Consider the following 72,089-nt stretch of genomic DNA (forward strand, 5'->3'; position numbering starts at 1 on the left):
CCGAGCAGTGGGTTTAATTTCCAACATGGACTAACGATGCTATGTAAATTGAAGCCAACTACATAAAAAAATCATGTTGTGAATAAAATTTTACCTTCGGCTTCTTATCTCTCATTGATGGTGTGATAAACATGAACTTTTGGACAACAGCAGCTTAGCAACATAAGGTTTTCCAATACAAAGTATCATTCACATATTGATTTTTAAATTTCTTTCAGACTATGTCAAGCTCCACAAATTCTACAAAATCAGTTCAAACTTTTCTTTTGTAGAAATTACAAAATCAGATCACATTGCTTTTAGAAAATTGTTTTTCATAATTGATTTCAATCTAACGACAGTTGAAAATAGCACATTTTCAAGCATTCAGAAAATCGCGTTTCATTTTCCAGTATGTCCTAACAATATCTGAAAATGATGGACAAATTTGTGGGAAAGTTATATGGAACAGGATACACTGGAGCAACCTTGCTGCATGTGGTTTTTATTTTTTAAATTTACAAGTAATAGCTCACTATACTGCATTGGTCCATGGTGATATTGTCACTACCAGTTGGAGAACAGGAACTGCAACACCATCGCCACAGGGATCACGCCAGATACTTGTGCAATACCAATCAAGGGTGTATTTCTTCATCCACGTTCCCAAGGCTATAATTTCGTTCCTTAATTTAGGTTTCAAAGCTCTGTGCTGATACTTGTCTGCTTACAAAACCCTCTGCTAAGTACCTCATTTCTAATTCTCAAAACTGCAGTCTATATTTTTCAAAGTTTTTGAGCCACTTGCTGCAGTTCATTTTCTGAAAATTGATGCTCTTGGTCAGATGATAATACTGAATGAATATAGAGCATGGAAATAAGATGATGTTCCGGTACCCAACAAGCATCCTGTCTTTGGGGTCAATAAAATAAATGAGCCAGACATTAAAGACGCATGTATTTTATCGTTGCATCACTTTGTCCCGTTGATGTGTCGACAACACTCCAATGTTGAGTAGTTTAAAATCAAAACTGATTACTTTTTGCTTAATGGCTAAGTGAGATACTCCTACAGATTTGAGAATCGGAGAAAAGGTACTTAGCGAATGGCTTTGTAAGCAGATAGGTACTGCTACAAAGCTTAATTAAGAAACCAAATTACAAGCTTGCGAACCAATGATGAAGAAACTCACTTCTAACTGGTACTGCACAGCTGTCGGGTGTGACCCCTATGGCGATGGTGTTACTGGTTCTTCTTGTACAGGTAGTGACAGTGTAAACATGGACCAGACCAACACAATTTAGTGAGATATTACATGTCAATTTAAAAATAAAAACCACATGCAGTGAAACACAGGCAACAGGTTGCTGAAATGTAGCCTGTTGTCTTGGTACATTCCCCCAAATCTGTCTGTCATTTTCACTTACATGTAGCACACAATTCAAAATCAAACAAGATTTTCTGAATACTTGAAAACAATCTATTTCAAACTGTGATTTGTTCAAAATTTATTATGGAAAATAGATTTTGTAACAGCAAATTGAATGTGATCTAGTTTTTTCTTTCTTTTTTTTTTTTTTTTTTAAAAAAAAAAAGGGTTTGAACTGATTTCGTAATTTAGACAGCAGTTCATGAACAATATTTTATACTGGAAAACCTTCTGCTGGTAAGTTGTATCCAAAGTTTTATGTTTATCATGCCTTTAATCAATGATATATGAGCAACTGAAGTTAAAATTTTATTCGTAGTCTGATTTTTCTGTTTAGCTTGCTTCAATTTATGTAGCATTGTTAGCCCATGATGGAAATTAAATCCACTTTCGAGGTGGGTGGGGCTTAAAACACAATGTTTTGAATGAGACTTGTTTTGAAGCTTTAACACAAATTGGTATGTCAAATATACCATATCCTATTTTCACCTTTTCAACAAATTTGAAGATTACTGAGAAATAGTTGGTGAATGAAATTTTGTATTCCACAGTCTTGTGCTATCAACCTATTGTGTATTAACTCTCATGATGAGAAAGTGTTTACGAGATATAAGACTCTGAAGTTCACATTTTTTCATTCCATGACTTTGCACCCAACTTTGATTCAAATTATATAGCAATGTTCGTCTGCACTACATAATCAATCCCACTTTTTTGGCAGTGAAAGCCGTGGTCTTTCTAATGAGCCCAGTTTGGAAAATTTTACAAAACTTTTTTTTTTTTTTTTTAATCTGGTCGAAAATACTGCAATTTTTTTTCCACAATGTTCATCTTTGTATTTAATTTATTCAGTAGTGGAAAGTGCTACATAAATGAAACTTTACTACCCTGCATATAAGAAGCCAAAACCCAATTACTTTTTTTTTTTTTTTTTTTTTTAGGCGAGTTTGTCTAAACTGTTATGGTTGAATATGGCTACTAAAATTCTTTTCATTGTTTTTCTTCTTAAGAGAATGCACAAAGTTGTTACAAGATGGCCAAATTTAATTTCTTTCAATAAAATATAACAGCTCAAAGTCAGCAGAAATACACTCTTGCTCTGTGCCATGTTGCACATGCAGTCAAACAAGTTACTATATCACAGCCAGTATTGCTTCGATGAACATTAAACTTTACCAATGTTAATTGGGGACGTGGGTGATTGTGCACATAAAATCTCCTCAAAATCCATGATGGTCGAGCAGGAAAATGTTCCAAAATAAGGCAATTGGAAATGGGATGACCCAAATGCAAACCAAGCCGGCAGTTTGCACTGTTGCATTTGACCGTGAACAGCGTCAGTACAATGTCCTCAATACATTGCCAGCGTCAGTCTTGGTCCTAACAACGTCGTGTGTAATTGTGAGTGCATTGCGTTGGAGCTAACTGAATTTGAAAGTGGACAGATTGTTGGTTCTCCTGTGATGGGTGCATCCATTACCAATGGAGCTGAAGTGTTTGGTGTTTCAAGGGGCACTATATTGAAGACTTGTCCTGCATACATGGAGAGCGGAGAAACGTCATTCACTAAGTCATAACACAAATGACAGGGAGTGTTGAGCGATTTTAACTGCCAGTCATTGAAGAGGATTGTGACAGAAAGTAAGAGGACAGCTGCAAAAGTCACTGCAGAACAGAATGCCACACTGATGAGCTGTGACAACACAAATGGAGCTCCAGAAGTGGGGAAAGATGGAATTCCAGAACCACTGATGCAGAAGCCCCTGGCAGGAAAACACGGTGCCAAAGCCATAATACCTGGGCTATGGAAGAAAGTAGTTTGGTGCGATGAGTCATGTTTCACACTCTTTACAGCTTTTGGATGAGTTCACATCCCAAGTTTGAAAGATGGTGGGGGTTCAGTGAAGATTTGGGCAGCACATTCCATTGGGCCTGTGGTTAGTCTGTAAGGGCACATTACTGCCAAAGATTATGTGATCGTTTTGTCTGATCAGGCCCATCCCATGGAACAATGCTCCCCTATGGTAATGCTGTGTTCCAAGATTGATAAGACCCCTATTCACACAGCTTGCATCATCCGGGACTGGTATTGTGACCATGAGGATGAACTGTTCCACCTACCATGGCCACAACAGTCAACAGATCACAATATTACTGAACCTTTGAGGTCTGCTTTGGAGAGTAGAGCACACAGTTTCTGTCCACCTCCATCTTTGTTACCTGAACTTGCCTCTACGTTGCGCGCGTGTGTGTGTGTGTGTGTGTGTGTGTGTGTGTGTGTGTGTGTGTGTTGAAGGCCTTAATGGCCGAAAGCTTTAATCGTGAGAATTTTTTTGATGTGCCTATCTGCAACTCAGTATCTCCACTATATGGTGAGTGGTAACTTTCCTTTTCATAATATTGTTACATTCTATCCTGGATTTTCCATTCTTTAAGTATGTTCTACCAAGAAGTGACAGAAAAATCTATTAAAAATGGTAATATTTTGTGTTTGTGATGTTTCAACACCCTGTGGTGTTTCTACTCCCTGTATTTAGGCCTTGGTTTTACATAAATTATAGATTTATTCTTTGGATCCTAAAGCAGAATGCTTTAAGTCTGGAAATGAAAAAACACAATTATATTATAGTATTATGTTACATATTCAAAAAGAAGAGTTTGAACAGTGTGTTTCAGATGAAACATGACCAAAATTTTAGGACAGAATGGACAGGTAAGGCTTACTGCATCCCAACAGATATATTCTATGAATTCATCAGAATTTCGTTCATACTTTTGCACAACAGTTCATGTGACTATTATCTAAATGAACAAAGGTGTTCACAGAAACTACTGCACTTTTTCTATCATTTAAAATTTAAAGTGCTGCTCTCGGCCAGAGTACAAGTAATTACAACAAAACAATTCATTATTAACTTGACAGCCATGCTACAAATATTTACAGAACTGGAAGCCTGCAACCACGAGAAAATAGATTAAAAGAAGTTAGTGACACAGTAGTTGTGTAAATGTGCTTTATTTACTTTCTATAGTTGCACATTTCATTTACTAAAATGTCTTACACAGATGAAATGAAAGGCCCATGTTTTAAGTGCTTACAAAACGTGGAGCTAACAACGATTTCAACTTATAACAATGCCAACATAATTCCATTATTCTGGAAAAATATTAAAATTTATGAAAAAAACAAGTTGTAAAATGTTAATGGATTTTTTAAACTAACTGATGTACTAAAAATAGTAAGAAATCTTCACATATAAACTGAAAAATAATCATTAAAAAGTAATCCACGAATACAAGATTACAACTAATCTTTTATTTCAGAATCTGTCCATTCACAGCGGTCACTCATTTTTGCCCATCACCACATAAAAGTGGCTATGAATACAACACACTTCCCATAAAAATATTCAACAAACTTCAGACAGCTTTTTTTACAAACATCAAAACATATATGCAGCTTCCTAAATGTCTGAATGATATAGTCATTAAAAATAAGAACAAATGTCGATCACAGAGACAGAACCTGGGACTAAGGCCACATTTTAGCCTATCATTCCTGTGAATCCACAAAATACTTTATTCTGGGAAAAACCACTGCAACATTAATAATGTTTCACACAATCAGTGGAAGGAAAGCAAATTCAAATTGTGTTACCAACATGAAATGCAGCAGCAACCTACATGATTCAACAACAAAAATATGTCTGATACTTAGCACAGTCTAATATTTACCTTCACTAAACACAATATTTCAATGCTGTGTCACCAACACATTTTAAACAAAATCAATGTGGCTGATGTTGGGAACAGTTTTAATATTTGACGACACATGCCACAAATACATTGGACATAATTCATGGATTTGTGTAGTTCTTAAATTTACAATTAAAAGCTTGTTTTGTTAAAAAGTGAATTACAATTAACAATTTCAAATAAAGCATGATCATATGATGACAATAAATATGAAGCTTCATGAAGAAATATGTAATGATTGAGCGAGTGTACTAAGAAAAGGACATTTAGATGATAATATTCTTATAAATTCAACATAACTGTCAATACTGATGAAAAACTGATAAATAATGTTATTAAACAATACACATTACACTTAAATAACATTATCATATTGTTCAGTTACATTTTCTTACAATTAATTGCTCTAAGCTGCTGCATTGAAGGAAAAAAAGTAATGACACCAAGGACACAACTTCAGAACAGTGTGCTTTTTTGTACTAGTAACAACACAGTTGTGATTTACATGATCAGGCCCATATGTAGCAAAGTGACTCAGTTGAATTGGTGCTGAATGGCAGTTTAAAAAAACAATGTGATCAGAAACCAAATGTAAATGTAGTTCATACAGTGACGAACTTAAAGTCATTTACAAAACCAAATTGCAATGAAGGAGAATGACACACCTGTTAAGCTCATGTATCTCAATCCATACAACATATGAAGCCTGAACTTGCAGACAGTTTAAATAAATCTGTCTTTACCCCTATATTTTTGCATAGTTATAACAACAGCAGGTAAACAACAATATTCGATTTTGAACTGCATAGGCATCTAAGCATAAGCAACCATTTCAAATACTCCAATTGCCTATGCCAAGGGTACAGGTTCAGTAAGTCCGCCAGGGGGTACAACTTAAATAAAAGAAGAAATATAACCCATACTGCACATAGTATATTTTTGTATTTTACTTTTTTCTAAAGTAAAGCCTTAGTTGTTATTAATGGTATTTATCAACTAAGTACTGTATGCAAAAAGTTTCTGCCAAAGTGTAACATATATAACATTAACATGGCAGCAATACTGCACACATCACAACACAGTCCATGGGATGCAACTAAATGACTTCACCAATTTACCTCACTTACAGATCTACATGGGATCTTCTTCTTAATTTTAGAACACACATCTGCTTGGGAATGACTTACTACACTATGTTGCAAGTTCATACTAACTTCAATTCAGACAGTGTCTGGCAGAGAAAAATTTCAGTTTATTGTGTCCCTTCACCAGAGATACACCATGTGGAGAGAGAGCTGCTGCACACTGACTGTGCTCAAAGCAACAGATTTGCTTTTTTTTTTTTTTTTAACACCATATTCAAGTAGTAGTCTAAGGAATTTCCTGTGTATTTTCAAAACTTGGATGTGTAAGCCAAATTATGCATGTTAGATGATGACCATAGTAAACAAAGGAATTAACGAGTACGTAGTGCAGATAGCAATTTTAAATTGCATTTAGCTATGCTGTTACGAGTTTTGAGTAGCAATCATCACAGGGTATACTTTTCTATTCCCAGATATGAGATGCTATTATATGATGTTTAACAAATCATGAGTATGCACCAGCATTTTCATTTTCACTACCTGACAACATAATTCACTGCTTGAAATTGGTAATGGCACAGACAAATGCAATTTAAGGGGACTCTATTAATCATAATCAATTTCAGGTCGAGTACAATGGAATATCTGACCACTGATGCATTCACCTCCCCCCCTCCTCACACACAAGTGTACAACTTTACCTCCAAGAAAAACAATGGTCTAAGAGATGGAATGAATAAAGGACATTTGTAGTATAAACTCTGCCACAAATAGCATACACAAGTGTTACATCATCCAGTCATGCAAACTGTGTAACAATGCAATCAAGAAGTGTGAAATACGTTCCACATACGTTTCACACAGGTTCACAGATAATGAGGTCTCTGCTGCGTTTGGATGAGAATAAACTCCAAGAACTTTGTTCTGGTATTGTAGGCCTTCACACCAGGATAAGTTATTTTCTTGTGAGATTTTGATGTAAGAGCTCATGGATTTGATCCACTAGGATCAAGAACCATATGAGATTAGGCATTGAGTATAATGATTTGAGAACTTGCAACACAGTATCGGAATTTTAGAACCTCGAGGGGGTCTCACTTTAGATGTCTATGAATGTCAAGATGTTTGTTTTCAATGAACAGGATATATTTCTTCTTTACTGAACCTCTTGCATTCATGAAAAATGCAGTTTGGTTCCACATTTAAATATAGGCCACTGTCTCTCCTCCCTCTTTTATTGGATGAAGTGTCAAGTTAGCTTTATTAGGTACTTTTTACACTTTATGTTTGACATCATAGTGATTATGGTTCTTTTTATTAAGATGGCAGTCACTTGCCAGATTTCAAGACATAATGAAGGGCAATGGTAAATAATTGAAATGGTGCAGTCATCGTAAACGGAAGTTTCATTTCATGGTACATGAACACTTGGCATTTCAAACAATTCCATGTATATACTCAGTAACAATAAAAATTTTTCAAAATAAAGTTAGTTGCATATCATACATGGAATCATCTCCATGCTATGCTGTTATTTTCTTGCAAATTAAAGCAACCTTATATTGCTGTAATATGTTAAAGCTCAATAACACAAACTCTTTTCTTTTTTAGGAAACATCAGTAGAACATTTGAAGCCAAAGCTTCTTCAAAATCAATATATTATGAAAACAACTTGTATATATAATTTTATGATTTCACGCATTCAAACATGGTGCACTGCAATGGCAAATCGGACGCCAGCTGATCTGCAAATAAATGCAGATTCAAATTTTTGCGAACACCAAAAAAGCTATCTTCTCTTTGTGTGAACTAGAAAGTAAAAACATCACTGCATTTTTAACTCCTTTCCAATACTATATGAAATGATTTTATTCCAGTCTATTTTTGTTCGTGTAACTGGCAACTGTCGGCGAAGTGCTTTAAACGTTGTGTCAGACATAGTCTGATAGTTTTCAGATATGGCTGCTTGATATTCATTTTCTGCGTCTTCCACAATGCGGATAAAATCCTTAGCTGTTTGTTGCTCGGTCTGAAAATATATTAAGAGTTGATGAGAATAGTTTGACAAGAGGGGGGAAAAGGGTGATAGCTAAACACTCTGAAAACGTGAACATAATATTTATGGACACAAATGAACATATTTACTTATCAACAGGAGCCCATGTTGACAGATATTTGCAACAGTTAAAGACAAATAATCTTGAGATTTAAAATTCAGAATCATTCAATAACTACTTAAGGCATAACATGATAAAAGTGGAAGAACAGAAAGGATTTCACAGATCAAATGAATCACGTAAAAAAAAAAAAAAAAAAAAAAAAAAAAAAAAAAAAAAAAAAAAAAAAAAAAAAAAAAAAACCACACACACACACACACACACACACACACACACACACACACACACACACAGAGAGAGAGAGAGAGAGAGAGAGAGAGAGAGAGAGAGAGAGAGAGAGAGAGAGAGAGAGAGATATGAAGTCTGAAGTTCTGTGTAAATGAAAAACAGAGCAACCAATTTCTTTTCTTGTCTCTACAAAGCCATAACCAACAAAACAACAAAGGTTTATATGAAAAGGTACAACTTCTGAAGATATGCAACAGTATTACATTTAAATTATTTATTTGTCTCTAATTACTAGCAGAGACAGCTGGATTTCAGTTTTGCTCTGTACGTAAGCTTTCCACACCATATTTACAGTATCTTTTAAATTTATCTTTATTATATCATTTATTGTATCTTGAAAATATCAGCATGGATTGCTTCTTGCATTATCACCATAATCTAAAGCTGCAAATAATTAAAAATTTGGTACTGTCGAAGTAAGAAATACATTTGTGTTCTCAAAATCTGTGGCACAGGATGTAGTACACACAGGGTGATCCAGAGTTTAATTAGAAGTTAGTCTACTTATTGTTAGGTGACACACTATTTGACTTGGAAAACATGAAACTTCATAGAACACAGGAAACTGAGTGCTGGCCTATGCATAACACTTGTGTTTAGTGTTACAAGGATTCATTACAATGATATTCCGTCTTCTCTCCTTAGAGCTGCAACCAATATAAGGAAAACAACATTGGTATTTGGTAAACATTGTAGCAATTGTTCCTGAAGACCTTGCATAGGAAGTTCAGCTCAAGGAGCAGATTATCAGGATTGATAGAATTCTTGCACGATGTACCAATGTTTGTAGCACAACACACTTCTGTGCTGGCTGATGATGGATTATGAGAAGCAAGTAGATTGTTGTGTGCAGGTTTTCTCAAAATGGAAATCATTTCGACTGTGGCAAATGACGACATTGAGGAAGGGTAATGCTTCATCTTTTGCTACTTCCATGGTGGACTGGACTGTTACTGTTAAGTCGAAGACAATTTAGCTAAGTTTTTAGTATGGCATTCACAGTAAACCCACATATGGAATGAGGAAATTTGCCAGGTACTTCGCCAGTGGCATCCCATCCTACATCTTTGGTAGAGCACAAACAATAGGAAGTCTAGATGCATGAGGGAGAAGAATCGTGACCACTTTGTCTTTCAACCCAAGAACACTGAAGAAACTGAAGTGTCTTTCTTATTATTCTCAATTTTGGGTTGTGTGGGAGTTTCTGGTCAGTATCTTTCTCCAACAGCGTGCAGATCTTCATATCACAGTCTGCAAATTTCATAATTACTGCATGTTGCACTTGTGAACAGGAAGAGCCATAATACTTCCATCACTGCACTTGGCCCTGGCCATGTTGGATGCTGGAAGCTTTGCTTTCGTGAGAATAGCACTAGTTTCACACCATATTTTATCTGCTGTTTAACTGGGGAACTTGCAGACTGACTGTTCAATGCCACTTTTTATTTCATAGACAGGGATGTCTCATTGGGAAGCCATGAAGCTAAGTCCTTTTTTTAAGTGCTGACACTGCACCCGAGTCTATGTCTCTCGTTGTCAAATTGACAATGATTTGTTCTGAGGATCTGTGGTCCGCACAGTGTTGTTGTTGTTGTTGTCGTTGGGAAAGTCAGATGAACTTCCCTTTCTGCAGTTCATTCTGTGAGGTCACTTGTTGGGAAACTGTAGCCTTGTCAACCAAATCCCAGCGCAAAGCTGTGAGCGTCCTAGATAGCTGCAGATGCAAGACCATAACACAGCAATTAATTCAGCAGCTGCCTCATGTTGTGTATCCTTTCTCACAATAGGGCAAAGACGGCATGACAAAATATCTTCCTTGAGGCAGTAGTGTTCACGTGGTGGGATGCTATAGCAAATCGTGGGATAGTCGTCTTGTCAGAGTAGCACACTACAAAGGCTAGCAAACTCAATAAATTAGACTTCTTGAATTGCAGCTTCCCCAGACATTCATGCTGCACCAGCGGGACGCAATTTGCAGCTGTTTGCTAATGATGCTATAGTGTACGAGACAGTGTCACCTGTGAGTGATTGTAAGGGAATACAGGATGACTTAGACATAATTTCTATTTGGTGTGATACATGGCAGCTTGCTCTAAATGTGGTAAAATGTAAACTAATGCAGATGATGTTTTGAACATAATATCTATTAACTATCTAGGCATAACAATGCAAAGTGATACGAAATGGAATGAGTAAATACAGTCATACGTAGGGAAGGTGAATGGTTCACTTCAGTTTACTGGGAAAATTCAAAGTGTAGCTCATCTATGGAAATGAAATCCCATGCTTCTTGACAAGAGTGTAGGAGAAAGATGTGGGAGACCTGCACCGCCGTACCAGGCAAGGTCCTAATGGGGGCGATATTCTTCACAGGTTTGCAACCGGATTATGTCGTCGTCCAGACACAATATTTCGGCGGACCAGCTGGCCGCCATCTTCAGGTGAGTTAATGCTCGTGCACTGCCTCGCCGGAACTGAATTCCAGCCACAACGACAGAAACCTTTATACACCACGGACAGGGCACCGTGCGTGTGCGAGATGATGGGCTGCGCCTCCTGGTGGCAAGTAGACATGCAGCGCGCTGGTGGGAGAAGACGGCAGAAACAATAAATCGCACCAGCACTAGTTGGAAGAATCCAATGATTGAAAAGAAGACCGTTGTTGTTTAATGTCAGACAAAACTCTGAATCCATATCTAACTTGGAGGAAAACCTTTATCCCTGCTAATAATATTACTTGATAATCTAATTTCAATGGATTCTTTAAGAACGCATTCCCAATAGCGAGAAGCAGGAGAGATCAATTGTGTCTTGTCATCTATCATCCTGTGTCCTTCGTTAGGGCAGTGTTCTACCACTGCCAACTTCTCAGGCTGTAACAACTGAGTGTACCGATGATGTTCCACACACTGGTCCTGAATAGTTCGAATAGTTTGACCAATATACTTCTTTCCACAATGACACACAATTTCATAAACCCTGCGCTTCCTCAAGCCCAAGAAGGGCTCTAGTCTTTGCCACCAGCATAAAAACACTTTTAATATCATATTTTCTTAAAATTCTTGAAATTTTGGATGATATACTTCCCGAAAAGGGTAAATAAGCAACAGCGTCAAAAGTATCCTCTATTGGCTCGCGTGACGGACCAAACTGAATAGCATGGCATATTTGTTGTTCCGTATACCCATTCTGTTTAAAAACAATCTTCAAATGATCAAGTTACTCTTTCAAATGTTCCTTGTCAGAAATGGCATAAGCTCTTTTCAGCAGAGTCTGTAAAAGTCCACTACATTGGTGTGGTGGATGACAGCTCGTCGCACGAAGATAGCGGTCAGTATGAGTAAGTTTGTGATACGTACTGTGTCCAAAGGTCCCGTCCTTTCTTTGAACTAAAACATCAAGAAATGGAAGTTTACCATCACTTTCAATTTCCCATCATCTCGTGCACGTGTTGTGCTCTGTCCGTGGTGTATAAAGGTTTCTGTCATTGTGGCTGGAATTCAGTTCCGGCGGGGCAGTGCACAAGCATTAACTCACCTGAAAATGGCGGCCAGCTGGTACGCCGAAATACTGTGTCTGGATGACGACATGATCTGGCTGCAAACGTGTGAAGAATATGAGTAACTACTACGCCAGGAAAGTCTATGAAATCACATCCTAATGGGGGGTGGTTTTCCATTGCCTTCCTCTGACCATGATGAGGATGGATGATGACGACGACGGCGACAACTATGGTGGTGGTGATGGCGACATTATATTCCAACAATGTAATGTAAGGCGGCATCTTGTCCTTACCTGCCTCTATACACAGGGTGTAAAGACTGTTGCCCTGGTCAGTATGTCCTCCACATCTCTCATCCATTGTAAACACCTGGTCATGTTCTGTCGAGAGACTCGCACGTCGCCACTCGGCAGCTACCGTGATTGATAACCTCTAGCACACGGTTGCAGCAGCATTGAATAAGCTACCTGGATATGTCATCTGAGCTTAGTTCGACTTTATTCCGAACTGGGTTAGAGCCGCTGATGCTTGCAGAGGTAGGAGTTCCCACCCTGTATATCCCCCAAATGATCTACAAATTTAAACCTCTCACTGCATACACACAGCGAGTAAAATTACATTATTTTCTAGTCATCCTAGTGCTAAAACTTTAATGGCCAGTAGGGTATGTGCATATATTCTTATTGTGTCTTGGTGTAGTATACAAAATGAGTTAATTCCTTTTGTAATGACAAACAAATTATTCTTTGGTGACTTCACATCAATACCATCTAGGACTGTTACTTTCTTTCCACTGAGGTTGTTTTTTTTTTGAAGAGGTTTCCTTCCTTTGCTCCTTGTTGCCGGGTTAGCTGAATGGACGGACTCCTTAACGCCCTATCATAAAATCCTAAGTTCTAATTTTTATTATTTTAATAGAAACTAATGCCCTGGGTATACTCTGGCAACTTAGGTACTGACCTTTGAAAAAATAAAAACTGGCGTGTATCTGTTTCAGCACTGATATCCGTTTGGCCACTAGATAGCATCCAGTGCTACTTTTGTATCCTGGCTGTCATGTTTTGGTTGAGGTGGTTGCTATCAGATATCGCTTTTACTGTATGCAGCTTTGGATACTAGACAACAAAGTGTGTGCTTTCATCCTCTGTCCTGTACTGTTGTTCAGGCAGTGCTTTCAATCTCACACTGCATTTAGCAGCTCAAAAAGTGAAGAAGAATGATTTACTTCACTAGAGAATGGAAGCAATGACAGTCTGTCAGTTGACTAACAAGTCCTCGCCAGTAGTATGAAGTAATTACATACGTGCCTCCGTATGAGTCCTAATTTCTCGTATCTTATCTTTGTGGTCCTTACACACAATGTATGTTGGCATCAATGAAATCATTTGGCAGACAGCTTCAAATGCCGGTTCTCTGAATTTTCTCAATAGGTTTTCTCGAAAAGAACGCCACCTTCCCTCCAGGGATTACCATTTGAGTTTCTGAAGCATCTCTGTAACACTTACATGTTGTGGGAAGCTACTGGTAACAAATCTAGCAGCCCACCTATGAATTGCTTCTACGTATTCCTACAATCTGACCTGGTACCACAAGTTATACACAATGTTCAAATTATTTAGCAACTTTCATAACAAAGATTTACATTACACTTATTTGACTTTTTAATGTACCAATTTTACTGTAGTTATTTAATTTTCTTGATAACTCTCCCACTGATCTGCAATAACATTATCTCATAATCTTTTCTGAACAGATGATAAATTGCCATTCCATTGGATGCTATAGGATTATTTTTCCTTGTTTATTTTATCCAGTAAGTAGAATGCATCGTGTGTGTTACTTTAAACACAAATCTGTCCTGAAAACAATAATATAACACTTTTGTCTCTTCATTTTCAAACCAACAGTTCTCCATTTTGCAACATCTCGTAATCAGAACAAAATGTTTCAAGTAGCATTTTCACTTTTCTAGCTACAGAAATTTTTACATGAATTCTTTAGTCAATAATCTGAAATGTACAGTGGCAATTGCCTAACATCACCTGATAGCAATTTTTTTTACCTTCACTTAATTGTGTCACATTACTGCATTGTGATTTCTGTTTATTATCCTTATATTTATTCATTATAACTGTCTTACTGATAACAAATTTTAATGCTATATATATTTCCTTTTTTACCGTGTTTACATATACAATTTGTAGTGCATACATGGAAACTAAGAGGTTGCACAAATGAATCCCAGTCATCAGACCATGACAATTTTGAATCTGCCTTTAATCCAGCCTTCACCTCTCAATGATATGAGGTGTCACATGGAATAGTTTGTATTTCACGTTGAACAGTATGTCCCCTTTTGCTGGTTGGGTAACTGGGGTAGATTAGGGACACAGAAGTCACTGAAGTGGCATCCAATGATACCTGGCCACTGAGACACAAAATTATCACCATCATTAGTAATGATTGCTGCAGCTCCAATGTGTCCCGTCAATCATATGGCCCAACTGCCCTTCAGTCGTATCTCGAAAACTGAGAAGTCCTGTCAGTACACACACTGGACAGCATTAATTCTACTTGCTTGTTCTGCACACTTGGATTTACACATTTATTAACATAATGATCATATGTATCAACTTAGAAACATGTACTACATTGTATTACTAGGGACATGAAAAAATAGTTTTATTTTATGGCCAATTTTGCTGTTACGTTTTACCAATTTCAGTGTTATTTTCTGTCAATTTTAGTATTTTTTCCTCCGATTTTGGCACTCATTTTTGACAGCTTGTTTTTTAAGTAGTGTGCATTCCTAATTTTGTCTTAGCTTTTTTCAGTATTACATTGAAAATGAAACTGTACCAATCAATTAGATTGTATTTATTGACATCACAAATCATATTTACATGCATTGTTAAAAAAGAAATCATTTATATTGAATCCATTACACTTTATCAATTACAGAAAAAAGAGCTTTGCAACCATACACGGTCAAATCTTTTTAAAAGAATATATTGCAATAATGGCAAAGTTGTTTTCTGAAACTTTATGCCAAAGACCTGATAATACTTCATTACAAAGAAACAATTGCCGGGAATCTGAATTTGAACATGGAACACAAACTGCCCTCAGCACAACACCAGACATTTTGTGACAACCTCCATGTATCCTGCTGGCATGGCAAGTTGCTTTTCCACTAAATTATAAAGGACTTTGACCCCATCAGATTATCTTAACACAGCTGAAACCTGTCATTCTAGATACATGTAATAGACTCTTTGCCATGTCAGCATTAACACAGTTCAATTGTTCCATGGCTGAAATGAGAACCTAGAGTTGTGAACACAAACTTCAGATATACACCTGTGGCCATAAGGGTCGGTCAAATTTGAAGCTGCAAGCCAGTGTGTTTCAGTGTTTTCTTCACATCTGGCTGAAGAGTAAGTCCCTTTGTGTATCTCAAAACCTTACTGGTTTAATCATCAAAAATTCATTTTCCCACAGTGATACAGAAGCCTTCAATCTTAACTTTGAGTACAACGTAATGTTTTCTTCAGGTATGTCAGATTTCACGATATTTGTGCGGACAAATAGTACCAAAAATGATGTGGTATGAAGAGATTTTTAACATCATGCATCAGTTAAACTTCATATTTTCATAGTATGCAAGCATCAGTGTGAGACTCACCAAATACGAAGCAACACTGTGCCAAGCTCGGTTTGCTCCTATCAACCAATCACAGTATCAGACATGTGATTTAATGCAAACATGTTTCAGAAAAGGGGGGGGGGGGACAAAAACAAAGATTATTTATTTCATTATCCATTCAATATTACTTTCACTGTTTTGTGATTAAAGTTTATGGTGACAACATGATCTGTTGCATAGGGTGGGGCCCGTATCAGGTTGAAAACAATCACCTGTAACATTGATTTACAAGTTTGAAAAAACTTAGTGCCATATTTGGTAATTCTTTATATTTATACTTTCTTATTCCAGTCAGCATCTTCTTCTGCTATTCCAGGGGTTACACCTAAAGACTGTTTCAGACTCACCATATTATCCTTGGTCTTCCCACACTTCTCTTGCTCCATTGTTTATAATGAATTGCTAGTTCAGGAAGTCTCTGTGCTTACATACAAAGTATATGTTCTCCCAATTTTTCTTTGTATTGGATTGCCTTTTGGGTCACTGGTTGCATACTTAGTCTTCCATTATTACTTCATTCCTAATTTTGTTGTCCTTAGTGCAGCCTTTCACAGATCTTAGAAATTTCATTTCTGATGCTTCTAATTGCCACAAATCTTTAGTTCTCAGCACCCAAGTTTCAACCCTATATACGAGGGTCATTCAATAATTAGAGAGACAAATTGGTCTGGGGAAGAAACTGTTAGTAGGGTAAGTTGGCATCACTGGGCTGAGCCCTGATCAGCTGATGTACCAACATTGTTTTGTTTATAACCTTAAAAATACATTTCAAGATGGCAAGTCCTCTTGAAACATCCACATTACTTGAAGAATGTTCTGTTATTTGATTTTTACTTGCTGACGGTGAGAAACCAGGAAATATACGCTGTGGAATGTCTAAAGTTTATGGTGAAGGCTGTATGAATTGTGCAAATTGTTACAAGTGGGCAGAGCAGTTCAAAATTGATCATGACTTAGTGAATGATGAACACCATTCTGGCGGACCAGTTGCAGTTTCAACTCCCTCACTTGTAAGTCGAACTGATGACATTATTTGTGCCAACTGCCGTCTGACTGTGGAAATGATAGTTGATAAGGTCCAAGTTAGTACTGGTAGAGTTCATAACATCTGTAACAAGCGAAACATGTGCAAGATGGGTCCCAAAGGAGTTGATACGACTACACAGGGAAACAAGGTTGACGGTGTGCACAGAGCTAAAGGAACATTATGAAAGAGAAGGTGAGAAATTCCTCAACAAAATTTTAACTTGTGGTGAAACTTGGGTTCACTATTGTGAGCCAGAATCAAAGAGACAAAGCACAGAGTGGAAGCACACCAACTCACCTGTCAAGAAAAAATTCAAAACCCAAGTATCAGCAGGAAAAGTCATGTTGACAGTGTTTTGGGATGCTGAAGGTCCAGTTTTTTGTGATTATCTTGAAGAGCAACATGCAATGATCAGCCAATACTACTCGGATATGCTTTTAAACAAGGTGAAGCCAGCCATGAGGAAGAGACGTCGTGGATCTGAGGAGAGGTGTGATTCTCCAGCAGGACAATCCATGTCCTCATATTGCTCAACTAACCCATAAAACCATTGACAAAATGGGCTGGGAAGTACTGCCTCATCCCCCTTACAGTCCTGATTTAGCACCTAGTGATTTCCATTTGTTTGGTGCACTGAAGGAGGCATTATGTGGGAAGAGGTTCCAGGAAAATGAGGACGTGAAAAAGTTTGTGAGAAATTGGTTCAAACATCACGATAAAGAGCTCTTTGCAGCTGGAATAAAAAAGCTTGTAGCCCATTGACCCATTGGAACAAGTGCATAAATGTTCAAGGGGATTATGTTGAAAAGTAGAAAAAGTATTGTTTTGTACAAATAAATGCTCTTTTCTCCAGACCAATTTGTCTCTTTGATTATTGAATGACTCTCGTAATAAAGTGGGAACTGCAATGATTTTATAAAATTTCAGTTCTCTCTCTTTCCATGTTTATGCTTGTTAAGTATTCCCCTCACTGTGCCACATATATGCTGACAAGTATTAGTTTTTTTCTGTATATCCATACCTTTACCATATGAAATGTCACCTCCTAAATACTTCAAATGGGCTACCCATTCTATTGGTTTATTGTTGAGGACTATTTTTGTTTGTATTGAATGAATACCTAAAAAGGAAATGGTTTTAGTTTTATTTGTCTGTATAGTGAGACTTTTCTTATTTAATTTATGTAAAGCCATTTATAATTTATTTTTGTTTTCTTGTATGACAACTTCATCATTATGAATAACATCATGCCAATATGTTTATTCCACCCAGTATTTGCGTCTTTTCCATTCTTTGATCATATCATCTACATAGATATTAAATAATGTTGGTAACAAGCCACACTCTTGTTTTACTTCCCGATCTACTTGTATTTCAGATGTTAACTCTTTACTGGCATCAGTTCTAATTCTGGTGTTCATGTATAGGCTACAATGTAGTTCATTTAACATCACATCTAGAGCCATAGTTCTTTGCGCAGGAAATCAACTGTTATTTTAAGTTGATATGCAATTCTCAGAGTTGAGAAAAAATTACTGATATTGGTAAACTACTATCTTCAGAATTACATGGACACAGGAAATTACCAAATTTCATGTAATGTCGGTAAAAACTGTAGATTTCACATTATTTTTCACTTTATTGTTTACGCAATCTTTTGCTGCCACTATATTCATGGGCATGACTCCAGGGGGGGGGGGGGGGGGGGTGTCATATGTCTACCCCTCCTCCACCCTGCACCACCATCAATAGTTTTTGAAACATAATTAAATTTTTTTTAGCCTTAGTTGACAAAGAATTGACACCACTGAATGAATATATCCAAACTAATTACACATTCTATACACACTCATGAATTAATGATTTGCAGCATTTACTAATGTGTCTGTAAATCAAGTCTACTTACATTATTCACTAAAAAGTCAATATTCCCAGTTTCCATGAATTGTGTTGGTATGGCTACAAAGACGTGAAGGGCTAAGGTAGATAAGCATGAATCTTCTTGGTTTTGCTTACATTTGAGGGGTTTGGCCAGGAGGCAGATGGCTACCAAACACTCAAGCAACAATCACTTACAGTCTGGTGTCGGTAGTAAATTCACAGTCAGTGCATATGTCAAGAGGAATTGCTATGAAGAGAGCTCAAAGCAATTCACAAACGGTCTGTTTTTAAAGGCAAAGGAATGATAGCAACTAAATATTTATTACAATATGTGTTCCAATTTACTCAACTTTACCACTAAAATGGAATAGAATGCCTGGTTCATAGGAATTTAGAGACTTTTTTCAACTGATCTAAATATAGCATGCAGCCAATTATGTTCACTACATGTTATATTTCTGATTCTTTCCTACAAACAGGTTTATTATAAACTAGCAATATACGTGTAGTGGCTTTGCACATATTACTCAGTGAAGGAAAACTATGGAATGTTAATGTCTGTAAGGTATTCTTGTAAGGCAATAGGTTTCCAGGGTTCTCCACGTTTTAGAAGTACTTCAAACAATGAAATATATTCTTTTTACTGGCAGATTGTTTTCAATTTTTTAAACTGGTTTTAATTATCAAACTAATGCAGTATTTAAAATGTAGAGGTCTTCATCTGTTACTTTTACACTCAGTACTCATAAAATACCTTTTAATCTAGGCTTAAATTGTTTTGCTGTAAGAGTAGAAACTGCCATTCTAATATATGGTCTGAAGCAGTATGAATGCTCCAAAATGGGATTTTAGGTCCTAATTTTCCTACTTCCCCCCCCCCCCCCCCCCCCAAAGAGGATCTCCCGTTTGGATTCCCTTGTGATCTATATCCCATCTACTGAGTCTTGCCCCCCTCTCCCCAAATAAATTAGTGCCGGTGACACCCATGACTGTTTATTACATACAGAATTGGACAACCTACAAGCAATGGTGGTAAAAAAATTACACTCACACTAATTATGAGGGATTCCTTGACATCCTTGGAACTAACTAGTTGAACATTCCCATCTTCATAATAATGCACCTGTACTTTCAGCAGGCCACGTAACTCTGCTGTACCAGAGGTAAATGTGACTGACCACTGTGATCGCCACCGTCCATTCCTGAAATAATTTCCAGATTATTACAATTAATGGTTGCTGTTAATGCTACACATTATAAAATGTATTACTTGTTATAGCAATAGAATTACATTCAAAATGCCACTCAAATTTCTCATTATGCCATCTCTGTTACTATGAAATAGTCTACACTGATCTGTTTCAGATTGCTCGCCGAGGGCAGCCGGGTGGTCATGGACTTGGGGTGGGTAGGGATGGGCAAACAACTGACATGCAGGCAGTCTTGCATCAGTCTTCACACACAAAGATCTTCACTTAAAACTTCCGGGCTGATAGGCCGTGGTCGATGTATAAAACTAGACCCTGACATTTCGTCTCTGACTGCGGGAGACATCTTCCCAGGTACAGCGACGAACTGCTGTTTGTGCACACCACTTCTGCAGAGACAGATAGTTGCATTTGGACAGAAGATGTGTGCAAATCTGGAAGACCAAGCTGGATGTGTGAGCAAAAGTGCTCAAATCTGTGAGCACCAACCTCATCTGCACAGACAAATCTTACTATGTGGACATGAGTTTGCTGCAAATCTGAGATTCAAAACTTATTTGCCTCAGCTGTTTGTTCAGTCTATTGTTTCTTTTGTCTCTGGGCACAATGAATTTTAAAAGACAGATACATGTCAGTGCTCTAGGGAGTTCATTGCTGAATTTGTTGTTGGTGTCACACATGTTTGTGGGAAACTAAGAGCAAGGAATATAGCAATCCAGATAAGAAGGCAGATGCTTATAATTCATTTAAAAGAGAAATTACTAGCAGCTGACACTACAGCGGAAAGGGGTGGGGGGGAGGGGGGGGGGGGGTGCGTGTGTGCAGCTGTGGACTGTTCACTGCCAAGTAACAAAATCTATTCAATCAAACTGGGAACAATGAAATATATAGACCAAGTTTGTGATACTTTTACCTCTGCTTTCTGAGTGATGATAACGATAGTAATCATTTCATGAAACAGAGATGGCATAACATGTTGATAACTTAACCAAAATTCTCAATTTTGCTTGCTTTGCACTTACAATGTATCACATTATGCAACTGTATACAAAAAACAAAAGGTCCTATTTATTCTAAAGAAGAGTATAGTCAGAATATTGTGTTAAGCTGATAATGGAAAGTCTTGCAACAGTGCCTTTACGGTACTTGGTTTACTTCTAATGTACCGCGTGGTTCGTAACAAGAATGAATTAGAGGTGACATGTAGAATTCATTACCACAACCCTAGCAGCAGAACTTTCCAGACAGACTATGAATCACTGTCTACAATTTGAAATGGAGTTTTATACTTTGGTGCAAAAGCATATAACAAGTTCCTGGTGGAATTGAGGCATTGAACAAAGTTCTGACTCATGAAAGAAACTATCCAACAATTTGTTGCCCACAACAATAATATCTGAGAATATACTTAGTTTCAAACATGTTTAAAACTCTCAGAATTGAGGTACTTCATTTGGGTTCATGAAATTCTCCTCGTGGAAGGCGTAAACAGCTTCACATGTGTTGGGTAAGATTTCACTCAATTCTCACTTTGAAATTGCTGTAGAAAATTCTAGATCCTTGCAGCTTCTTCCTACTTCCAGGAATCTTAATGTAACCACTAGCCATTCACTTGGGGGAATTACTCTCTCATATAAGAATTTTTCTGTGTAGTCGCTGGGTTTGCCTTGCAACTTGCCAAGAAAACTTCTGCATGAAAACTACTTTTGGTTCAGCAGCCACTGCCTGGACCATTTTCTGTTTCTTATATTTTGTATACTTTTTTTGGACCATGGGTTGTGAACACAAGCCTTAACAGAATTTCTTCCATTAAACATTTCAGAGTTTAGTCCTTGCTACTGAAATTTCCTTCATAGACTGATGGGTGACATGAGCAGTAGATAAAAATTTGTGTTGTGTGGACACACAACATTTGCAGCGATTTATTGTCAACACAGATATCTGCGCAGACATATCATTGCATGCAGATGGGCCTTGTAGCATAGGTGATCATAGTCTGTTGACCGAGCACAGGTGGTCAGCAACGGTCAAGCAGATCACGAATGCGCAGAAAGCATGCAATTTGGCTGTTTAGTGGCTTGCCTACACAACCAGTGCCTGCCCGCAGGTGAGCTGAAAGGCACTCGCGGGTGCTTGTGCCTGATATGGCAGTGCTGGAACGGCCTGCTTTACACAGTTGTGGAAAAAATTAAAATCCCTCAGACAATGTTTCAATATTTTTGTCATTTTATGAAAATGCAACCAATAATATTGACACCAGCCAACTGGTTACCACATTTCTGGATTTTCTTTCACAAATTAATAACAAACAATATTTCACCCATTTCTACATCTCTAAAAATAAATTGGATGTAACCCTTTTTACTTTCAGATACGAGGGCTGATAAACACACTGGAGAGAGTAATTTTTATTGGCCTGGTTTATATCTTTCATCATAGTAATTTAAATTACACTGGCACATTAACATTCCAAGACCTATTTTTTTACACAAAATATTTTTGTTAAAAATTTAATTAAGTAGGTGGCGGTGGTGGTATTACGGCACATAACAATATGGTTATTAGTGTCCTTGCTGAATATGGGTATTCACTGAACTGTGCAAAGAAGTCTTTCTTCAAAAGAAATAATACTGAGACGGAGACAGGCATACACTGAGGCAACAGCAATCATAACATACCTACTAATATCGTGATGGATCTCCTTTCGCCTGGTGTAGCAAATTGACACGGCATGGCCTCAACAATTTGTCGTAAGTCCCCTGCAGAAATGTCTAGCCATGCTGCCTCTATAGCCATCCATAATTGGGAAAACATTGCTCATGCAGGATTTTGTGCATAAATTGACCTCTCAATTATGTCCCATAAATGTTCAGTGGGTGGCCAAATCATTCACTCAAATTGTCCAGAATGTTCTTCAAACCAATGGCCAATAATTTTTGCCCAGTGACATTGTGCATTGACATCAATATAAATTCCATCATTGTCTGCAAACATGAAGTCCATGAATGGCTGCAAATCGTCTCCAACCAGCTGAACCCAACCATTTCCAGTCGATGGTAAGTTCAGTTGGACCAGAGGCTCCAGCCCATTCCATGTAAACACAGCCCACACCATTCTGGAGCTGCCACCACAAGCTTGCACAGTGCCTTGTTCAAAACTCGGATCCATGGCTTCAAGGGGTCTCCACCACCACAATGAAACCTTACCATCAGCTCTTACCAACTGAGATAAGGACTTATCTGACTATGCGACAGTTTCCCAGTCATCTAGGGTTTGCGCAACTTGGTCACAAGCCCAGGAGACACGCTGTCGGCAATGTTGTGCTGTTAGCAAAGGCACTTGTGTCAGTCATCTGCTGCCATAACCCACAGACACCAAATTTCACTACACTGTCCTAATGCATACATTCGTTGTACAACCCACATTGATTTCTGCGGTCATTTCACACAGTTTTGACTGTATGTTAGCACTGACAACTCTACACAAATGCCACTGCTCTTGGTTGTTAAGTGAAGGCCATTGCCCACTGCATTGTACTTGGTGAGAAGTAATCCCTGAAATTTGGTATTCTTGGCACAATCTTGATCCTGCGGTTCTTAGAATACTGAATTCCCTAACTGCTTCTCAAAAGGAAAGTCCAATGTGTCTAGCTCCAACCACCATTTCACGTTCAGAGTCTGTTAATTCGCACTATTCGGTCACAATCACATCGGAAACCTTTTCACATAAATCGCCCGAGTACAAATTACAGCTCCACTAAAGCACTGCCCTTTCATACCTTGTACATGATACTACCACCGTCTGTGTATGTGCATATCACTATCCCATGACCTTTGTCAGCTCTGTGTATATTAGCAGTTTTTATTTCACTTATTTATTTTGTAAATAATAATGTCAACATATAGGGGGCGAGAAAATAGTCCTTCCAGAAGAGACCTGCAGAATGAGCTGACCAGCCTTCTATCCCCCCCCCCCCCCCCCCCACACACACACACACACACACAAAATGGAAGTACAAATGACAAAGATGCTGATCAATTCAGGTTAGCGCAATATGAGACAACTTTCATACATCAGCTGTATTTGGAAACATACAGCAATGTGACTATTTTAAGATTTGGGGACAACAGCCTCAAAGCTAATTAAACTAAGAACACAGAATAAATCGAGATCACTTCTATTCTTGCTCATCTCTAATAAAATGTAAGTTACTCTACCATAATTGTGTGCATGACCTCATTCCAATTGAAATAATGGTTACACACCAGTAATTTTTGGGCTGGAACTGATGATCTTCTATACAAGCTGTGAGTGTAATTTCATCACCATCACTTTTGCCGAAAACACTACATACACCGTGTTTATAATGGCTGGCAATGTAGTGGCTGAACTCTGCATCCAAGGCCGCTCTCCAAGGTTCAGATACAGCATCTGGTTCCCAATGCTTCAAAAGTAAAAGTATGAAGTATTAATAAATGTTTACAACTGGTTTCATAATCATCGTAGAATACAGCAAAACCTGAAAAATGATAGAAGAGACTTAAGCTTGCTACTTACAATATCTCTGTTTTAAAGCATTTAAAGTGGCAGAAGTTAAATATCTTAGGTTTCCAAGAATACAGAAGAAAATTATCTTTCCTTCTGAAGTTACTTTTTTGTGTTATCTGCTTCTGAAATCATGTTATAGTATTCAAAGAGACGAACTTTGTGGCCCATTAAAGTAGTTTATTAACTTTCACATACAAATTGCTGTAGCACCTTAACATTGTTGGACTTGCTTTTGCCTCTGATCAAATACTTCTATATGTATTTTATCCACAATGACTAAGATTTATATTGTGTACAGCATTTTCTTTTGCAATGTTGAGGTATACCACATTTCATCTTTTTTATTTACAGAAATTAGACAACAGTGAGAGAATTTAACAAATTTTTTGTCCAACTTCCTACATGATTTGTTACTGCTTTATCTATTATTTTACTTAAATTACACCCACTTTATTCAAAAGAGGAAGAAGATTAGTGTTTAATGACAAATGACAACACAGTCACTGGAGAAACAGTACAAGCTCACACTGGTTGAGGAGGAGGAAGCAATTTGGCTGTGCCCTTTCACAGGAACAATTCCAGCATTTGCCTTAATCGATTTAGGGAAATCGTGGAAAACCGAAATCAGGATGGGCAGACTTGGATTTGAACCAGCATCCTCCTGAATATGAGGCCAGTATGCTAACCACTGGCAACACCTAGCTTGGTATGTTCATAAGAAGACTGAGGACATTCCATTTATCAGTAATTGGAATGTTATAGTATTGTCATACAAACTTTCTGGACAAAAATTAAGGTAATATAATTCAGATCACGTTTGACACAAACTGTGGATCAGTTCCCCATTCACACCTTAACTAAAATATCATTTCACGATCATAACAATGTGATAAAAATAATGGATTACAATGCCTCTACAAGGTGTTACTCTAGTCACAATTAATGACAACTTTATTGGATTTTTTTACCTTACACACAGGGAAAAAAATATTCACTACTACTTTTCAAGGAACATCCTCTGCCACAAAGCATTGCTTCAATGTAGTGTTTCAGTACAAAATCACATTATGTTTTATAATTATACCGAAAATGAAGGCCGAGATTATGAGTAATTAGAAAAATATCTCACAAATAGCTATAATTAAAATAGTCCTCTCTTATATTAATTTCTAAAGCATGCACTGAATATTTTATCAGTTTTTGAATCAATACACTATTTCCTTAAACCAATAAGGTGCTATCCAAGAATCTTGTGACACTGTTACAAACAGGGTAACATTGTTAGCAATAAGTTGAATAAGTTGTAGTGATTAGGTTATAAGTGCTAGAGGTGGGCTGGGGAACAGGCTCTCCAACTTATAGAGAGAAGAAAAGGGCAAGTGGAGGAGAAGGTGTAGGGGAAGATGGACGAGAAAAACAGAGGGGATGTATTTATATATAATTACCTGATAGTCTGATGCTTCTTTTCTCAAGTGATCATATCTGAAACTCTGTCTTGATCTAGGATCATAAAATCTTGAAGAACCAAGGTCATTATGTTCAGTAATAAGGACTGCCTGTTCAGATCCTTCTATTTTCACTGGTGTCAGCTGATCCTTGTTGTAATGAGCAAATGCACTGAAAGGAGAAAGAAAGAATGAAAATAGCACAGTATAAGCCAACATACTTAATGCAGATTTTATGAAGAATACATTACTGATACTAAAGTTCCAATTCAAATTAAAATGATAATGAAAATAAGAGAAAACACGAGTGTGTTATCAGGTATGGTTGGACCATGTCTTGTTGCTTGTATTTTCACTAAGGCCACAGAGTGTCGTGCTGGATCTTAAAGAATAAGGATTTGCAATTGTAATTAGAAAAACAAATGGCTGCAGACAATCAGTTAAAAGCAGTCTCATTGCCTCACTCACGTGGCAAAGTGGTAGCACCATCACTAATTGAAACTCGATAATGTATGTTTGCCATCCAAAACTGGCCATTGGTAAACTGTAATATACAAGTGAGGCTCTATACTACATACTATATTTAATAGTTACATTTACCAACTTTTAGTTAAGAACTGGAGAAAAAACCTAAGAGATGTGAATCAAGTTAATTGGTTCCACCCATCTCCCAGAAAACTCATTAAAAGATAATTGTGCTCACCACTTTCGGTAATGAAAGAGAAAGAAAAACTAAAATCCAGCTCTAAAGTTGCAACAATATACCATAACAAAGTGATAAAAAGTGAATTACATAGGATGTTGTGACATACATTGTTAAGCCAACATCCTAAGCACTGTCCAGAACTTTTACATATAAAAAAATTACAACACTTACACACAAAAAATTACAACTTGCTATTGTAGTAACCCGCACATTACAGAACAGCTCCCACCACAACCATGGCACGTGTCCATATGAACGCTTGGAGTAGTGCAACAGTTGGATGCTTCAGGCCTCCACCACAGGCCGCCAACGTTGGTCTGGCGCTTCTATCGCCCACAGCGGATAGCAAGCGGACATGGATAGCAAATGCTTCTTATATAACCATGTACCAGCTCCTGTTAATAAATAGTTGGTTTCTTATGATTGTGTTCAGAGTCAGAACAAAAGTGGCGGTAAGTACAACTTTCATGTACTCAACTTCAGTGACCGATTTTTTGTGTAACTTATTCACGGAGATGGTACTTCAATCCCTTCTCGTGGCTACATTAACTGTTCAGCCTCCACTGTCTCAGGTCTGTGCCATATGACACTGACGATGATTGGGAGGATTATGAAGAATAGCTCTGCCAGGACTTCGTTGCATTTTGGGTGACAGGCAAAGAAAATTTTAAGGCTTTGTTTTTATCACGGATTCCTCATTGTATGTACCAGTTGTGTCAATTAGCCCCTTTGTCAGAACTGGCCTCACTGTCTTTTGATGAAATGTGTAGTGTGTTGCCTTCTTACCTTGTTCAGTGGTTTCAGACAATGGTCCTCAATTTTTGACTTAGTGCTTTGAAGATTTTTGCTCACACAATGGTATCCGCCACATCATGGCACTTGCGGTACATCCACAATCTAATGGCGAGGTGGAACATCTCATGAGATCCTTCAAAATGCAAATATGTCACGGAATTTCCATCAGAGGAGGCCCTTACGTTTTTCCCCAGTTTCTGCAAAATGACTGCTATTGGAGAAACGAGCCCGAAAGAAATTATGCATGACTGGTATCTGTAGACACTGCTCTATCTCCTGCAGCGGCACTGCTGGCACTTCTGGATACATTTGGTGAAGTGCTTGTAGAGCACTAAGCAAGTCAGAACAGACAAGTAACCTTGTACGGTGATGTCTGTGAATCCTCTCCAGTGCCATCAAAATGCCATGTAACGCTGCATCACAATTTGTAAATTGTTCTCGAAGACACACTTTGAAAACCTTATTAGGGAAAAACAGCAGAACAACCGAGAACATTCTCTTGTTGGGATCCAACTGCATAAACAATGATAAAACTGTGATACATACATAAAATGGAAAAAAAAGTTGTAAAAATGTAACCTGGAGTACAAAGTTTCTGAGAGATTAGTGGAGTTATAGGGTAATAAAAACTTTTTCTGTTCTTCATTTATGGTTGAGTCAGCCATGGCATGCAAAACTGTATGCATGCATACAGTCTCTGGCTTGGTCATCTCCATTTTGCCCGATCCTTCTCAGAACTACTCTGTACAGTGTGACATTTCATTTAGCAGTGTGGTGCAGCATTTATCGGTTGGCACGACTTCCTTCAGTTCAGCTGAATTGCAGTGCCAGTGCTGTTTATCCTTCGCTATATATTCTGGGTATAAAGGAATTCACAGGTCCAACAGCTGTTTGCACAAAATTAGGCAAGTCTAGTGATCTACTGTCAAAAGCTTTCAAAAATGAATGGAAATCACAGTAGAAAGGGATGAGAATTCTCAATTTCTATTATGCAGTTGTGTAGTTGACAGATAGTGCATATTTGTTACTGAATGATATAGTAACACGCTTCAGAAATAGCTTACAGGTTCAGTTGATGATGAAATGGCAAAAACTTACAATGATCGACCAGTTATACAGGATTCATTGTTCCGTACTTCAAGTTGCAGGCATGAAGCATGTGATTAAATTCGTAGTACAAATAGTAAATATTCTGAAGGAACAGGCATTATTCCACTGTCAGTTGCAACAGTTTTTGATGGAATTGGATGAAAAGAAACTTACAAATTACTGCAAAGTACAATGAATAAGTCAAGGGGGCATGCCCGTAATAATTCATTTTAAAACCATATTGTTGAATTTTTTAAAGAAAAAGGAAAGCAGGAATGAAAATTAAAGCATCCTGAATGGATTGCAGATCTCTCAAAGTAGACTTTGCTACAAGCTGCTCACAGTAAGCCAACAGAAGGTGGGAAACAACTTCTTTCTGATTTGATAGACATGCATTTAAAAAGAAAATTGTGTTTTGGAAGGAACAAATTCTGATAAAAAATATTTTACGCTCACTGGCATTACAGAAAATGCAACTTCTGAAGAATCTGTTTAGGCGGTGAAGGAATTACAACAGTTTCCAAACATTTTGAGGACACTGCAAACTTTGTATCAGTTTCCAAGCTGTTTGAGAGGCCATTTGTCTTTTCGGTTGAAAGTATCCCTGTGCTTGTGCAGACGGAACTGACTGATTTGCACTCTTATTCCCGTTTACGAGGTGGCTATTTAAACAACTAAGACTTCCAGGTGTGAGGAGGAAGATGGTGTCAAGAAGTTCCTGATAAATTGATGGCTAGTACGAAGCAGGGGGGGGGGGGGGGATGGTAGCATACCACAATAATGAACTTATTTAGCATTAACTTATTTAGCATTTTAAAATTTGTGATTTACAGAACTCAATAAAATTAATTTTCAATGCTAGGTTAAAAATGCAGTTTCCTGAAATTTCCTGAGATTTCCTCAATTTTTCCCGGTAAAATGTAATTCCCTGAGAATTCCAGGTTTTCCAGAAGAATCACCAACCTAGTTTATAAGACAAATTCTTTTAGTTTAAAACTGTTCAGGAGTTCAAAGTTGTTTTCCTTGGGAAATGAGGGTGCAGATGTTGTACAATATGTGGCTAAAGACTTTTTTTTTATTATGAAACTAGATCCATCAGGATTATGTGGCAACCTGAGTGACAAAAATCTGTGAAATTGTCTGCACCTGTCTGTAACACAACAGTTTGTACCAGATAAAAATTTAATTATGCATTTAGAGTGCCAAAAAGAATTAATATTGAAAATTAGTTTTGTTTGTCACCTATGTTGCAGAGAAATAGGAAATATGAAAAACCAAGCTGCAGGAAAGACATCCACCCTTCCTTGCATGACTGCACTGTCAACTGAATGCATCACTTTCCTTAGGCAGTGTGGTGTGGTAAGTGCCCAGCCAGGCGACAGAGCTTTGCACACATGGTGAATTCTTGGTGGTCCCTGATATGTAAATAATAAGTAGGAAAAATTCATTTTCCATGATCTGTCATTATGGGTACCTTTTACAAATCAATATTAACAGCACAACCAACTGCACAATAAAGAAAGCTGTTCTTTTGCAAACAGCAGAATTTCACTATGCATCAGCACCCAGAATTCCAATGACAAATTTTTCTGCTTCCAGCATAAATTAATGAAAAAGATAAACTATCTAGTGGAACATCTACTTGCAATTTGCCAAGACAAAATGACTGTTACTTACACAGACGCACCCTCCTTCAGCAAATTGTCATTATTCAGTAGGATTCGCACATCTGAAACAAGAACAACGGAATAAATCTGAAACTCAAATTATTACACAACATAAAGAACACTGACTTACCAATTTATCATCTCTGAATATTTTTTTAATACTATTACAAGAACCAAAAGGAAACACTAAGAGTGGAAGACCAACAACAAAGTGCTTGGAGTAAAAAATGTTGCAAGACAAGGCTGCAGTCTTTTGCCCCTACTGTTTAATCAACACATGGAAGGAGCAATGACGGAAAGAAGAGAAAGGTTCCAGAATGGATTAAAAGACAGGATGAAACAATATCAGTCATAAGATTTACTGATGACACTGCTATTCTCAATGAAAGTGAAGAAGAACCGAGGGACATGTTTAACAGAATGAACAGTCTGACCAAGTACAGAATATAGATCAAGAGTAAACCAAACAAAGATGAATGTAATGAAGTAGCAGAAATAAGAACAGCGAGAAGTGTAACATCAACATTGATGAGCACAAAGTACACGAAATTAAAGAATTCTGCTAACTTGGAAACAAAAAACCCATGACAGGCAAAGCAAGGATGACATAAAAAGCAGACCAGCACAAACAGGGCCAAAAAAAGAATACTAGCATCAAACATCGGCCATAAATTAAGGAAGAAAATCCTGAGAATATATGTTTGGAGTACAGCATCGTGTGATAGTGAGTCATGGAGTAGGGGAAAACTAGAACAGAGAAGAACCGAAGTGTTTAAGATGTAATGCTGCAGAGGAATATTTAAAATTAGGTGGACTGATATGATAAAGAATGAGGAAGTTCTCCGGAGAATCCGCAAAGAAAGGAACATATGGGAAACACTGACAAGAAGAAGAGACAAGATGACAGAACGTGTGTACGACATCAGGGAATAACTTCCAGGTACTAAATTGAGTTGTGGAGAATAAGAACTGTAGGGGAATAGAGAGATTGGAATATATTCAACAAATAACTGAGGTCATATTGTGCAAGTGCTACCCTTTAGATGAAGGGGAGAGGAATTCATGGCAGGTCACATCAAGCAAGTCAGACGACTGACGACTAAAAAACACCATTACCTTTGTGATAAATTCAACAGTAAGTACATTTTTTTCGAAAAGAATGAAAATTATAGAAGGTGATGAGCAAGAGTCCAAACAAACTATCAGAAATAAAAGTGGAAGTGCACTGAATATATTAGTGTACGATCTACAAAAATTCTAATTACGTTAGGCTTTTAAACATTTGTTTACTGTACATATCAGTAATAATCTTGGTTCTTGCTCAACACAATATGTAAAAAAAAGGTCCATATCTCCTGTTAGTAGAACTTCACTAATTAGATGGAACTGCTCTCTGCTACACCTCTCTGACAGTGCCAAAGCAGAAAACGATTAGATTAAACTTCCTGGTCTTGAACATTCATGTGACATTAGAAAGCTGTGGGACACAATTTCAGCCAGTACCAGTGTTCCTATTGTTACCCTTAAAGGATTCACTACGCTGAAGCTTGTGTAAAAATTTTTGGAGACCAAGTGCATCATATGATACAAATGATGTTTCTTAGCAAAGATACTATCTTTCAAAATGAAAATGCTTCAAATTCTCAGTGTCGCACAGTTCTGGCAAAATGTGAAAAATGTGTATGGAACTCAGCACCTGATCCAAGATGTGAAATCACCAAACTTGCATTCCAGCATCTACCATTTGCTTGAAGTAGCCAGTCTTCTGGTATTTCACTCTTCTATCAATTCTAACAGAACTATGAGCTGCAACAGAAGAAAGTTCCTCTACAAATAAACAGTATTTCCTAGTGCCCACCGGATGAAGAATCGCAGTTCTGGCCAAACATGTCCAATACTTGCAATCTTGTTTGTTCAGACATTTCCATTGATACTGATAAGCAACAATGAATCTCTTCAGCACAGTGCCACTGAACTCTTTTACCGAGTCTAAATAGCAAAGCAGGTTACTTGCATACCACATTGCTCTGTAGGGTTGGATGGTACTAGTGCTGTGATTAGTCAAGTGTAAAAATGCCTACCAAACTAGGAGGGGGGGGGGGGGGGGAGGAATCACATGCAATGTTCATTAGGTGTGACTGTGGAATTTTATGTGGCGCCAAACCTACAAATCCAAAGATCCAGATATTAAATTTAACTCAGTAGCTTGCTGGGTGTCAAACTACAAAAAAGCTGTAGTTCAATCTACAGTTGGTCCTAATTTTTTTTGCCACGCATTGTTCCTTTCACCCCTGACAATGATATGCATACATGAAAATTACCATGTTTTACCATGGTTCATCTCCACATTAAACAGACATTCCTTATAACCATCTGGATAAGTCAGTTCAAAAATTGTAGGAAGGCAAGGACATAACACCTCCAATAGAACCCTGACTACAAAAGCACTGTGATGTCCAAGTCAAACTTTGGGCAAAGGACATCTTTAACTTGCCTTATGAAATTTATATAAAAATCAATAGCTTGTGGTTAATGCAGGAATAAATGTGAGGCATGTTACACAGACCTATAATGCTATATCACTATGAACAAGAAATCTGCATTTCTGAAATAATCACTGATGTTCACAGACTATCACAATTCATAATCTAAATAAACTAGTGCTTCAAACTCAGACAAATATTTATTAAGCTGTTGCAAAATTGATATCAGAAAAAAAAAAAAAATAACTCTAAGCAACTAATGTGTCGCCGAGAAAGTACAGACATATATTGCATCTAGCAAACAATATAAGTAGGAGACTGTGATGGCTCCCTACACTTTCAAAGTGATTTACATAAACATCCACCACAAAGTTTGTGTTCAATAGGTAATAATAACACACTATTAAAAAATTTCAGCTGCAAAATCCAAGGGAATATTGATTAACACCACTAATGTTCGATGAACTGCTGTGGCGAGGCCAGCAAAACCTCTCATAATCTAAATCTTCATTAGCAAATGAAAAAATTTCCAGTTGGACAAAAACTATATTTTCTACAGAATTTTTCAAATCTTTACCATACTGACTTTCCTTGGAATGAGACACAATATTTCGACTGTGAAACAAATCTTCAGCAGTGGTGCACTCCATTCTGGTACTAAATCGCATATTAGTCTAGTAACAAGAGTTAAAACATTCTCTTTTTTTAGTGTTGTATTTATTTACATTTTTTTTTTGGAAGCATTCATTTGCTTCATAAATTTAGGTATCACAAGCAACATAGCCAGAATTATGCTGATCTATAAACAAAAGCATCCAAAAGTAATTTTCATTTTATAAGGCAGAAAGCTGTATAAAGTGTGGATACCAATAATCTTGTTACTCTTGCTCACAGAATGCCATTGTTGCCCATCAAATGTAACTGTTAATGTTCAACGCCTCTAGGATTTTTTTCTCAACAAGCATATGTGAAGGAATGTCAGATGGACACATTTTCTTGTTGTTTCTGAGTGGAACTATAATGTGCACTTTCTCATCTTTATCCCTATATAACCTATATTTGTGCAGCAATCTTTTTTAAGTAACAAAATGAAACTGATTATCCTCTTAAAACGGCTTCTGAATATGGGATTTATATTTCTGGCTTTCACTGCACATGCTTCAGTTTCACCAAGGATACTTTTCTGTGTCTCATTAAAAAGACGCTTTTAATTATACACACGTTCTTATGTTCGTCATTAACACACAAAATGTATCCCAAATATACAACATTAATTTACATTTTTCAGGCAGCTTCTGGTCAGCATATTTATTATGCTTATCGGGAGTCAAATGTTAGCAGTGACTCTGGCCACTTATGATATACCACATTACTTACATGATGCAAATATGGAGACAATGAGCTCCCAGTTATGAGTACTGCACAGTCAAAGGAGGGAGCATATGATAAATTTTGCTCCAGGTACTTCAGTGTGTGGAACTGTAAATGCTTCCAAAATTTCCACTTTCATTATGCAAACTAATTCACCCATTTACGACTTTCTGGCAAACTAATTCATGGCCTTTTCCATTGATCCATTTTATCTCAAATTCATGTGCCCAGTCTCATTTATTTTACTCTAAATCAGTAGCTTACTGTGTGCATTTTTCTTTATTTGCTTCTTAGTGCAATGTTGAGATGGCACGGAGGGGGAGGGGAGGGAGGGGGGGGGGGGGGGGGGGGGGGGACTGAGCCAACAAGCTTAGGACTGGGAGAGAAATTTGCCATTGCTTTAAAAGACTAATCGGTAAATTTTACTTCAATGCCTAAAATAACTGTAAAAGGAAAAATATGAATTTCATTTCTCTTTAATAAGAATCCAATGTTATATCTTGATTTTAAAATCCGAGTCACAAAACAAGAGCCCTAGAAGTTAAAAATTTTGACTGGTCTCGGGAACAACATTAGGGACAGGAAAGGGAGGTAATGACAGTGGCACGTAAAATGCCCTCCGCCACACACCGTTGGGTGACTTGCGGAGTATAAATGTAGATGTAGACTTATTATAGAATCTACCCAAACAGAGATACATGTGTTAGAAAAAGGATTTACCCTATGTACATTGGTTTCTGGAAGGAGACAAACAACTTTTTGACCACATATATAAATTATCAGTAGCAAACTGTGGACAATAAGCATGACCTCTTTCCTATTACAGCTCTTCTTCAAAGTACATACAAACATTTTGACATGGCTCCCAGACAACTGTTAGCAATTAATGTCTCAGCTTCAGGACTTCTATAAACTCATGGAAGCACTACTCACTGGCTTAGAATTTATTATCAGTGGGCTGTGCCTCACATTTTTTTTTTAAGTCATTATGCAACACTATATGCTATAGTGAATATTAACTGACTTGCACATAACTCACCACTCATCCTATGGCAAAAGCACACAGTCACACAAATTATAGTAAATGAATAGTAATAATACAAGTGTGCAAAACTTATCTTAAATTTTAAGTTTATGGTGTCAATCCTGCCCATAAATAGTCCTTGTTACTGATGGTATGAAAGTTGCCCAAAACATATTCACATCAACTGACATTATTCCAGTTATTTGTAAACATTAGTTCCTACAATAAACACTATAATTTATAAAGAAAGTTAAAGGCCCACGGCACAAGCTCTTACAAAGTGTAGTGGTTTGAATAGTTCTGTGGTTGACTAACATCAAACAAAATCTCACATCAATTGAATAATTGTGCCTGGTAAATATACCTCCCCTCCCCCCAATTGCTAATGTGTTATCTGTGACCCATTATCTTAATTATTCATTCAAAGTTTTCAGACAGACCTTTTTTTAAACTATTCTGTCCTTGAAGTAAAACAATACTTCCTTCATAAAAATGTTATTGAATGATTGTTTGCATCTTTCTGTGTATTAAACCACTTTTCATTATTGTGGCAACAATAAAATTAGAACATTTATTGTATTCTATGTTAGTGAGTCATTACCTGATAATTTGTAACTCTGATATTGTATACATACAAGTCAATATATATAAAATTATCTGCTTTTTTTTTAACAGATTACTTTCACTGGTTTGGGGTGACAGTTTATTTACTGAATGAAATATTTTCTGTTGAATTAAGATTATTTATTATTGTGACATTATTCCGATGGAGTGTTTGCAGTGCAGTACCATCTAGGTGCACACCAGGAGATAACCACTGTAGAAGTTCACTGACTGTATAAGCTAATTTTAGAAACATGTGTAACTTTCTTAATTTATTAACTAGCAACACATTGCACCATTACATGAATTTGACTATAAAAATTGTCATTTGCATTTGTACAAAAATTAATATTTTATACCATGGCACACTGTTGTCATAGCACATTACAGTTACATTCATGGCAGCTTACACACACAACCACTTTCCACGATACTTAATTGTGCATTCAAGTAACCAATAATGGTGCTAATTTCATAGCTTTATTCTCAAATTTTAGCTGTCAAATTCAATACATATTGACATTTCAATCTGTTGTAAATTGCACTTTTGCTTCCTTCCAGGCACAGATGAGTTTCTGGAAGTAAATGCCGATATGTGCACCTCTGAATATCTTCTCTATTTTCTTTTCTTCTAAGTAAGTAATTTCTTACCCAGAATAGATTGTAATTACAAACATAATTTATTGATTTTGGCAACTGATAGAGTACCCAATTAAAACGACAACAAGAAACTTTGCTGGTTAAGTCATATATGCTACAATTTCACTTGAGTCAATAACTGTCAAAAAGACATATTTCATAGTGCATACTAATTTATCTAAGCAAAGTGTTTGGCTAATAAAAGATACTTTGTGTACTATACAGAGCAGTTCATACACTCCAGACACTAAAAAAATTAGTAAAATCTGAAACACAAGTTAGGATTAGGTGGGGGTTTTTATTCCAGTCACACAGCTTTCTCAGTACTGGTTCAAATCACAATTAGTTTGGTGAACACAACAGGATATTTTGGCAGTAATGGTGATGGATTGGCACCCGTTTCTATTCTGGTTGCAACAGTGCCAATAAATATCAGAAGTTACACAGGTGGCAAGTAGACAAAATGCATCATGAAAAACATTACACTAATTCTCATATATCATGTCATTCATTAGCTCTAACTACCATGTTATTTTTTAGATAAATGTTACTGCGAATTAACAACAGCTGCTTTGACGCAATAAGTAATTTATGAACTGAGTAGCTACTAAAAGTCCAATAGAGACATACAAATATAGATACACATTTACTGCAAAACTTTTTTATTTGCATTACACTACATTAATACTTGTCCCATAAATCATGAACACAACATTTCACGATGATGTGGAACGTGTCAGTTTAACATAAGTTTTCATTACACTATATAACCACCTCCTCTTTTTTCCTACTGCATATCACTGCGTAGAACAAACTGTCGTTCAGAAATTCTTTTAATTTATTTTTAAATGATGGCTGGCTATCTGCCAGACTTTTAATGCTATTTGGTAAATGGCCAAATATTTTAATTCACCCCTTTCTGTGCTGAAGTCAAATTTAACCCAGAATAGTGAAAATCTTCAAGTGTAGTAGCTATGCACTTTGCTATTATATTTGAATTGGAAATGATATTAATAACAAAGTTCATATGTGAATATATGTATCTCCATATATCAATATATGGTGAAAACACACTACCACACCTCAACAATTGACATACTTAACTTTTAGCTTCTTATCATTTTGGAGATTTATACTGGAATAATTCTGCTTGGCATAGAGTTCCAACTTCAATGCTGTGTACACTGAACATCACACACTAATGATGAGAGTGAACAGACACTTTTGAGAAAGGGAGAACAGGGGAATTTGGGAAGAGGTGGGAGATATTAGACCAACAGCTACGATCAGCCTTAAAGTGAAGAACCCTAGAGCAAAGGTCTGTCAGGCAATATTAGGAGCTGTAAATCCAGGTAGATTAGTGCACAGAGTTACTGGGATACACAATTCTTCCCCCTCATTGAACATGTCAACATGCAGGTACATTCTGATGCGCATGATGTCTGAGTATGTTGACTCATTAAGTAGGTATGTGATTTTCAAATGAAACAATCCGAGGTGGTTATACACCATGAATGCATGACACCAAGAAGCAGATGATAAACTGAAAGGCCAAAAATTTAAAAAAGTATAAGGCAATTTACTGATTTGGGAAGATAGTGGGCAAGTAAATTCAATTTTGTGACAGTTCCTCAGAATTATGTTATTCATGCAACAGATTGTTTAAAGATTTCTCACAGAAGTGTCATGGAGTGAGTTAATAAGATACTTTGAGATCTTCTACATTATACCTTTCTGTTTCACACAAGAAAAAACAAAACTTGTGTGTTAATTGAGGGTCTATAATGGAGAGAGGTAGAGTAATATTCTTTGTGGATACTGGAATCTGGAAGGAAGGATCTTGAAACTAAAGTTGACCACAGCTAAAATGTAAACATTATTATTCACTGACTACATTTACTTATAAGCAAATATGTAAAATAACAAAATCCAGTATTACTCAACACCACCATCTTGCTGAGAAAACACTACTATTTTCTGCTCTGTTACACATGCTAGACATTCCATTACCTCAGATGTTCAATATCTATGAAAGACAGGCTCAATTCATCACACCCCCTTTTTCAGTTAATCCTCTCATATCTTAACTCCTGTACACACTTCTCTCTTTATTTATTAATTTATCTTTTGCTACATAGGTTACATCATTTTTGTTCAGATGATTTGATTATTGTACTAATGTTAGTTTTCATGCATTTTTTTATCAACTTTGTCTTTTCAGATAATGGTGCTATTTGAATGTGCAGTTAAGCTGCCCCATATATGAATTCTGCCAATGATATTTTATTTCTTTCAATGACATCATCCTTTCCTACATGTTGAGATGTACAAGTATGAACTCAAATTTTGCAGATCACACACACTTAACTAGGAATCAAAGTGACGAAGTGTGTAGATGAGTTTATTCTTGTATGCTGGGTTATAACTTTGGCATGGGAAGGGCAGAACATACCGACTCCATACAGGCACTACTCTTTTTTTGACTACACACCAAATTTATCAATCAAAATAGCATGAAAATGTGGCTGGGGGAGGGGACCAAACAGTAGGTCAATCCCATTAGATTAGGGAAGGATAGGGAAGGAAGTCAGCCCTACCCTTTCAAAGGAAACACACCAGCATTTGCCTGAACTGACTTAGGGAAATCACAGAAAACCCAAATTGGGATGGCCGGATGTAGGTTTGAACCATCGTCCGCCCGAATGTGGGTCCAGCATCCTAATCACTGTGCCACATTGCTTGGTTACAAGTGCAGTTAGCATATAAACCCAACAACATTTTCTCTATTACAAGGACATTAACTTCCAACATGTTGCAAGTTTCTACTGGAGACGTAACAGCCAGTATTCTACCCAATGGAGGGCCTTTTCCATGATAAAAAGCAACAGAATATCCCGTCCCAAAGTACATTGGCAAAAAATTAGAATCAAAATAAATGCAATGCATACCATTTTATCCCAAAGCAACGAATCAAAGTAAAGATTTTCCTCTGTAAAAAAATTGTACATTATTTTACACTTTATGTACAGTCATGTTAATTCATACATGGAAAAAGTACACCCATAAAAATGTGACACTTAATTAATTTGGGTGGTTTGTTGTTTCAAGCACTATACTGGATTAGTAACATTACACACATATCAGGACAGTGTTAGCGAGCACAATTTGTGCACTTAACTGAATTACAGGGCCCTATCAGTGCAAGTATAAGATATTACAGCTCCAGGCAGCAAGCGAATACAGATTTATACCTTGAATGCAGTGTCACATGAGCTTTCATTGTTGATCATACCACAAACAATACAAATTAAGACCAATTTCTTCATCCAGACTGTCAGCTAAATCAGAAACAGTTTGATGGAAATCAGATTATAAACATGGGAATTACCTGGTTTTTCACTTACACTCCACGATCATTCAGACAAGAGGAGGAATGAATGAGGTAAAGTTGTGTTTAGTAAAGAGGCCAGATTGTACTGGGGAAATAGTATTAGTCATTTGTGAGAGTAACACCACCCACTGACCAACTATGAGATTGGATTAAACTACACAGGACCAACCTGAAATATGGTGTGGAGAGTCGTAGCCTCTCGTGTTTTTGGGAGGACACTGAACATTGTGTAATCAACCAACCCGTTATACCACTTTTTCAACACTAGTGACGTGTGTTCTTTCAGTAGGGCATTGCCTGTGCACGTACATCTTACAGAACCCAAAGAGCTCTCCAAGATGTTCATCAAATCCCCCAACCTGTCACCCATTGGGTATTTACAGGTAAATGACAGGGCAGCATGTGCTCCAGTCTGTTTTACCAACAAGATCGGATGCATCTCCACAACACATGGAGCACTGTCTACCAAAATGACATCCTACGTCTCTATGACCATCTTACCCATAATTGCCAGAAATATGAAAATTTCATTTAAGTGATAATGCTATGAATTAAAGGCAATTTCCAACAACATTCACAAATTTTTTGTTTTTAGTACAATGCAATAATTTGTTTGTGCGAGGATCAGGTCAGTATGGACAGACAGAGCACGAGTCCCCACCTTCCTGAATAAGAAGGCAGTATTTTAGCAAGTGCACTACCTATTTAGTTTGCACCTAGTGTATGATGTGAACGCGGAGCATACCAAAATTTGACATTTCACTTGTTCAGTAAGGGTAGCAGCTACTTCATTTGGTATGAAATATTAAACCTAGTCGTACTTTTTGTGTGACTACAGCGAAATACATTCATCATATCCCGTACATTCCATCTTATTCAATGGGTCTGTGAATGAGGCTTCTCTATCAATCACGGTCCTTTATAAACTTCTCTGATCCTGCTCCAAGTTTGTTCTCCCTGGACAGTGGCAGATTTCCCCATATCCTTTCACCTGAGTCATGGTTGTCCTTTTACTCTTTGTCTCCGAGTTTCAAATTCTATATTAATCTTGGTAGCTTGTTAGCAGTCATTCATCACGGATGTCCGTATGTTATTTTGTCTTGTATTCTCACAACTAGTGCATGTTTACTTTGATTACCCCATTCCAGAGTCTTTCGAAGTAGCTGTTTCCTCTCCATTTCACTATGTTCTATTGGTGGCCCAGAGTTTTTCTATGACCATCACCTCACTTTTCTCCTGGCTGTCTTCTTGTGCATGTCACATACAATTTACACTAAACAACTGATCAATGTAAGACAACAAAGCTATTTTAGTCTTACTGTCATCGATGATAAAAATTTCCATTCCTGTCTGTAATCATTTGGTATGTTTCTTATCTCTTTTCCTATTTTTCATCATCCCATATACAAGAAGCATTTTCTTATTTCCATTTACATCCTCTCTGAATTCATCAATCCACTTGTTCAAGCACTTCTTTCATTCTTCTGTAGCAACTAATTTTGCTTGTTTCTTTGAGCACATATAGTTCCTTTTTATGGTCAGTTCAGGCTCTGCAGTAATTTCTAACCTTGTTGTTTTTGCCGAGTACACCAGTTCTTGTTCATCATTTTCCTTGCATTTTCTTGTGACATTGATTTGAAATCCAGCTCCAACTTTGTGTGGTATCTATCTTTCCAAAAGATAAATAGACAAGAGAGAATGTTAATATATTGTATAGACCAAAGTTTCCAAGCCAAAAAAATTGTATGGAAAATGAAACCATTACACATAAACACAGACCAATACAATTTCAATTAAATCAGAATCCATACAGGAGTTTGATTAATACTAGACAGATCACCAACAAGACCCAAGGTCAAGCATTCTTGCAAGTTGCAAGCCATGTAAGTAGCGATATTCAAATCTGCCGTCAATGAAATGGGAAGGTCAATGAGAAATGTTCTTGACTTGACGAGGCTATTTACATGCCGACATGGTTGACCATAGGGCAGTTGGCGGTGGTCATACAGGCCTGCAACTCAGCCTAGACTTGTAATATAATATTGTGTGTAGTGTCGTCATGTGTTCCCCCCCCCCCCCCCCCCCTTGGCATCTGGGATGCAGAGTGGGGCATTTTAGTTTCCCTTTAAATAATTACATACCTTTGAGATTTCCCCACAAAAGGCTCTGGGCGCACTTGCTCCTAACAAATACCCATTACATAGTATGGCTTTCGGTGCAACATGTGAGCTTGTTTTTTTTTTTTTTTTTTTTTTTAATTTCTGCAATATTGTATTACATATAAAGCAGGCTACATTAGGTACTTGTGGTTCTCAGATTGTGGTAATATACGAATCGTCAAATATGACACTAGTACCAAACTGATGTGAGACCACTGCTTCAGCACTGCACTGTTATTTTTCCACTTGCATATGTCAACAGTACATCACATAAATGAGGTACCTTCTGGTGTTGCATGCAACAAGAGTCTGCAGAATGGAAGTGGGTCGTTGATGTTAAACCCCCTCTGATTTTTGATGAAGGGTTGTCCTCGTAAGCTTAAGTGTCACAGCTAGGCATTATTTTATGAAGTAAAGTCCACTACTTACTGATGATATTGTTGTATGCTCTGTTAATGGCAGTTCATCACAGACAACAAAAAAATTACATAGGCAATAAGACATAGTATAATTTTCTTATCTTGGAATCTTCTTCCACAGAAAAACAGATATGATGAGTAGTCTGCTGCAAGTTTATCAGCAAACTTCATGGAAGACTTAGAGCTATCAACTAAGTCACAATACACATGGCAGTTACTACAATCATTTGTTGTACAACTATTTCCTAACAATAAATGTCTCTCATCAGAACAAGATGTTACATTTTTCAGTCCCTATTACAGTTACAAGCAGGCAAGCAATTGTTATTTTCACAAAGTTAACACTTCTCAATAAATATGCCCAAAAATGTCACAAAAATATTACATTATGGAACTTTATGTAACATTTAAAAAACTTGGTGCAAGCTTACCATTGAACACTTCATTGAATTCTCCTGGTGGTGAATGCAGAATAAAATCGGAAACTATGCGAACCTGAAAGAAGAATAATGACTGTCATAATAAAACTCTGGTCAAAATTAATTATTTTGCTAAATGTAGTAATGAATATGCAAATAACAATTTTATATTCACATTTTTAGAATAAATCCATGCTACTATTATTTGCTTATTTTTTAAGACAAATTAAGAACATCTGGACTATTTTTGCAACTGCTACTTATATGAAGATTGCCCTCGGCAACAGTCAAAACTGGTAATCAGTTAAACTGTTGTCTTATCAATATGCATTATTATTCTAAACTAAATTTCATACTGAAATTAATTTTAATATGCAGTGTAGAGTATGCGAATATGAAACACTTCCTGGCACACTGAAACTTTGTGCTCGACCACAACTCAAAACTGGGACCTGTGCCTATCTCAGGCAAGGGTTGGGGTTGTTTTGGGGGAGGAGACCAGACAGCAAGGCCATCAGATTAGGGAAGGATGGGGAAGGAAGTTGGCCATACCCTTTCAAAGGAACCATCCCGGCATTTACCTGGAGCGATTTAGGGAAATCATGGGAAACTTAAATCAAGATGGCCGGACGCGGGATTGAACCATCGTCCTCCCGAATGCGAGTCCAGTGTTTTTCAGGCAAGTGCTGTATCGACTGAAATAGTGAGGCTGTAAGGGCTGACCATGAGATATGCTTGGATTGCTAGTTGATGTAGCAATTGCCACAAAAGGGCAAAGATCACATGTTTGAGTCATGATCGACCACACAGTTTTAATATGCCAGGACACACTAATTTCATAATACAGTGAAACTGGTACCAAGATGCATTTTTTTTTTTTTATTTATAGGAAAATGTCATGGAAACTACTTTTTCCTAACAACTTACATTTAAATGTATTGTACCTCAAACTGTGTAAATAAGTAAATGCGCCAATTCAATCTCTCAAATCATCAATGACAAGTTTGCAATGCAGTTCCTCAGGAAAGTGTTCAGATACACTTTGTATGCCAGGTTGCACACGTTTTTGTGAATTTTAAACAATGGGTGTATTTCTCTTTAGGGAAATACGGAAGCGTCCGATCCCGCCCGTCTGCATTGACCCATGACGTCACAAATATGGCGGAAACAAAAACAAACACACACTTTCTACAAGAAGCCTAATGACACTAACGGGACGAGCGCGGGAAACGGGGTGTTTTGGGTGGGGGGCAAACTAAATATAAACAAATTTAGACGCCTTGTGTAGCTACAACGTGTAAGTGAAGACAGCCATGCATGAATACCCACCCACCTCCCCAGGGGTCGTAACTCCTGCAACCCATAGAAGATAAAGATGCTTCAGTAGCTGATTAGTGTTTTTTGTCTTTAAAAAAAAAAAAAAAAAATCTCACAGGATAGAACGAACAGATCAGAAAGATAAATATAATAAACTAAAACAGAAACTGGAGGAAACAGATAATTAAAATAAGTAATAAGTGTTTTTAAATTAAAAAAAAAAAAAATCTCACGAGATAGAACGAACAGATCAGAAAAGTAAATAAAATACGATAAAACAGAACTGGAGACAGCCACACTCAAACCAAACTCCGCGCCGTCATGACGTCACACACGACAACACCCTTACGTCACGGGTCAAAGCCGACGCGTGGGATCGGACGCTTCTGTCGACCCCTCTTTAGGGAGAGACTGATACCACTGTGTTGGGTCTGAATTGCACTAGTGCCTTATGGGGACAAATTGAGGAATAACTGCTTGTTATGACCACACTGAAGTCTGTCTTCATTTGAATTCATTTAAAAAGTTAAAGGAAAAAACTGGGGTCACTATCCCATTTCTTGAAATCTTAATATGTATTAGACAAACTGTAGTACACACATCACAAAGGAACTAACTAAGAAATTATGTATTATTAAATACAAACAAACATATCATACCACTTATAGCATATTATTGATCTTGCCTAATTTAGTTGGAGCAAGTAACATACTATTTCGGTTTAGTTTTGCTGTTTTTTTAACAGTTTGTTTTACACTTGAAAGATAAAACTACAATATAAGAAACTATGACTGTTGAGGGTATACTTTATTGACTACCGTAAGACCCAATGAGATACCCACTTAACAGTAAAATCTGTGATGTTATTACCCTATAGGAAATATGTCTGAAATCCTACTACTGTTTGTTGCTGGGTAACAGTAATGGAATGGCATGTGGTCTAACTACCACCCTCTCTACCTTATTATTCAAAACCAGAGTTTCTACTTTTAGTTTAAGTAGGTCCTTAACTGTCCTCATGTCTGGGTGGGCTTCATTCCAGTTCTCACAGCAAAGTAAATTATTTAATAGTACTTAGGTTCAAACTCCAGATCCTCGATGTGACAGTCTAGCATCACAGGTGCAGAAGAAAATAGCTGCAGAGTCAATCAAACATGGTTAAGGGCATGAAATGGCATGCATTTTACATCTCATGAGATCACACCACCAACTGTGAAAAATTTGCTTTAGAAATTTAACTTCTTTCAATTGACATTGCATTTGTATGACAAAATGTCCCCAGACACTCCTAGAGCCTCAATAATTTTGGCAGTGAAAACACAAAACATTCCACTATTTGCATTCCTTGATACAATTCAGCAGATTTTCACACAACATCAAATATTTCAAGAACAAACAACGTGAACAATTAGCAAGGGGATGGCCAATGTTTCTCAGAAAGCATGGAGATAAAGCCAGTTTGGTTTATTGTAATGTAAGCCTAACAAATATGACAAATACTCCTACAATTATGGAGATGGTGAAAATAACATGTTTTATGGTTGAAAATAGCAGATATGATGCGCAACTGCAACGACACTGCACATGCAGGCTTTGCAAATTCACCTGTTCCAACATATTACCATCTCCCCCATACACTGCATGACTTTTTTGGAAATTACATAACATGTCCTCACATATTGAGTAAAACAAGAACAGCTTATACACAATCCACTTAAGTGGCTACAGGATATAACAGCTTATAGTATTCCCCCCCCCCCCCCCCCCCAAATCTCAGAGTGAGTGAGTAAGTGTGTGTGTGTGTGTGTGTGTGTGTGTGTGTGTTTTAAGAATGTTTCATTTGTAATATGAATAAAGTGACAGTTGATCATATTTCCATCAGCAATATCTGGTAGGTGAGGCCAATGTTTGTCGTTTTCTAAAAAACTGGCTGCAAAACAAAAATAAACATTAGTCACATTTTTTGAAAGACATACTGAAGACATGTAAAGTTTGACACATCCAGAATTTTTGGATTTTTGGGTCTGGAAGACATATATTTGACTGGAAATTTTGAAAGAGAGAATTTCTTTAAGGTTCTGTATCACGATGATGCAACACGCCCTTTAATCATATGTACAGGATGCAGTATTTCACTATGCTATTTTACTAACATGATCTACTTTTATGTAGGCCCTTTTCATTATTTTACAATGACACTGAAATTCACATGCATCTATCACACTGAGTAAGGTACATACAAAAAGTTAAACGGATGATAAAAAACAATTTTGTTCACGAATTTATGATCAGAGTGTACAATAAGGCAAAATGTTCAGCAGTAAAGGTTGCTTGTTGCTACTGTGCATGGTCTAGTATGTCAACAAAGCAACTGTGATGAAGCTTCTAAAACAATTTAAACACGTTCAAATGAGGAAGAATTAAATGCTGTAAGCCTAAATTACTAAACCCATCATCTCAAAGATCTGTACTGTACCTATGCACTCGGAAATCGGCATGAATAATATGCAAGAGTTAAGAAGCAGTTATTAACAGCTTTTGCCTGTCAAGCAAAGCAGATAACTACGTTAATTACATTCATCTCAACTAGAATATTCAATACTTAGTCTCTGTACCTGGGCATAATTTTATCCTAATTTGAAAGGTTTTTGTCTAAATGACTGGAGCTGCAACTAAATGTATCATTTGACGCAAACAAACTGCTGAATTTAATATTTGGAATACGCTACAGTGTGGTAGTATCAATTAGCACAATGTACTATATCGTTTGGTTCATATCTCCTGGGTGAAAATACCATAATACATATTTGGCTGCAATTGCTAACACGAACCGTGGTATGTAGCACGGAAATCTAGTGCTGATAAATGGAGGCGGAACATAGCGGCACCGCCCAACTGTGCTTTCAGTGTGTTACTACAAACAGTGCGTTAACAAAACAGTAACAGGTTCGTTTCACAACGAAACCACCATGTTCCAAATTAATATGTCATTTTTCATCAGTTAAGTCATCTGGATGTTAGGGCATGATCACGTTGACATTTAGGTCACTGAAGTTGGGCACTGCTGTTCGCACTGAAGGAAAAAATAAAAATAAAAATCGTTATATGCTTTTAGGAACAGTATGTTAGTCGATGAGACGAAGGGAAATTGAATCATATGTCTGTATAACCAGACATCAAGACAAGTTCGTAAAATGAAAATTATTCGTCAATGAAGAGCGGAACCTACGACGGCATCACTGGCGATACCGGACGACAATAGAAGAACATAATTCACAGGAACCACACCGAAGTACAGGGCAGCACTATATTTCTATGTCCCGAAATAAGTTCAATTCATTTGGAAACAACTTTCAACTACAAACCTTCTCTTGGTCTGATATTAGTTCATCTCCATCTGCTGCCATCTCCTCCAAAATACGAAAATATCCACGTAGTTTTTCTGATTTCCAACGTGTCACTAACAACAGCTTGGAAAATAACGAAGACACACAAAAAAAGAAACAAAATATGTAAATAATATTTAAAGCTACAACTCCCTGCCACAACACGAATTACGACTACGTCGACATCTACCGGTACAATGTACCAACTACTTTGCTCACCAGAGTTGCTGCTTGTGAGCCGGTGACAGTCGTAAAATTTCGATATGAGATTACAAGTGACTCACACGGAAGCTACTACTTCCTGGAATCAATCTGTTGTAAGCTGTTAACCACGCCCTCCGATTCGATAGTTATTAACTGCTACAAATATCAACAGACGAACCAAATTATTGCTCACGTGTGTTTTAGACGGTTACATTCAAATAGTAGACCTTAGTAACCAGACAAAGTAAAACGCAATGCGTTGCCTTGATGCAGTAATAATTTTCCGAGGTACATGTACACTGAAGTTAAGTATAAGTGTAAATATCAAAACTATTTCCAGCGATTTTGCTATGTTTCTACTACGTTGACAATATGTATCCCTCTCTGAAAAGTAAGTCCAAAGGAATAGAGGGAATGAAATATTTCTTTTCAAGTAGATGCGAAATCGTTTTTAAAATTCTAGCCATCTCTTGTCGTTCGCGATTTACTCTCGCATTAATCGACGGTAGCATACTGGGCTACAGTATTCGACACAAATCATCGAAATGTTGCGTCATTTCCAGTATTTGTTATTCGCTGAACCACTCACACATAAATCCAGCGTTCCAGATATTCGATTTGCTAACAGCTACCAGATACTGCCATCACAGCTGTTATTATTGTGTGACAGATCCGAAATCGAAGAACAAATGCCGAGTAAACGAATACCTTTTGAATCTTATTGCATTTGTGATTATTGTTAATAGACAAGGACACGGTGTGCTTATTGAAAACTTTGGCTGTATTACGGGTAATTTTAGTGAAAGAAAACACGAAGTACGTGCGCTATAAAAATGACGACTACGATCTATTGTAACTAATATCAACTTTCTTCAGTGATGTCCCAGTTGAAGTTATTTGGGTTCGATTCCCGGCTGGGTCTGAGATTTTCTCCGCTCAGGGACTGGGTGTTGTGTTGTCCTTCTCACCATCATTTCATCCCCATCGACACGCAAGTCGCCGAAGTGGCGTCAACTCGCAAGACTTGAACGAGGCGAACGGTTAACCCGACGGGAGGTCTTGGGCACACGGTATTTCCATTTTATTACCACACTAATATGTATCATCAGCCAAGAAGTTTTCCAGTTTCTGGTGAAATCAATGAAAAATAGCATTAACATCAGGATCACTTAATTTAATATATAATCAATGAAAAAACAACCTAGATCGCTATGGTACTTTATTAAAATGACCAGTTTCGGCCTATGCTTAGGCCATCTTCAGACAGCGGCATCAGCTGAAGTTGAGGATGTTCCCTTTCTTTATTGTTATGAATTCAAAAAGTTATGAAGCATAGTTAGCAATAAGCTTTTTATTAAATTTTCCATCACACATTCGATAGTAATTAATGTGACGTTTTTGAAATCACCTGTTAATGGGACAGTCAATCTTTTTCTCAGAGCCACTCAAACACAAACAGTCTACTCATTTATAAATAAAAATTTCAGGTAATTAAGTGAAAATGAGTATGAAACCAAATATAAGACTTCCACGGTAGTAGTCAGAAAGTATATGTAGTATACTTCTATTAATCTCAATACGACTTACAGCTATTAGTCTAAGATGATGCGGAAAAACAGCTCTAATGATTGCTAACTATATTTTGGCTCCAGGATATTTAAACTGGTATAAAATTAGTCATTTAAATCTTTATTAAAATAGTTTGCATCATCCTAAACACCAAGAATTTTTTAAGACATGTAACAAAACTGACTTTAAGACCGATGCTAGAATAGCTCACAATGATGAAATTGTTTGGTTGGATCAGTGGTTCGCAGTCTTTCTGAGATTATTACCCCTGAATGAGATGATATTGAAACCAACACTACCAAAATAATTTATTATCTAAACGGTGGTAAAAAATGCTTGAAACATCCCTGTTTATAAAATCATGGGGCAACCAATGAGATGGTTGGTATTGTTTATTTCTAACAATCTTTTACAGATTCGGTTTTATCCCAGTCAATGCACATAATAAATGCTTTTGTTTTCGTGGCTATCACACTCGCAAACCCACTTTCACACCTATAAGTTGTGGCAAATTCATTTATTTTCAGTGTCCAGAGCACCATACATTAAAATATGGTATAAGTCAACCATAATAAAATTGAAAGTTTAAATATTTTTGACCAGTAGTCAGCTACACAGATGGCCTTATCATTAGCTGGTTGTAAATCTAGTGAGGTACAGTATGTGCTGAGATTTGGGCAAGACAGTAGCAGTGGTGGATACAGAAAAACCTCAAGGAGGGGGCACTAAAGATATCTTGAGCTACCTTTACTTTTACCACAATAAAAATTAATCAAGTCACATGCAAAGTTTAAGAAAGTTTTATTTAAACTGATTATACACATATACAAGACAATGCCATCTTATGATATAAAAAAGTTACAGTTGCGTTTCTCTTCCTTAAATGATGAGTTCTGTGCGCCTAATCTTCCTGGCAAATTGTTTAATTACATCATCAATAGGACAATTAATGTCAGGGTGAGTGTTCAACAGAGGTAAGCCATTAACTTGATCGTTCTTCATTGTCGACCTCAGCCATGTCTTTGTATGCCGCAATGTTGAAAAACTTTTTAATTATATCAAACACATATATGAGAAATAAGATGCCAACTTTTACAATAAACAACCATAATCTTTTTTGTAATCCTGGAGTAGAAATGCACCTATGACACATATCCAAACTGGAAGCTTTTATTGTGTCTCATCCTAAATGTTTGAGGGACAATATCTATTCCATACTTGGCTTTTGCAATCCTCTTTAGCAGCTATATCTACTGTCAGTTTTGTTTTGAGAATAAAAATACCTGTTCTGAAATCTGGAAAATTAGCAGAGACGCAGATGGTGCTGCTTCAAAAGTAGTATGACAAGAAACAGAGAAGGGAGGAAGAACTGTATTGGTTTAAAAAGAAAGGGCATAAAGTTCAATACAAATTAAACAAATGATTTCAGAATAAAAGTATGTTATTCCATACACATATGTTTATTTTATTTTCACTTAATTATATCAGACAACTGAAGTAATTAGCAAAACTACCTCGTGTATAAGTTGTACAGTGTCATACACATCCTTTGAATAATGCTGCTGGCTGTCCTCTTCTCAATACACATGAAGTCTCCAATGGACAGAGAAAATTACCAGAGGCAAAATAGTTGAGTGTCAGTAGTAGATGCTTCAATGGTTGAACAGTCATTTCTGAAAGAAAGAAAACGAATGACATGAGACAATTTGTTTGACTATTCAAGAGAAACTTAAAAACACAACTAGTTAGCCTCTCCGTCCACTGTTATGATTATGTAGATTCAGTAACTAAAGATTCCCTGTTAGCTGAGTGTTCTTATGACACACTGATAACAGTTATTTTATGACAGATGCGGATGTGATTATGTAGATAATACTAATAAGTGAGAAACACAACAGCCTCATCCTACAGCTTTCTTAAAAAGACTGACTACCCTATTAATTTCACTGTGTTAAACTTAGCTTGAGGAAGCACAAATAATTTATATGGTTATAGGAGTAATTATAGGTAGTGTACAGTTTTTTTGCTCTGAAGCATTCACTAAAAAATGGAAACTTGTTGTCCCAATGGGAGATAAGAGTGAAGAATGTTTTCTGCTATAGATGCGGCTGAGTGAACTCTGATTAAACAGTCGTAATAAGCCATCAATTTCAGAAAAATGGTACTTCACAGACGTAAAATATACGATATTTCAGTTTAAGTTAACTTCAGCTAACTACAATCTGAAATAAAGAAGGGCACTGAAAATAAATTGACATTCAAGGAAAGATAAAACATAGCATTCCATGTACTCCTTCCACACATTCTACAACTATGTTGATTCATTGACTAGATTCCTGTTCTGCTCCTATTACATACATGTATATAGCTATTATTGTATGATAAATATGGATGTCCTTATGTAGATAGTACTGATACTTGAGAAACACAAGAGTTATGTTGTGTAGCTGAGGAGGCATCACCATGTTTTTAAATACTGACTTTCTTGTTAATCTTACTGTGTGAAACGTAGCTTGAATAGGCACATATAGATCACAGACTTCAGTGAATAATAGTAGGTGGGAGACAATGTTGTTGCTCTGAAGCACTAACCCTAACATTTTCGCTATCAGGCGGAAGTTGTTCTGACACTACTGTGATGTTTACGAAAAGGGTAATTCTACTAGAAAGCAGAGTGGAACAACATTTTCTGCTATTGAAGTAATGTGGCTAAATAAAGTTGGTACACTGCCGTGTTATCAAAACGTTTTACTACACAAAAAAATCAATGTTTTTGTCTAAAGCTGAAACAGTTGTTAATACAAATAGTACCCATATTTGGTGTGGTTCTTTGATTTGGTAGAGTCTATTAAGGCACTGCTAAATTAAATGAAACACACCACACTACATAAATAAGACTATTTTTGCACAAATCGTTATTTTATTTGCACAAATAACACGACGAAATTCGCGAAGTACTGAAAACAAATGCATACTACTGCAAATAAACAGTATTATTTTAGAAAACAGAGATATTGTGTCACCTGTCCGTCATATGGTGCACTTTCTCACGTACAAAACTGAAAAGACGAAGTATGGCTTCTTTTGATAAGCGAAATCTGGCTATAAATTAGGAATTGACGTAGTCTCACTATTTTCTTCTTCCTCATTGTCATGAACAGTTCAGACAAAATCTCGTCATTGCTATCTGCAACTACATCTCTCACTCTTCCTGCCATCTTGAAAACTGACTGGTTAAGTTCGCTAGCTGGCCAACAATCGCTTGTTAAGCTATCCTGAGTTTGTTCTCTGGTTAGGCGTTATGCCCGGTTCGTACAACGCGTTTATCGCTATTCTGGGAATGGAGCTTAACCGGCTGTTAACTGTAGATTTTACAAATGGCCCTATGTAAAAGAGCAAAAGTTCTTCAGTGTTAACTGAATTCATTTTAAGGCTAGCTCTGGACAGGATATTTTGTTCACATTATGTTTCTCCTTGGTGTACAGGTTTTGGAAAAATTAGCTGGCTCCATGCCATTTTCCAGGGCACCTGATCTTCATTCGATTTTCTAGGAGGACCCTTCTGTGTTCCCTATTGTTGTTGCAAATGGAATCCATATCCTTAAGGCTTTTTCTGATCGTAATGGACACTCGACACCAATCTTTCTCCTAAATGTTGACATTTCTGTTGTAGAGAAATCTATTTTCAGCATGTTGTCTTGACGTAGTCCAAGAAATTCTGCTTTGCCTTGTTCTTCTCTATCTGAAAATACTCTTTCATTCACTGAAAATGGTTTTAAAACCAGGGGATTCACTTGTTGATTCTCCCATTCAGGAAACTGGTTGCTGATAGAATTTACTACTAAAGGCAAGTGCTGACTTATTTCACCGTTGTCGTCGAGCATTATATTAATTTTTGGCGTCATCGAAATGCATTTAACTTAAAACTCAAGGTGGTAAAGCTTCAATCTATGAATAAAACTGACAACTTTATCTTGTGCTGTAAAAATATTCGCCATATTGCCTTAGAAGCTGAGGTTAAGCGTATTTATTTCTATCAAGAAATCCATGAGATATGGCAGTTTGGGAATAAATATATTATATGTTATTTCACAATGTAAATCTATTTCCTTTTCCGCCTTCATCTTTTACAGAAACAAAGCAATCTTTTGGCCAAGTTCGAGCACTTTATGCAATTCCTTGCCACATGATAGCAACTGTACTTCTTCGTGGAAGAGCAGCACATCGAATTAGGTCCCTGTCTCTTCGCACAAGCGTTTGATAACTCTTGTATTTGTTGCACTCCTTGTATGTGGTTTAAAATCTTCCTTACCGGAGTGAATACGTTCAACAAATCAGGTAGAAGTATTTCACTGCTAAAACATAACGTTATGTACTGCAGTTGCTAAATGTTACGTTTGGAGCAACCTCTCTCGCCAACAGAGCGAATACACAATATGTAAGGTGCTTCGCCTGTAATATATACCTCCAACTTTGAGCAGTGTATTTCATTTTTCTCAACAAAATTCTTCACTGATCGGTAAACATATTAATCGCATATAATAGGAGCCACAGCCAGTGTTTCCAAGATCACATAGTTTTCCTTCTGGCTGTCATCTTTCATGTACTGAACACAGACAAGGAGCAGGGAACAAGATGCAACGTTGGTCTATTAATACAACTACAAAGCAAAGAAATAGCCTGATCTTATTTTGTTGGGTATCGTGAGTGTGTGAGCAAAACATCCAAACTCATGTCCTTGATACGACTTCCGATTTTGTTGTTAGAAGGAAATATCTCGTTTATCTTTTCCATATGTTGCTCTCCTAGAACCAGCATCACCAAATTTTGTAAGCAAAGGTTGACGCGATTCTCTCCTCCTGAATGAGGTTTTTTGGTTGATTTGAAAAGTGATTCTGCGTGATTCTTCAGGACCAGCTTCCATTGACAGGGAAAAGTAACCTGATAAATCCATTTATAGCCTATTTCAGTGTATCGTCTTTGCATTTGAAGAAATCAGTGTCTTTTCCAGCGAACTCTACGAGACTTCTTTAAAAGTGGCCTTTTAATTTGCTGGTATTCATAATCTGCATTAATACTTTACTGTAAAGAACACACTGGGGCTTTTCATGACTTTATCAGCTGTCCAGTTAAAACCCCATGACAAGAACACTTCTTTGTATGATCTTTTCTTCGAGGTAAGATGGCTCCTGAAAGAAACAAAATTTTCTAAAGTATCAGTCCTTAGGATCAAGAAGCACACCATAATGTGCTTTTGAGAAAAAGTGGGGCAAAAATATAATATTATTTGCAAAGAAAATAACGCAACTGACGCTTACTATATTAATGACCCCGACTACAGACTGCTCTCCAGTTACACACGAATTGTTGCCTATCACGAGTAGATGCTATAACGAATAGATAAACACGTAATAATTAGATAATAAATAAATAACAAACAAGTTAACGCAAAGGTCTATATTTTCTAAATTGATTTTGTCTTTTAAATTACATTATGTGCTGAAAATGACCACTTTGCACTTCAATGCAGTTTTGCGCGCACTCTGACATGTTTATATGAATTCGCGCAACTCTGCCGCATCAATTCCCAAGATTTCATTATGAATATTTTCCTTCAGGTCTTCTAGCGTTATTGGGTTATTTGCGTTCATTTGACCTTTAAACTACTCCAAAGATAAAAGCACAAGTGGTTAGGTCTGGCGAATGTGGTGGCCACAATCCTTTGATGAGAGTCCTTTCTTCTGTGAATCTTTCATGAATTCGTGAGACTGACTCGCGTGAAGTGTGACAGGTTGCCCCATCCTGTTGGAAGACAGCATACGTACATTCATGGTGTTGTCAACTGTCCGTAAAATTCCTCAAAGATTCGCGTATACGCAGCAATGTTTACTGTTGTTTCAAAATAAATCGGACTCACAATCCGATTTGATGACATAACACACCGCACTCGGATTTTTTCACGGTGAGGAGGCTCCTTATTAATCGTATAGGGAGTGTTTATTGACCATCATCTGGTGTTCTGGGAGTTCACATGTTCTGTCTGTTGGGCCCAGGCTTCATCACTCTTGAAATACAGCAACAGATTCAACATTTCACTCTCAACTATTTGTCATAGCCACTTACAGTAATTCACAGGTTTTGCCTTATCTTCCTCCTTCAGTTCTTATACACATGTCATTTTGTAGAATTTCATCCCTATACAGTGTAATATAGATTGACAAGACCTATGCGAAAGGTTCACTTGTTGCTACACTTTACGTGTCGATTTCCTAGGACTCTGGATCACTCGTGCTAAAATATCCGCGATCATAGAACAGGTTTACGAACGGACGGGGCTCGATTCTTTTTTACGCTTGGAACTGACCCTGTAGTACGCCGCTTTGTCACCAAATCTGGAATACTGCTCTTTGCAGGCATGGAAACGCCAGGAAACTTCTTTGCAAAAATGTCCCGCTTTCCTGTAAATGAACTGGTAGACACGTACACCTCCAATACTGCGATTCTTTCTTGAAGAGGATACATCTCGCTGAGATATTTAGTTCACACGTCTTAACCAAATAAAAATGGGTTTCGTACGACATCACAAAACGTAGTCGCAACAGCTTCGGAACAATAGGTAACAACTGGCGAGCTACAATGAACAGCCTAGTACTCGGTTTTTCGCGTGCCACTGTGTATTTGCAACTGAAATTATATCTGTCCATACACGTTTTGTCTCGATGTACTATGAACTACCTTCAGTGGCCTGTTATGTATAAATATTTATGTGCTGCTCATGCCATTTATTTCGCTACACAGTTACGTAATCTCCAAACCATCATTATAGGATTTTGTATATTTTTCATTGCAGTTTTCACACGGATGGCAATACTGGCCTATATGTTACCTTGTAAAGGAAAGTGAAGCCCTGATTAGGGTAGCAGTACCATAATTGCGTCAGAGAAGCAGAGAGATCGAGATTATAAGTCTAGTACATGCTGAGATGCAAAGCTGCGACTCATTGTCACAGACCTGCATGTGGACTGCAACTGAAATAAGTCTGCTACATGTCTCTCGAGTCGGTGACATAGGGTCTTGAATGTGGTCCTTTTGGAACAATATTTAACTAGCTTTTTGAATCCTACTCGAAATGGGATTTTAAGACTCAATGTTGTGGAACACTGCCAAAATCACTACGTCTCACACAATTTACAAACGGTTTTCTGTTCAGAGACATGGTAACCAGTGACTTTGTAATAGTATGCTCTTATTAAGAATGGAGTGGAACTACAAAGGAACTGAACAATTTGTAGACTTTTATGGAGAAAAAAGGGAATTGTGGGCCCAAAAGGACAATATTTACCATAAAAGCAACAACAAAGATGATGAGTGATAATGGGCCACACTTGGTGTCGGCTGTGAAATCGATGAAGAGAAGAGCAATATGCAAACTTTGATAAGAATCATAGGTGAACTCTGGACATCTTGAATAGATTCATCAAACTAATAAAGGAGTCCCCAATTGCTAGAAAGCATGCAGTTATTGGTAGGCCCTTTTTTCGAGATATTGCAGTTGTGCAATTTGTGTCCAATATTCGTCTTTTAAATGTAACAGATATTCAAAGTCGTCGAATGGTATCTGACAAAAAATTTCGAACTGTCGTTCTTGTCAGAAAGAAATTAACTGGAAACCTTTTTCGTCTAATATTGCCGTTTTGTTAACACTGGTTTCACTCACTGAAGATGAATTTTTCCTCTTTTCTTTTCAGTGACTGTACAGCACAATGAATGTGGTACTTGCAATTTTGACTCACCTCAGCTGTGACCTAGCATGCACTCCAACTGGGACTACTATGGACAGTGCAGCGCAGCTCAGCTCTGCATAGAGCAGCCCTGTCCAAACTGAGCATGCATGGCTGTCCTGCTTCCTTTGATGTAGTGACAACACATGTAGCTTGTTTGGTGTGGTGTGCTCAGTATTGACCCGCCTTCACATACCATATTCAGATACTATTTATTTGGACACTGACGTTACACACAAGACAGGTAAATTAACCTTCACTGGCGAGAAAGAGATAGAGGTCATTTATAATGATAAAAATTTTTTCAGTACATAATATACTGACTTGAGAAAGTGAGTTACACATGTTGTCCCTCACTACGTCTATTGCACAACAAAAGTCCCACATTGTCGGAGGAGAATTCATGTTCCACGTGTCCTGGTGTCCTGCAGACGCTGTTCTTCTATGTTACGGATAACAGATTAATCACAGTGTTTGATTGAAATGGTGTGGCAACTGTAAACATATTCCAAAGTGAAATATGTGGGACAGTAATATTCTTGCGTTCAAAGCTTCTAAACCACACACAGACTGACTGTGAAATTGTGTCAGTATATGGATCAAATGCAATTCCTTGTCCAGCCATAATGATATGGTGTCAACAATTTGACCAAGGCAGAGCAGATACGAGTGATGCTGACTGGGTATTTCAGATCTCACACAATACAATATCTGTCTTTTCAGTAAAGGGTACTTACACAGTGTGTCTCAAACGGCTCCATGACTAAAACGCGGATTTCAATTGTCAAGGAATTGAACGACTGGTATAACATTCTGACCATTGTTTATAGAAACTTGGTGGCTACGTTGAAAAATAATTCAATGTCTCTACATCGCTTTGAAGTGTAGTGCAGCATTCAATAAAAGTTACTTGGCCTGCCATAATAATGTGTAACATACTTTTGAAGACATTGCATAGCTACATTTTGTATGCAGCAATGAATGACCTAAGGTGCACCAACTGGAAAGTAGCAGCATTTCTCATAAATGTTGGTGGAGTCATGAACTCCTTAAACAAGAAAACATCCATGGGCACAATCTACTTCATACCTTAAAAATGCAAAATGGAATGAAATTCAGAAATTTCTTGCAAGTGACTACACAAGATTTCGAAGATGGTTTGGGGGGACGCATTTCAAAGAAAGAGGGCAGTTTCAGACTACCAATTTCTGCTTCCCTCAGGTTAGCAATCTCCCTTGTAATCTCCCTTTCTCTATATTTTTATTTTTCTGGCAGAACACATTTTGTTGCCTAATAAGGAACTGTGTCTCCTTCGTTTTAAATATTACAGTCCTTTAAATTTAGATGGAAAAATGTTGTTTTGGAAATGTAACAGTACATAACATTTTTATTTCTTTGCTGGTTTTTGTATGCAACACACTCCCTAGCAATGCATATATGCAACCATGCTTGCACTAACAGTTGTCATACATTTATTCCAATTTCCACACTGAATTTAACCATAGCTCTATTGCTTTTCCTTACACACTCCACATTCATTATTCACTGAAAATTCTCCGAACAAGGGCAGTGAATTACTTAACTTCATCACCAAGCTGCAAAGTGAGACAATCAGATGTGAAAGAATCAAATATTTTTATCAGATAGTTTCCCTGCAATTGTATGAGAATGACTGCATAGCGAAAACACATGCAAATCCAAAATCTATGATTTTCAATTTTTTGAGCAAGAAGTAAAATGTTTCCAAAAAAACTACTTCAGAAAGGGATACAGCTTTGCTTGATTTACCTCAAGAAAAGTTTCCAGTGGTTTCTTGCTTTCCTTGAATCAAAACTAAATGTGGGCTCAATTCTTCATGTGGCAGGATGAAAAGTCTGCCACAAAGAGATCATGCCAGGAAAGTTTGATAATGTATACCAACCCGTGTATGAAGAGTGCTGTTACAGGCTACACATCTTGATCAGGCACGTTCAGAAGGCGGCAGCTTAGTGGGCAGGAGTATCGTGATAAAATGGGGCAAGCAGACAGATGTCTTCTGAGTTATGGATGGATGTTAAGTTTGTTGTCAACTTGAACACAAGCAAAGCCACTCACTGCACTGTGATTATAGCCCATATTTTCTCTTTTATTATAATTACAATATTGTAACAAAATACATCTCAGATTTATATAAGGATTTCCCCCACCATAAATTTTCTTTAATTTACAAGCTTGCAGCCCCAATTATGCCCATGCATGAAATCATAGAACTGTTGATGCAGCTTTTATTCTTCAGTAAAAATGCTGATTTGACGTCCATGTGACACTGAGTTCTGTCCTTAAAGTGTACTAATTTTTAGACTGTAACAGTATATGTCATTTACAGTGATCTATTTGTGATTACTGCTCAGTGGCGCCACAGTTACAAATAGAAGACAAACTAGTACACCTATGTACAACTAAGTTATTTCTGTCAAGTAGTAAATAAAAGTCACTGCAGTAAATTAACAATTTTCTACCCAATGGGTGACACTTGAGTAGGAAAAAATTCACTCAGCTGTTTCCATTTCTCATCTAAGAATTCAAAGTACACTGAGAAGGTTACCGTATCAGAGGCACCAATAATGCATTCACTTAATGTGTCTATCGACCTGGTTGGCAAGCGACAGTCTGACTAACAAAAGATGAACAATGATCTAGTTGACAACTTAGTGGTGGTAATAATGAACCTACGTCACGAAGCAGGTGGCTGGATGTGGCTTGTTGTCATCTCTGACTACATGTGAATTTCAGATAATGCGATTAATACATTCCTTGTGGCGTCTACTTCTCTGTGTCATGCATTAATGCTCCTATTTGATAATTTTAGAATTAGTTACATATCCAAAATTTATTAGTCTTAAGAGGCAGTGTTTCGATTTTTTAAAAGAATTAAGTTTTTTGTTTGAACTGTAATCAAATCTTTCCTGCTTTTAGCTCCCAGAAATGTCATTTTACCCCTCAGGGTGTAATGACTCCCATGTTGGGAACCACTGCTTTAGATGAATATGAGGACAATAAATTTGTGTAATTTGATAGTATGATTTTTGGAAACCAAGACATAAAGGATGGGATTGTTAATTTAGTTCTAACATATTTTAAAATTCCAAAAGAGACTTAGTTTGAGATAATCTTAATTTCTTGAATGTTATTGAACTACATGATTCAAATTTAAACCTTAATTTAAAATTTTATGACATTGTAGATATGTGTATTCAATGATGGAGTAACTAATTTCATTTTATTACAGTAGATTTGACACAGAAGCATAACAGAAAATGTTAAAAAAGGTTAAAGATTTTATAAGAATAAAAAGGTTAAATGTAAACATTAAACATTAATCTTTAACCATTATCATTGAGTGTTAATTGTAATGTTTCCAATAGAAGCAAAAATGTTCCTGAAATTGTTAGTAAAATGAAGAGAAACAGAAAGATAAAAGAGTTAATAGCAGTTTCTTAAGTATAGAGGGAACAATCAGGAACAGAGAATGAGAAATACAAAATGGCAAATGAGCCAGTTATTAACACAAATTCACAAGAAACCGAAGGAGTAGATGATAATCTGCTGAAAACAATTAAAAGAGAAGCAGCAAAGGAAATGATTACTTACCATCATCTCCAAGAGACCTATAATCATTTAGTTCATATGTCATCAAGGCCACCTTAAACTTCATTTGAAAAAGTTTATATTTTCAACTAAAAGTACATGATTCATTAGAGTCTGTAGATATACTATCAAACAGAAAAGTAGAAGAATTTAAAGGAAAAAGAAGACAAAGAAGAGAATGAAAAATACGTTAAAATACACATATAAGTCATTGTAATAAAATGCATAGGAGGCTTTAAAAATGAACCATTAAGATTAAAAGTGTGAATAGTAAACCTTGTACTGGCAACACAATTGTTAAATTTGATCATGATACCCTATCTATGAGTCCAGAATTTATACAGTTACAGATGGTTTAATGAAACTTTAATATTAACCTATTAAATGAAGCATGCAAACAACATGACTCTTCCTATTACGAATATAAAGAACAATAATGAAGGTATAAGGCAGAGAAAATGTTACAACTTAAAGCAAACTACAAAATGCAAGTACCAAGTGCAAATTCGGAAAAGAAAACGGTAGCAACTGCTGTTGGAGGAATTGTGTACTGCATAAGAAATATCCGAATGCGTATTTAAGTAGATAGAAATGGTTTTGGTTCATAAAGTTTTTCATGTTACATAAACGAATTATTGCCCATATTATTATTCCTGATGGACAGACAAAAGCAAGATCTGTAAAGATAAAATTTTTGAAGACTGAATTAATTATTTGTTATTTCATTAGTACCTATCCAGCTGATGTTTTAAAGAGACGAAAATGTATATGTATTTAAAGGGTGAGTCATTAATTTTGACATTAAGTATGACTGCCATAATAAGTTTTGGAATATTTTATGCATAAAAATGGGTTCTGGATTAAATCAGCATAAATGAATTTTCTTTCATTACTGTTCATTGCATTTGGAGTTCTGTGATCTTTAGATGCTGAAGCGACAGCAATTGTAAGTGCTGTTCATAAGGTGCTGAATCAGCTCAACAAAAGAGACATAATTTAGAAATGGTTTAAAGGAATGTGTCTGGTTTAAAATTTTTTAAAAAATGTTACAGAGCACATACATACTGTAAGGGATTTTGACATTAAAAATTGGGAATGAAATTAAATTCAAGAATTTTAGGGATGTTTTCGTGATTCTTGGACTTATAGTCGCATTAAGTAGATATCAGTATTGTCAATTTTGATTTTTTAGATACTGGCATCAAAAGGATAACAATGAGACATTTGTGTTTGATTAATTTGAGGAAAATATACCAGAAGCAATGGTTAAATATCTTGGATTAGATGAGTTGTATTACAATGAAAAGAGAATTTAGATCTGTACTTAATAAATTACTTGACATCTATGTCTATTTTCAGATGTGTTAGTTTGATGAAAATTTAAACATAAGAAATACAAATTTGAGGAAATGATCCATCTGGTAGTAGCACTGATGATTTATATAAGCTGAAAGATGAAGAAAAGGGATTTGTCAAACTGGAAAAATATTTCTTCTTTCAAAGAAATCAAATCATTTCATCAATTTTCTTGGAAGACAGTTATTAATATTAATGATGCAGTTGATGATATAGATGTAGTCAACAAAAATATCTACAAACAACATTAGCAGGAACTAATGGCTATCTGAACTACTATTATTCAAAGAGTTGGACAATATTTTTTTTTTTTGTTTCACAAAAGAAGATTTGACATCTTGTGTTAATCTAATAGATAACCTTGAGAAAAGAGTAAGAGATATGTAAGCTATTGAAAACACATTTTCAACAGGTAAGAAATAATGTACACTTTTGACTGTAAATGTGAGTTAAAATCATTGTAATTGCTAGTAAATAAAAATGGTGATATATTAGCACAAGACTTTGAAATTGCTATATTACATATTTGACAAAGTAAGTTTATTTAACTCAGAAATCCAGTCTTTGGTAGGTTAACTTTTGCACTAAGAAGTTCAAAAATGCAGGTGAAGCTGCGCATGTAGAAATCAAAAAATATATATTTGGTCAAATGCATGATGTCTTATAACAGGAAGAATGATATTTTTATCTTATGTAGGAATACTGTTTCATTGTGTTTGAAGTATAAGACAGGCACAGAGCCTCCTCGTGACCAACAACGAAAAATAACTGAAAATGGGAGAGAACTGAAGAATTTGTACAGTAGTAAGCAAAAAAGAATACATCACTTACAAAATTAAAAAATGCATCAGGATTACCTCCAATTGTCAGTTAAGACATAAGTGAATTGCCTATAATAATGAGAAAGAATTTTCTTAGAACAAATATTACATTTAGTATAGATGACCTATGGTAATCAGATTTGGTAGAGGTCTATTCTGAGAAATTAAATGCAATTTCAAAAATAAATAAATGATATTATAACATGTTGACTGTCATAGATCTTCTCTCATGATTTGCATTGTCTATTCCACTTAAACATATGACTGATAAACATGTACCTGTGGCTTTTGAAAGGTATCTTGCTGGCTGGTGAGGCCGAGAGGTTCTAGGCCCTACAGTTTGGAACTGTGCGACCACTACGGGCGCAGGTTCGAATTCTGCCTGGGGTATGGATGTGTGTGATGTCGTTAGGTTAATTAGGTTTCAGTAGTACTACGTTCTAGGGGACTGATGACCTCAGATGTTAAGTCCCATAGTGCTCAGAGATTAATGATTTCTTCAGTTTTGCAGTGGTAAATCCACCTCTTGGTGAACAATTTAACAAAACATCCAAAGAAAACATGTGGAAGTGATTGGCTATTGAAGATACCTACAAGAGTGTAGATTTAGTTCAGAACTGGTGGAAGAATATAACAGTGCAAAACACAGAACAATAAAGATTGAGCCTAAACATGTAAATAAGAGTAGGATGAAATATATCTAATTTTTAAAACTCTAATGTATGTACATTTAATCCCAGAGACAGTGGGAGAAGTATATATTATAAATTGGTCATTAGAAATATTATAAATATATAATGGTGTAATATTTAATCCAGTTGTATACAAGTTGAAAGGCATAAGCGAAAATGAAAGTAAAGGACATTTTTATGATTAAAAGTTACAAAAGACAAAAATCCAGGTCATAAAAAGGAAGGTGATGAAGCTTGTGTAAAATGGCATAACACTCATAATAGTTTGCTAAGGAAAGATAAAATATCATGTAATTTTGTAAAGTATTTTACATGCCTCCTACAACTTGTTACTCAATTTATCCATTATCTACATTAAAGAAAGAAATAAAACAATCATTTTCCATTCAGTTGTTCTCTTACTGTGTTGCAGAAGTTAGCTTAATTTAGGTTTTATTCAAGTTGTAACATATCTTTGATGGCTAATCACATATTAATCATATCAGATTTCTTCATCAAATAATCGTAAAACAAGAAACAAGGGACCCAACTCAACATTTTTAGTTTGTGGAACAGTATGTGGAAATATTCGTTGAACTTATTTCTTTTGTGTGTGATAATTTCCATACATCTAAAAATCAATTCTTAACTTTGAATGTGATAATTTTTAATTTCATTGATGTTTTGTAAAAGTTTTATTTGTCCTCCAAAAATTTCTTTAATTATTTTTGTAATGTCCTATTCTCCAGACATTGTAATTGGTGATGAATTTTTTCATAAACCCACTCTTGAAAGCCTTCTGGAAAAGAAGTCTTCGAGTTCTTAGTTAAGTAATACAGATACTGAAGAAATGGTCCTGTTGAGAGAATTATAAAATTTCTTATATATTTATAAATAATGATTAATCTCATCTCTTGGTCATTATTACACTAAGCACCTACGAATCTATTTGTATAGGAGGTACCAGGTTGGTACTCACATTTAAACATCAGATAATACTAGGCACAAACAGATGGAGTACAGAAATTCCGTCATGAGAGGGAAAGGGTGACAACAGGAAGTGCACCTGGTCACCCTCTACCACTAACGTTGTCAAAGTCTTCAGATAAAAACACTTGAGAGAATTTCTTGTGTTTTTTTAATAACGTCAAATATATTACAATTTTCCTAATAAAGAGCTATCACAGAGAGTCGACAGAATCCTTCCGGAGTTTTTATAAATGGAATTAGGCAAGAAATGGTGCCAGCATAAGCTGTCCAAAAAAGAGAACATCAGAAAGTGGGCTGTAAGACACGTTCCTTCCAATACACAAAGACAACTAGCGGCAACCACAATCACAAGATCTGATTTCTGGGCGTTTAAAGTAAAGCCATTAAGAAGAAAGTGTTAACAGAAGCAAAAATTTGTGAATCGAAACTCATTATTGATGCAATAGTGACTCTGCAACATTGTCAGCTGGTGACAGTCATTGATCACTGGATGTCAGAGCATAGAGTAAATTAACATTTTGATAGTAGAGATATGGAAGTAAGTACTAAGAAAACTATGGCGATAATCTTGTTTACTGGTAAGACGATTGCTGTTAGGGACGCTAAATTTTCTGGAATATGGGAAGCAAGAATAGAAGAGCTGCAGTTCAGTGTGGAAGAAGATGGACGTGCAGACATATATGTACAATACTGATCACAAGAAAATGTATTCAGTGAGAAAAATGAAATTATTAACAGAAGAAATTGTATTAAGTAAGAAAAATGGAAATATTAACAAGTTTAGCGAAACTGAAGGTGTAGGAATCGATGTGGAGAGTAAGCTTTATGATTTGCTATTGAGATCTGAGGAAGTCTTATAGAAAATATCACTTACAAGGTGTGCAACTTTGCTTCCGCTGTTTGTCAAAAGGTGGCGACAACGGTAAGCAGCGGTCAAAGAAATAGATCGCATATATGAGGCAGTTAGCTTGGACCTCGGTCAACATAACCTGAGTCAAACGTTAGTCGATTTGTGTCTGCATCATAAAGTTGTTCTTGATTGAAAATGTCAGTTTACAACCCTAATTCTCGTCATTTGTCGAAGGTGTTAGTGTTTTGTTTCAGTATGAAGAAAACAGCAGCTGAGTCTCATCGAATGCTCTCAAGTACGTATGGTAAGGACGCTATTAGTGAAAGAACGTGTCGTGAGTGGTTTCAACGATTCGCGAACGGTAATTTTAACGTCGTAGACCGGCATAGTGATGGAAGAGAAAATGTTTTCGAAGATGCAAAATTGGAGACATTGCTCACTGAAGACTCGCGTCAAACTCAAGAAGAATTGGCACGATTAGTGGGAGTGATACAGCAAGCCATTTCAAAACGTCTCAAGGCTATAGGCATGATCCAGAAAGAAGGAACTTGGGTCCTGTGTGAGCTGAAACCAAGAGACGTTGAACGGCGTTTGTGTGTTTGTGAACAGTTGCTTCAGAGGCAGAAACGGAAGGGATTTCTGCATCGCATTGTGACTGAGGACGAAAAATGGGTTCATTACGATAACCCTACACGCAAAAAATCATGGGGATATCCCGGCTATGCTTCCACGTCGACGGCCAAACCGAATATTCACGGCTCCAAGATCATGCTCTGCATTTGGTGGAACCAGCTCGGCGTCGTGTACTATGAGGTGTTACAACCAAGCAAAACAACGTCAGATGCTCGTTATCGAACGCAATTAATGCGTTTGAGCAGAGCATTAAAAGACAAACGGCCGCAATACAGCGAGAGGCACGATAAAGTGATTTTGCAGCACGACAATGCTCGACCGCACGTTGCAAAAGAGGTCAAAACGTACTTGGAAACGTTAAAATGGAAAGTCATACCCCACCCGCCGTGTTCTCCAGACATTGCTTCCTCTGACTATAACCTGTTTAGATCAATAGCACATGGCCTGGCTGACCAACACATCCGATCTCATGAAGAAGTCACAAATAGGATCGATTCGTGGATCGTTTCGAAAGATGAACAATTTTTTCGACGTGGGATTCGTACACTGCCCGAAAGATGGGAGAAAGTAGTGGCCAGCGACGGAAAATACTTTGAATGATACATGTGTAACCAATTTGTTTCATTAAAACCTCAAATGTTGGGGAAAAAACGGCGGAAGCAAAGTTGTACATCTTGTAAAATTAAGATCAAGCTGCACAAATCTTTCTATTGTTGTACCCAGTAACAACACCTCAAGCAAAAAAAGAAAGCTGCAGAATGAGAGCAACAGAAGATGGTATCAGGTGAGGTTAGGTTAGCGCTAAGAAGGCTAATAAAACATGTGAGCAGAAAGGGATCAACCACAAAGTATAGACACGATGTTTCCGAAGTTAAAGAGAGCCAAGGTGTTTAGGAGTCTGGAAACAGCTGCTGATTACGATTCCTGTGTGAAGTTAGATGCTACAGGTAAAGTAGAGTTCAGTTTGGATCGACAGCCTCCCTGTCAACATTTATACAGATCTTGGTAAGAGTACTAGGAGAAGAATTGTTGAATAATATCACGATATATGTGGATGACATATTGATGGCCACAGAGATGGGGGAGAAGCATATGAACGTACCAGAAAACGTTTCTAGAAATTTAATGTTCTGTTGTAATTTTAAACTAGCATGATCCAGAATTTATCAGATGAACAATAACATTTCTAGGCAATGTAATTAGGCGTGGTTGGATACACCTGACCTCATGAAGATATAGGGGATTAAAGGCACTCCAATGTCCTAATACAAGAAAGATCTGCATTTTTTTGTATTTGCTGCTCGAACAAACGTTGAACAGTGAGGCACTTCACCACGTGCTGACGAAGAACAGTGTCTGGGTTTTTTCAAACGACTATACTGGTGATTTTAAGCCCATAAAGAGTAAGCTGACTATGTACCTATTTGGTATCATCCAGATTTGAAAAGAATTTTTTATTTAGCTTGCAACATCGCCTATTTTGTATCATGCAGATTTGAAAAAATTTTTTATTTAGCTTGCGACAGTTCAGTCGTGGAATCAGTGTGCAGATGTACCAGATAAATGGTAGCAGGCAAATATTAGCTGTAAGTTTTTCCAGCCAAAAGTTTACTTCTGGAGAGAAGAAATAAATTGTGATCAAGAAGGAGGCACTCACTGAGGTACAGGAATTTTCAGAATTTATATGTTATCTGTTCACAAAGCTCTATCATTAAAATTATTTAAGGCGCAGTCAGTAGGAAAGATGCTTTCTAACCCTACAAGAAATTGTCTATTGATATTAGATTGAGAGGTGGCATGCCTTTACGATGCACACAGTGACTTGACCCCTCTCATATTTATATCTTACTCTGATTAATTCGATTTGGGGAAATATGGCCGAGTGTTGTCATTACTAGGCTAGTATTGAGAACTCAGAAGAAATGAATATTTCCCTCTCTAATTGCATGTGCTGAAAAGTTGCTATTGTTTCACACGCGACTTCCTACGCAGCATCACTCGTCACCTGGGTGGTCCGGTGACAGGCGGGCTCTGCTTATCTTGAAAGGGTTATGCCGACAGGTGTGAGGGAGTCGAGTGGATGTTGTCCAGACGCCGACATTGTCATAAGAGCGGGGGCGACACACCCACAGGGACCTGAAGGAGCGGCTGGGGCTAGAGATTCCGTTACTTCGCAGAAACTTAGTGAAAACACTTTCTGGCAATCAGAGCTCAGCAGAGCGCGCCTGTTCCCATCTTTTCTAACGTGGTTCTGTCTTGGGTGTTCATTATCTGAGTTCTCACTACTGTAGCAGCAATTAATGTTGGGTTGACTAGGTGGTTCTCTTAAGATTTGAGTTGCAAGGAATTGGCTCCACATACCACTTGGTCATAAATGTCACAATCTAGTTTATGGACAGCTTCACCTCCACAGCATTTATTTGAGTATCCAATTTGACGTGTTGTAAATGTTTCATTTATTTTTTTATTATTTTGAGTTTAGCCATAATAAATCAAATTGTTATTTTGGACAGAACTTTCATTCTGTTGATCGGTAGAGCAACCGTTTCATTTCTCACTACGTTAATGAAACTTTCCTTTATCACATTAATTTCTATCAAATTAAATTATTGCAGGTGCCAAATTCTTTTCTACTCCACTTGCAAGGTCGATTACACTCAGTTCACGTTTCTTCTTAATCCATGTGCAGCAACAAAAGTCGGAGTTAGAAAAGGGGGGGACTTACAGCATCATTTCCATATGAAGATTCTAGAAGAATTTAGTGTTAAATACACTGCTAGCTCCGGCACCTCGCAAGATGTACAAAAGAATAACAGAACAACATGCCAGATGTGCTGTCCAAACATCCCAAAGAATTGAAGATATCAGAAGTGGAGCCGCAGGTTGCGGAAATGACACCAGAAACATGAGAGGAGTACAACAAGAAAGTTTTCTCAAAAAGACAATTCAAAACATTATAGTGAGCAAGATGAGGACAAGTGCCTATAGGTGGCTAACTGTAACTACAAGTGCTCATGGGAGGACAAGATGAGAAATACTGTCGAGCATGAAGACTGGAAATTGTGTATTATTGAGCATGTTATAAGTCAGCTGATATGGTATCTTCATTTCAGCATAAGGCATTTCGCAGCACAAAAATGTTTGGAGGAAGTAAAACAGGAATGTTTTTGCGGTAACATGGCAAAGTAGTGCAACCAAGATATTGAAAACCTATGTTGTGTGTAAAAAATCCAATAAGTCTATGGTAAACAGAAAAAGGTTTTATGCCTCGAGTGCTTCTGGATAATTTGAATCAGGTAGTGATTGCGCATATTCTAGGTCCATTACCACAATCTGTAGGTGGTGCCACACAGCCGCTAGTAATTACGAACCTGTTCTCTAAATGTGTTAAATTGTACTCCTTACGAAAAGCTAGTGGAACTACCATAGAATAAAAAACCAGGAAATGCTACTTCCAGCACGTATACGTTCCAGAGAAGATAATCAGTCACAATGGAAGTCAATTCGTTGGAAAGGAATGGAATGAGACAATGAAGGAAGATGGTTTGAAGCCATTGTACATATCACTTTACAGGTCAGCAGCCTGTCCAGTGGAACTGAGTTTCTTATGAAAGAGTTAAAAAGAATTTGCAGATATAATGACAATGAAGACATGGAATGTGTGAACAGTATGTCGCAAAATTTGAAATCATTTTATACAACACACTGCATGAAACAAGTGGATATACACTACTGGCCATTAAAATTGCTACACCAAGAAGAAATGCAGATGATAAACAGGTATTCATTGGAAAAATATATTATACTAGAACTGACATGTGATTACATATTCACGCAATTTAGGTGCATAGATCCTGAGAAATCAGTACCAAGAACAATCACATCTGGCCGTAATAACAGCCTTGATACGCCTCGGCATTGAGTCAAACAGAGCTTGAATGACGTGTACAGCTACAGCTACCCAAACAGCTTCATCACGATACCACAGTTCATCAAGAGTAGTGACTGGTGTATTGTGACGAGACAGCTGCTTGGCCACCATTGACCAGACGTTTTCAATTCGTGAGAGATCTGGAGAATGTACTGGCCAGAGCAGCAGTCGAACATTTTCTGTATCCAGAAACGCCTGTACAGGGCCTGCAACACGCGGTCGTGCATTATCCTGCTGAAATGTAGGATTCGCAGGGATCGAATGAAGGGTAGAGCCACGGGTCGTAACACATCTGAAATGTAACGTCCACTGTTCAAAGTGCCGTCAATGCGAACAAGAGGTGAGCGAGACGTGTAACCGACGGCACCCCATACGAACACGCCAGGTGATATGCCTGTATGGCGATGACGAATACACGCTTCCAATGTGCATTCACCGCAATGTCGCCAACCACTGATGCTACCATCATGATGCTGTATACCGAACCTGGATTTACCCGAAAAAATTACGTTTTGCCATTCGTGCACCCAGAGTCGTCGTTGAGTACACCATCGCAGGCGCCCCTGTCTGTGATGCGGCGTCAAGGGTAACCGCAGCCGTGATCTCCAAGCTGATAGTCCATGCTGCTGCAAACATCGTCGAACTGTTCGTGCAGATGTTGTTGTCTTGCAAACGTCTCCATCTGTTGACTCAGGGATCGAGACGAGGCTGCACGATCCGTTACAGCCATGCGGATAAGATGCCTGTCATCTCGACTGCTAGTGATACGAGGCCGTTGGGATCCAGCACGGCGTTCCGTATTACCCTCCTGTACCCACCAATTCCATATTCTGCTAACAGTCATTGGATATCGACCAACGCGGGCCGCAACGTGGCGATACGATAAACCGCAATCGCGATAGACTACAATCCGGCCTTTATCAAAGTCGGAAACGTGATGGTACGCATTTCTCCTCCTTACACGAGGGATCACAACAATGTTTCACCAGGCAACGCCGGTCAACTGCTGTTTGTGTATGAGGATTCGGTTGGAAACCTTCCTCATGTAAGGATGTTGTAGGTGTCGCCACCGGCGTCAGCCTTGTGTGAATGCTCTGAAAAGCTAATCATTTGCATATCACAGCATCTTCTTCCTGTCGGTTAAATTTCGCGTCTGTAGCACGTCATCTTCGTGGTGTAGCAATTTTAATGGCCAGTGGTGTACTTAAAAGCAGTCGGCAGTCTTCAAAGTCGACTTTTTCGAATTGTTTTTGTGAAGCGCACCATACTGTCTTTGGAAACTGATGTCCCGCCATTTATCTTTAAAATCCAAGTTAGCTTTCCAGCACAGTAATGTGTTGTCTGTCGCTTTTTAATATAATCTAGGCCAATAACTATCAGAAGTAGAGTTCTAGATCACAGTACACCTAAGGGTTCATACTGGTTGGCTTGCATCATTATGATAGTGACGCAATATCAGAGTTGGGCATTTTACAACGAGCTCAACTCACGTCGTGTGGTCTCTCTGACTGCAAAAGTTTTCGAAACCGCTCTGCAAAGTCGTTGCTGACTGAATGCTTCTATACCCCCCTGCCCTCCTGAAATAGACAACCATAAAGCGTGTTGTTGTCGGTTGCGTTATCGCCTTCTTTGTTTGCTGTTGACCCATGTTACTGATATGTCTTGGAGTCTCCTAGACCGTGCGTCGTGGATTATGTACCTGTTTTCTTGAGTGTAGCACGAACAATAATCACAGGAACATGTCAGTTTTAACGATTTTAAGTTTGATGAAACTTTTAGTCAGAGAGTGCAGGAAGATTTCTGTGTTATAAATAAAGAGATAGACGAAATAAAATGACGAATTTACAATAGCCAGTGATCGGAGTTCTCTGCCTTGGAGGATCACTAAGATACTTCAGGACAATGGGGATGGGAACCTTTCTGTTACTCCAATAAAATACTTAAAGTGTTAGTTAAAATCAAATGTGTTCTGAGTGCTGATAAAGAAAAATGTGGATCCCAGCACTGAATATCAATTTTGCAGGCTTTCTTTTTGTGCCTATCGAGGGAATGTTTCACGAGAAAATTTATTTATTTATTTATTTATGCATTTATTTTACCTGGCAAGATTAGGGCCTTCAGGCCCTCTCTTATACTTAACGAGGCAGACTCAGATTGAACGAATGTCAGTTTGTACAGAACATTAAGGACATATAACGTGTTATACAGCATTAATG

General features: G+C 37.1%; 1 protein-coding gene across 1 annotated transcript; it reads right to left on the reverse strand.

Moving 5' to 3' along the window:
- Positions 1-4,406: 4,406 nt before the first annotated feature.
- Positions 4,407-47,649, reverse strand: LOC124555174 (F-actin-capping protein subunit alpha). The gene is made up of 7 exons (XM_047129000.1): positions 47,421-47,649; positions 42,751-42,814; positions 30,241-30,292; positions 25,974-26,145; positions 24,246-24,424; positions 19,824-19,974; positions 4,407-8,280 (listed from the first exon to the last, which is right to left on the reverse strand). The coding sequence occupies exons 1-7, from the start codon at positions 47,460-47,462 to the stop codon at positions 8,077-8,079; spliced, it is 864 nt and encodes a 287-aa protein (XP_046984956.1). The 5' UTR covers positions 47,463-47,649; the 3' UTR covers positions 4,407-8,076.
- Positions 47,650-72,089: the final 24,440 nt, after the last annotated feature.

The sequence above is a fragment of the Schistocerca americana genome, chromosome X (genome assembly GCF_021461395.2).
Source record: "Schistocerca americana isolate TAMUIC-IGC-003095 chromosome X, iqSchAmer2.1, whole genome shotgun sequence".
In the NCBI taxonomy this organism is placed as follows: domain Eukaryota; kingdom Metazoa; phylum Arthropoda; class Insecta; order Orthoptera; family Acrididae; genus Schistocerca; species Schistocerca americana.

Coding starts and splice junctions, on each gene's coding strand:
- LOC124555174 (XM_047129000.1), bottom strand. CDS start 47,462: ATGGCAGCAGATGGAGATGAACTAATATCAGACCAAGAGAAG. Junction 42,815..47,420: donor TAATATCAGACCAAGAGAAG/GTTTGTAGTTGA, acceptor TTCTTCTTTCAG/GTTCGCATAGTTTCCGATTT. Junction 19,975..24,245: donor TTCCAGCCCAAAAATTACTG/GTGTGTAACCAT, acceptor AAATTATTTCAG/GAATGGACGGTGGCGATCAC.